This window comes from Malania oleifera, chromosome 5 (assembly GCF_029873635.1).
Source record: "Malania oleifera isolate guangnan ecotype guangnan chromosome 5, ASM2987363v1, whole genome shotgun sequence".
Classification (NCBI taxonomy): Eukaryota; Viridiplantae; Streptophyta; class Magnoliopsida; order Santalales; family Ximeniaceae; genus Malania; species Malania oleifera.
In genome coordinates, this window is record NC_080421.1 from 73,391,058 (window position 1) to 73,463,146 (window position 72,089).

The following is a 72,089-nucleotide window of genomic DNA, read 5'->3' on the forward strand; positions in this document are numbered from 1 at the left end:
CTAAAATTACCCCCGCGGCGCTCACCCGGGCCCTAAATTCCAGAAATCCTACTTTAGTCCTAGATGCTTAATATTTTAGCATTTCTAAATTAATGCTAATTAATTAAAAATAAGCCCCTTAATAATCGCCGCACCCCAAATTTGGGGTTTTGGCCCGACACCCCCACGAGAATTCCGTCCCACTAGACTTGTAAAGAATCATCCCTAGATTCTCGTGGTGGTGTCTGTTCGTTAATTGGGCTTATATTTTGCAAGAAATTAAAGAAAAAGGAGAAAATGGCTTACCCCAGGGAATACACTTACGCCGCTCCTACCACTGATTCGCTTCGGTAGAAATGACGGCAGCGGCGATTGAAGTCCAGTGGTATTTTCGAATTTTCGATCGGATGAAAATCCGTCACGAAATCGAGGAGAAAGGGAGAGAGAATGTGAGGAGAGAAAGAGATTACAGAGAGTTGCACGAAATAAATAAAGAAAAGAAAAAGTAAAGAAAAAGAAGAAGAAGAAGAAGTCATCCTAAAGCTGGAAGCTTCAAGATGTAATAATAATAATAATCATAATAATAATAATAATAATAATAATAATAATAATAATAATAATAATAATAATAAATATATATTTAATTAATATTAATAATAATATATTTTATTAATAAAATAAAAATAAATTTCAATTAATTTTTTTTCTTTTTCTTTTAAATCTGATTAATTAATTAATTATTATTATTTTTTTTTTTTGGAAATCAATCCACTAATCTTTTATATCTCTTTTTGGGGTTTTTACATTCTCCCCTCCTTATAAAAATTTCGCCCTCGAAATTTGCCATTCCCCTATTTCCCTTTCTTAGTGAAAATACTTCCAATTTTTATTAATTACCCTCACTTATGGCGGAGGAATACCGTGGTTACAACGAGGGCCCTGAGAGATTACAACTATTCAAAATTCTCCCAAAACCATTCACATTTCAAAACTAAAAACTCTATCTATCTTACGTTACACTATACAAATAAAAACTACAATACTATTCCATTCACTTGACTGGCTCAGCTCTAAACTCCATTGAAGAAGTGCGGATATCTCTAGCTCATCTGATCCTCTAGTTCCTAAGAAGCCTCCTCAATGGCATGGTTGTGCCACAGAACTTTTACCAGTGGAATCTTCTTCGTACGTAACTCTTGTTCCTTCTAGTTAAGAATCTGCACTGGCACTTCCTCATAAGCTAAAGTATCGCCCAACTCCAGTGCTTCATATCTAATCACATGGGAGGGCTCTGGGACGTATTTCCTTAGCATAGAAATGTGGAATACATCATGGATCCTAGATATGACCGGTGGTAATGCCAAGCGATAGGCAACTGGACCCACTCTCTCAAGAATCTCGAATGGTCCAATATACCTAGGGCTCAGCTTACCCTTCCTCCTAAACCTCATAATGCCCTTCAGCGGTGCCACCTTCAGGAACACATGATCTCCTGTGTCAAATTCCAATTCTCGCCGACGAGTATCATCATAACTCTTCTGCCGGCTCAGCGCTATCCTGATCTTGTCTCTGATGAGTCTGATTTTATCCTGAGTCTGCTGTATCAGCTCTGGCCCCAATACCTGTCTCTCTCCAACCTCATCCCAATACAACGAGGATCGGCACCTTCTGCCATACAGTGCCTCATACGGTGCCATCCCAATGCTGGCTTGGTAGCTGTTGTTATACCCAAACTCAACCAATGGCAAATACTGCATCCAACGACCTCCAAAGTCCAGCACACATGCTCGCAGCATATCCTACAGAATCTGTATCGTCCTCTCTGTCTGTCCATCTTTCTGAGGATGAAAAGCTGTGCTGAACGACAACTGAGAACCCATGGCCCTTTGCAGACTCTTCCAAAAACGAGATGTAAACCATGGGTCTCTATCTGAAACTATGGACACTGGGACGCCGTGGAGTCTAACTATCTCCTGGATGTATAACTCAACTAATCTGTCCATGGAGTAGCTAACTCTAATCGGCAAAAAGTGGGCAGTCTTCGTCAATCGATCCACCACTACCCAAATAGCATCCTGTCCATGCAATGCTGGCGGTAATCCTGAGATGAAATCCATCGCTATATGCTCCCACTTCCACTCAGGAATGTGGAGTGGCTGCAACGATCTCGCCGGTCTCTGATGCTCAGCCTTCACTTGCTGGCACGTCAAACATTGACCCACAAACTGAGCTATCTCCCTCTTCATGTTGCTCCACCAAAACGACTCTCGGAGATCCCTGTACATTTTAGTGCTACCCGGATGTATAGTATATAGGGATCGATGTGCTTCCTCCAAAATGACTTTCTTGATCTCAGGATCGGCAGGAACACATAACCTGGTATGAAACCTCAGGGCTCCATCATCTGAAATGCTGAACTCTGGTACCTGACCATCCCGTACCTTTCCCATAAGCTCTACTAGTTCTGCATCATTCCTCTGAGCTGCTTTAATCCTCTCCTGTAGAGTCGGCTGCAAAACCAAGTCAACAATGAACACCTGGTGATCACCCTCTGCCAGCTCCACAACGAGCCTCTCTAGATCTATCTGAATCGGATGCTGAATCTCCACTACAGATACAGATGATTCCACTGATTTCCGACTCAAAGCATCAGCAACCACATTAGCCTTTCCCAAGTGGTAGCTAATAGTGCACTCGTAATCCTTTATTAGCTCCAGCCATCTCCTCTGCCTCAAATTCAATTCCTTCTGCGTGAAGAAATACTTTAAGCTCTTATGGTCAGTAAATATCTCACACCTACCCCTATATAGATAGTGCCTCCAAATCTTCAGTGTGTAAACAACCGCCGCCAACTCTAGATCGTGGGTAGGGTAGTTTTTCTCATATTATTTCAACTGTCGTGAGGCATAGGCTATTACTCTCCCCCGCTGCATCAACACGCATTCGAGCCCTTTATGGGACGCTTCACTGTAAATTACGAACCCCTCTTCTCCTAAAAGAATCGTCAACACAGGCGCAGTGATGAGTCGCTACTTCAACTCCTGGAAGCTCTATTCACATTCATCAGACCACTCAAACTTCGCTCCTTTCCTGGTTAATCTGGTCAATGAACCTGACAATCGAGAAAAGCCCTCAACAAACCTGCGGTAGTACCCAGCCAATCCTAGGAAACTCCTGATCTCGTGCACGTTCTTTGGTTGTACCCAGTCTACTACTGCCTCAATTTTACTCAGATCAACAGAAATACCACCCTTGGATATAACGTGTCCAAGGAAGGTAACCCGTTCTAGCCAGAACTCACACTTCTTGAGCTTCGCATATAGCTTCTTCTCTCGTAATACCTGCAACACTATACTCAGATGCTCCTCATGCTCCTCTAGACTCTTTGAATACACCAGTATATCAGCAATAAATACTACCACAAAATGATCCAAGTACTGGTGAAAAACCCTGTTCATAAGATCCATAAACACTGCAGGAGCATTCGTCAACCCAAACGGTATAACTAGAAATTCATAGTAACCATACCGTATTCTGAATGCCGTCTTCGAAACATCTTCCGCCCTGACTTTCACCTGATGGTACCCAGAGCGTAAATTTATCTTCGAAAAGATCTATGTCCCCTGTAACTGGTCAAACAAATCATCGATATGCGGAAGCGGGTATTTATTCTTGATAGTTACTTTATTTATTTCTCGATAGTCGATGCACAATCTCATTGAGTCATCCTTCTTCCTCACAAACAAAACTGGTGCTCTCCAGGGTGACACACTGGGCCGAATGAACCCCTTATTTAACAACTCCTGCAACTGCTCTTTCAATTCTTTCAACTCTGCCGGTGCCATTCTATACGGCGCCTTCGAAATCGGCGCTGTCCCCGGAACCAGATCAATAACAAACTCAACCTCACGATCAGGAGGTAGTCCCGGTAAATCCTCTGGAAATACATCAAGAAAATCTCTCACCACTAGGATATCCTCCACCCTCAGTTCCCCTTCTGATACAGCCTTCACATAGGCTAAATATCCCTAACAACCTTCTGATAGCAATCTACACGCCTGAATAGCTGATAATAACGGAGGTGGGGTGCGCACACGTGATCCCACAAATCTATACTCCTGTCCCTCTGGAGGTCTAAACACTACCACTCTCTGATGGCAATCAATGCTAGTATAGTGGACAGCTAGTCAATCCATGCCCAAGATTACCTCAAACCCATGCATGTCTAAAACCACCAGATTAGCTAACAAAGACCTCCCCTGAATATCCACTAGACAGTTGCTGAGTACCTTTCTACATACCCCCACGGTCCCAGTCGGCGTAGTAACAGACAAACTAATTTCTAACTGCTGAGGCTCAAACCCACATAATTTAACATAATCACGGGCGATAAACGAATGCGTCGCCCCAGAATCAAACAAAACAGTAGCTTTAAATAACAGTATTGAAACAGTACCTGTCACCACATCTCCTGCTACCTCAGCATCTCCTGGCGTCAAAGTGAAAACTCTGGCTGGGGCCGTATTCCTCTGCTGGCCTCCTTATGGTGCCTGGTAACCTCCTCATGCAGGTCTAGGAGCAGTACTAGTCTATGTCAGACACTCCCTCATCATATGTCCTGGCTCCCCGCACCTGTAGCAGACACCTCGCCCAGCACGACACTCTCCCAGGTGTCTCTTCCCGCAAGATGGGCAAGCTGGAGGTGGCTGCACACCCTAGAAACCATGATTCCCGGTTTTCTATCTCTAGTTCCTATAATAGCCACCTCTCTTCCACGCGACACGACCAACTCCCTGCTGGAAACCAGAAGGTGTAGACCTCTTCTTCTGCCTCTGCTCCTCAGCCTCCAATCGATCACCAATTTCTGTTATAGTGGCTCGGTCAACCAGCTCGGTGAAGTCTTGTAACTTCAAAATCGATACCTGCTTATAAATTTCTCTCCTTAAGCCTCTTTCAAACTGTCGTACCTTCTTCGTCTCATCTGGAATAATGTACGGGGCGAAGCGAGATAGCTCGATGAACCTCGCCGTGTACTGATGTACTGACAGCTGTCCCTGCTTCAGATTCAGGAACTCCATAATCTTAGCCTCCCTGGAAGAGGCTGGAAAATACCTGTCAAAGAATATCTCTCTAAATCGCTCCCAAGTCATCTCTACAAGTATAATCCTCTACTGCTCTAACAATCTCACTACTAACCACCATCTCTCAGCCTCTCCAGTTAGTCTGTAGGTGGCAAACAACACTTTCTATTCCTCTGAACACTGCAGTACTGCAAATATCTTCTCCATCTCCTGCACCCAATTCTCAGCGACTGCAGGATCCATTCCCCCTGAGAAAGCTGGAGGATTCATCTTTATGAACTTCTTGATCGTACAACCGTGGCTTACAGATGGACCACCCTGTTCTCTCGAACTCCTGGCAATTTCTGCCATAACCTGCTGTGCTACGCTGCATAAGACTGCATCTGAATCACTACCCGCAGCGCCTGAGGGTCCAGCACCCTCACTCCCACTGGCGTGGGCACTATTGCCACCAAGGTCCATCCTGAAAAAAACATGTAACTTAACTCAAAACCTCATTCTCTATACATATCACTCAACTCATATGGTATTTTTTCCTAATTAACTCGTCACTCTTGATCTTAATTCAAGGTTCAATCCTGCAACCTAGATACCCAACCCGACGATAGTTTACAATGAATTTCCTGAAATCGTCACCCCAGGAAAATCATACAAACCACCAAGGAAGTCCTGCATCTAGACTACAAAACGAGACCTCAAATCCTCTTATCCTATACTCTGGTATTATTACTGCTGCACTCTAGAGTCTACAGAACCTAGTATCCTAGGCTCTGATACCAAATGTAACGTCCCTCTATTTCTTAATATAAAATATCACATAATAAATAAAATGGTCAACCCGAACCCGTGGGTAGCGGGGACACCTATCAAACACAGCGGAAAACCTAGCAACAGTAAACATAAAATCTCAAACATCCAATCATAAAACATAATACCAGAGCTTTCTATAACATCAAAATACTGTTATGATATACAACCTCCAAAAGTCAAAATAATACTAGGATTAAATAACAAAAACTCTCGATCCTAGTTCAATGCTTACCCTTCTAGTAGGGAAGCTCCAATCACTCAATGGTGGCTCTAGCCCACCGGTCTCACTGGATTTCCTGAAAATCATTTAATGTTCGGGGGTGAGACACTTCTCAGTAAGGGAAAATAAACTAAATACAGCTGTGTGGTAACATGAATATTTAATGCATTTATATGTATATAGTACATTTCATAAATATATAAACATCATCATATTGTACGGGTAAACATATATTTTCACATCTGTTAATAAATCATAACATACATAAAATCATCTGTTATAACTATAGTACTGAAAACAAACCCAGGATGAATAGCTAACTGGTGTCATGTATTACCCCCTATGATAGATTGTGCAGCTCGAAGGCGGAACTCGATAATGACTGGCCAACTACTGTCGAATCAAATATGTCTGTAAGTACGATGAGCTTGCCATACCCTGGTCCGGACTGCCAGGTGGACGTCCACACTCTACTGAAAGCCACATCAACTATCCATCTCCCATCCCCTCGTGGGATGGTTAGCACTAATCTGACGTAGATATCTGATGTACACATATAACTATGGTACCGAGCTCCTGAACTGAACTAAACTAACATCCTGGTGGTGATAACATATAATACATGATCATATATATAACATCATTACATCCTCGTGCCGAAAATATAGTAATTACGGCCTCGTGCCGAAAACATAAATACATGGTCTCGCGCCAATAACATAAATACAGTCTCGTGCCGATAACATAAATACATGGCCTCGTGCCAATAACATAAATACGGCCTCGTGCCGATAACATAAATATATGGCCTTGCGCCAAAATTGTTTCAGGTATATATATTCTAAAAATACATCATTTATCACATAATCGTCAAAACCATCACAACATAATTCATCTTTTCATAATACCTGAAAACATGTTTTGTTCGTAAAATCTTTTACATCATAATACATTCCACATAAAATAATATTCATGCCACACATATGCTGTTAAAAGTCATACTTCATATTCTAAAATCATGAATTACTTACATCTCATACATACATATACATTTTAATCATCATTGCAGTATTTTTCCAATTGTGCATTTCATTTCTAATACACAATATAACATATGCTTTTCTGAAAATAAATTTACTCATAATCAATAATAATTTGTATGGAAAATTACTGCTTTAGTTTATTCCCTTACCTGCCTACTGAGAAATTCATAAGGATCTAAAATTTCACACCCTTGGAGCCCGAATTTTAACCCCTACAATTTACATTTTTCCCCAGATTAACTAATCTATTTCTCCAAAATAATACTCATCTAGTCTTCCCTAGGCTCCATATACCTCAAATTAATATTTAAACTATTATTTAACATCCCCACTTAATTTTCCAAATTTTGCCCGCGGGTCCTAAAATTACCCCCGCGGTGCTCACCCGGGCCCTAAATTTCAAAAATCCTACTTCAATCCTAGATGCTTAATATTTTAGTATTTCTAAATTAATACTAATTAATTAAAAATAAGCCCCTTAATAATCGCCGCACCCCAAATTTGGGGTTTTGGCTCGATACCCCCACGAAAATTTCGTCCCACTAGACTTGTAGAGAATCATCCCTAGATTCTCATGGTGGCGTCCGTTCGTTAATTGGGCTTATATTTTGCAAGAAATTAAAGAAAAAGGAGAAAATGGCTTACCCCAGGGAATACGCTTACGCCGCTCCTACCACCGATCCGTTTCGGTAGAAATGACGGCAGCGGCGAATGGAGTCCAGTAGTATTTTCGGATTTTCGATCGGGCGAAAATCCGTCACGAAATCGAGGAGAAAGGGAGAGAGAATGTGAGGAGAGAGAGAGATTACAGAGAGTTGAAGGAAATAAATAAAGAAAAGAAAAAGTAAAGAAAAAGAAGACGACGAAGAAGAAGAAGAAGTCATCCTGAAGCTGGAAGCTTCAGGATGTAATAATAATAATAATAAGAAATATATATTTAATTAATATTAATAATAATATATTTTATTAATAAAATAAAAATAAATTTCAATTAATTTTTTTTTGTTTTCTTTTAAATTCGATTAATTAATTAATTAATATTATTATTATTAATATTATTATTATTATTATTATTATTATTATTGGAAATCAATCCACTAATCTTTTATATCTCTTTTTGGGGTTTTTACAGTGATAGTTTTAAAACCTTCACTAATACTCTATTATTAGCAACGATTTTGAAATTTGTCACTAATATTCTACTATTAGTGACGATTTTGTGCCGAGCCAATGTAGAAATTATAGTAACGGAATTAGGGTTTTAGTGACGGTTATAATTCGTCACTAATGCTCTATTATTAGTGACGCTTTTAGGATTCGTCACTAATAAATAGTAATAACCACAATTATAGCGACTAATTCAAAATCGTCACTAATAATCACAAAACCATCACTAATACTATTAGTGACAGTTATTTTATTATTAGTGACGGTTTTGATCCTTCACTAATAACCTTATTTATTGTAGTGTAAGCATGATTCATCGATAACTCGGGGTGAAGGATCTTTGTGAACCAATTGGTGAGGGTTCTTGGTGAACCATTTTACAAGGCTTCTTGGTGAACCTTACAGCTCTTGGTGAGCATGGTAGAGATTTGTTCCCGAGTGTAAGGTTTATCCATCGGTGAAGGAGTTTATAGTGGAAACCTTGAGTTTGTCTCAAGGTGTGGACGTAGGCTTGGTGTCAAACCATGTAAAAACTTTGGTGTTAAGCTTCTCTGCCTTATACTTGTTATTTTATGTCTTGTGCTTGATTTACATTCGATATATTGTGATATAATTGCTTGAATCTTGTCAAGAATTTTATTTTGTAGAGAAAGTCGATAATACACAAAATGGTCCATTCACCCTCACTCTGACTCTATATACTTCCGGACCAAAAAGTGGTATCTGAGCATACCACAAACTTTCAATTATAATTTTTGGACTCACATGGAATAAAATATAAATTGGATTCACAAAGTATAGAATTGTAGTTTGATTTTTTTTTTTCTTAAGACAGGGTGCACTTTTACAAAAACGCTCATTTTAACTCTAGATATATAAGAGTCAAATTAAATATTCTTGAACATATTTATGGGCTAATTTTTAAATATAAAGGGTCTTGTCACATTTGGAGCTTTCAATAAAAAATATTTAGTCATTTTACCATATGATACTCAAGTTGGTACGATTGTTTTCTAACTAGGTATTAACGTACTTAGCCAAAGTACCAGAAATGATTTCTATATATAAACATAAAAGAAAATAACTATCACATAATAATTCATGGAATACACATGTACTAATTCTTATTTATTTTGTCATCATCAAAATTAACATGAAACCTAGTGGGCTAACAGAGTTAATCAAGCTGAGCTTATTTATTTAATTTTTTAATCAAGATCGAGTTTGTGTCGAGTTTAGACCATGCTTTAATATACTGGCTCAAACTTGATTATTATGCAAATGAATTGGCTCACGAGCCTTTACCGAGCTGAACTATTAGGATGTTTCCTAACAATTTGATTCTTTTTGAAACCTCTCATTTTAAGAGATGAGAGGTTTTGTTAGGCCAAAAGGTGAAAAGAGGCTCTTATTAATGCTACCTTAAAAGTTATTTGCCTCATCAAGCTACTTTATTGGCATTGAGCATTAGCCTTATCATAAAATTAAAGTAATGGAGTTTGAGTTAAATATTCCTATGTACAAAAAGCCTTTACTTTTAAACCCACTACAATCTATCAAGCATTCATCTTTATTAAACTTACCTATAAATGATTCTAATTCAAGCCTATTAAAAGAGTCCAAATGAAGTCTATAATCAAGTTGCTCAAAAGCCAATATGAGTCAACCCTATTCATGTTCAACTTCGGCTCAAACTAGTTTTGGTGATCGCTTGTTTACAAAATGAACGAGCCTAAATGAGCTCTTACCGAGCTGAGCTTCTGAAAGCTCATGAGTGGCTTGATTCATTTGTAATCCTAACTTGGGCAGAAATTATTCAGTTATACATATTATGTCATATTTGAATAAATTTGAACTCATATCTCTATTTATATAAAAATTAAGCCTCATAATTCAATTTTGAACATTTGATTTTCTTTAACTTGATAATTTCTTAGTATTTAGTTAAGAAATATGGCATATAGAAGGAAGCCTAGCAATTAATATTTGAATGTATTTATTTTAGTTTTGAGTAGAGATAAGGCAATTACATAACAAAAAATATTTTAGTACATTATTTAATTAAAAATATAATTGATAATTTAAATATGATATAACTAGGTTGCATTATACTTAAAAAGAGTTCTGTTGACCTTGTGCTCCATAGTCTAGTTATTTTTACTTTTATTTTTTCCAAAGATAGGCTTAAAAACTCCCAAAACAAGAGTTATATATATTTTTGTGCTTGTGGTAATATAAGTGTTATCAAATTTTTTTTTCTTAGGGACAATTATGATTGTAACTCATGCAAAATACAATTAGGTTCCATGCATTAATTCCACAAAAAAACTTGATATAACGTTGGGAATTTTCATATGGATTTCAAAACTATGCCTAATTGGTAATTAGTAAAGTACTACAACTTGATTCAAAAATTTAAGCTTTTAGGTGTCTGACAATCACTTGATTTACAATTTTTTTTTACTGAGAATTAGAAACCATCGAAACCATCGGCTCTAATATTAAGAATCAAAATTTCTCATACACAATTGACGATATGATATATCTAAGTGAGTACCAACTTGACCTAAAAGGTTTAAAGTTTTAAGTCTTGAACCCAACTGTGTAAAAAGTATGAAATTCATGCTCCCAAACAGAGCAGTAAGCAATTTTATGAGATGATTCTATAAATTATTAAGAGGAAAAAGGTAAAGTTTAAGATAAATTTAATTTTTCTTAAAGCATGTATGTAGGGTTTGAGAGAATTAAGGTTATGTTTTATGGGACAAACTTCAAGTTTTTAATTTGAATGAAATTTAATATAGCTTTTGTTATATTTTATTTAAATTTATATAAATATAACATTAACATTCTAACTCTAAATTCCTGCACATAAAATTACACTAAAACCAAAATGAAACTCCATATAATTTTAATTATATTTTATTTAAATTCACACACATACAAATTTAACATTCCAACTCTAATTCCAAAATATAAAATTACCGTAAAATCTGAATGAATGGAGAACAAAACGTTATAGGTTTTTAAGATTTGATTGATATATATATGTATAGACACATACACATATTGTTATTGAAAAAAAAAAATGCAAGCATATATAACTCAAACTTTATGTTTTTCACACCATTAATGATGTGGGTGAGTTGCATATTGCATCCAAACAAAAATAATAATAATAATAATTCACACACTCGTGTATAAAAGTTAGGGAAAGAAATCTATTGATCTTCTATTAAAAGGAAAAGAAAAGGAATAAAAATATATAATTTTAATAAAATTGGATCATGTAAAGGTGAGCTGCATGGTAAGTGTGATCAAATAATTACTGACACAATTCTATGAATTAAGGGAATTGATGCGAAACATTTTAATCTTCTATTCGAAAACATGGCATTTGAAACTTATATTTTGATGTATATAAATTTAGATAATATTAATGTTTATCCAGCTCTACGTTGTTTCTGTGAATAGTTTCAAAGTCAGTATAAAATTCTCTTAACTCTCTCTCCCTAACACTTAGGTTTTGACGATGAGTTCTTTAACATGATTTCAGAGTTGGGCCTTGTACAACTTAACTTCTCCATAGGTTAGATTTCTCCTCGCTTCATTTCTCCCCATGAGCTTTGGTCGCCTCATTTCTTCCATAAGTTTGAGGAGAAGTATTAATATCCGTCTAGTCCCATATCGTTTCTGTGAGTAGTTTCAAAGTCAGTATAAGATCCTCTTTAACTCTCTCTTTCCTTAACACCTAACCTTTTAGGATGAGTTCTCTAACAAATAAAATATAATATTCCTAGCAAAGTTGCAAATTCAAATTCTCCTGATTACTATAATATATACATCCTCATTTATGCGTGGACCACGCACTTAATATATACATATAAATAGTAATTGAATAGGCTGCACCGTGTCTGTTGGTATATATCGCTATTGCGGAATTGGAGCGGTGCGTGGGGTTTGGCTACAATGGATACATCCTCATTTATGCGTTGAAATTAATAACTGAGAGGGATTGTGCATGGAAGCATGTGAAGCTGTTGGCGGGAGAAACATGACGTTTTCGAAAATACGGTGGCACTGCAGAAGCACCAGACAACAGCAAAAAGAGAAATGGCATGTGTAATTTAAAAGAAGGGTGAGAACTCCCAGAACTTGCTAGATTACCTAACGTAACAAAGTATTATTTGATATTTTATTAAATAATATGATGAGAGAGAGAGAGAGAGAGAGAGGTAGACAGCTGGAGGTGGGGGATGGGCGTGGAGGAAGCTGGCACGCAACTCGAAGATGCAAAGCTGCGCATGGAGCGAGAATCCTCGATCATCACTTTGGTAAAAGCACCGACGCGACAGCCCAATTTGACGTCCCATTTGCCTTTGCACCCTAACGCGTAGATCCGGGCCCCCACCGCCCGCCCCCTCCCTCCCGCGGCCTAATTCACTAAATTCGCCGTCTTCAATGCTCTCACTGTCCCGCCAACCCACGTTTCTTGCTTTTTATTACGCCTTCCCTCGGAGTTCGATCTCCAATTCATATTTTCATACACCTTCGTAACTCATTCATGCGTGCATTTAGCCATTAGATAGCTGGCGAGCGAAGAGCCTGTGCATGCGGTTTAATCCCCCACAATGGCTGGCCGGCAGTACGACTCGTATCATCATCTCTCCAACTTCTTGCCCCAGTTAATATTACTCCTGGTGATCAATGTCATCGTGCTTTGTCATTGCGCTTCGCCATCTATTGGTCGGCCGAACTTAGTGGCAGACGCTCCCTCTTCGGCTTTCATCCGGTCCCTGGAGTCCTCCATCAACGCCATACAAAGGGTCACATCTGTGGTCTCCCGGTTCACCCATATTGCTCTTCACGATTTTCGTCTTTCTAATGCTGTTTCCGACTGTCTTGATTTGCTCGAATTTTCCGCCCAAGAATTGAGCTGGACTCTCTCCGCTGCTCAGAATCCCACCGGTACGTACTCCATCAATCAATTAATCCGCCTTTTCTATTCGTTCTTGGGCACAATCCAGCTACCCTTCCCGGCTAATTTACTCCCTTGCATCGATCTTGAGCAGACTTTCACTAGTTGGGAACTAAAATAATAGGGTAACTTATTGAAGTTTGACGACCTGATTTGGAAAATTCTCATATTTGATTTTTTGTGTGCTTCACCCTCAAGGACATGATCGGAAGGGGCGCCGGGAAGTATATTATGTTCATATTTATTATATATATATATATATATATATATATATATATATATAAAGAGGAGATATTTCTTGACAGGAATCGGTCTCAAAATTTTTTAAATCTTAGAGAAGATCTTTAATATTTTTAAAATATTAAAAGATATTCATGTTTTTTCTCTTCAATTACCGAGAGAAATAATACAAATCGAATTCACATTTTGTTTTCTCTTTCCTAGAGTTTTTGGGTATAAAATCATTAAAGGTGGTTACTATTTACTCTTTTAAGTCTTTCGAGACGCATATGTGCTATCTACTTTTAAATTTTATTATTTTAAAAATATATGCCTGAGATGATTACTACTTAAAGCTTTACAAATGTTCAATCAAATCAGATAACTACATTTGACTACTAATTTTCAACATTATGGGATTTCTTGTCAATCAAATTAAATATTTATAAGGGAACTTATCAAGTTAAATATTTATAAGGCAATGAAAGCGCAAGATGTGACAAATACCATGACATGACTTAAGTTTGACCCGCAACAAATATAGGCGGCTGCAATACAAGTAGCTAATGAGCGATTGTGTAGGAGGAAATTGCCATAAGAAGTCAAAATCTAAGAAGAAATCTTGGAAAAGATTAGGTAAAAGGAATAGAGCAAAAAATTTTAGGAAAGAGATATCTCAGGCTAAGTCGAGTTAGAAAGGATGTCAAAAAATCTTTCAAAGAAAAATATGAAAGATACCCAAAATGTCCTCAGGGATATCTTTAACAAGCTGCAATTGTTGGTTTTGTGGTAAAAAAGTCCATAAAACTAATAACTATCCAGAAGCAGAAAAGAGGAAAGGTAGCTTTCAGAGAATCTTAATGGAGGATTCTTCAAAACTTCTATATGAGTCAATTTGGGGAGAAGAGATAGACTCAGATGATGAGAGTATATATTTTATCTTTTCATAATACTCTGAATTTGAAGGAGAAGGTTTAAAAGAAGAATCTTTGTTCCATCTTAAGTTAAGTCAGTTGGGTCGAAGCATATCATATTTCATGGATACCTTACGGAAAAACTATAAAGGTAATTGAAAAAGAAGTATGGGGAAATATGATATGCTTTGACCATCTGGATACTCAAGCTTAGGTAGGTTTTTAGCTTCTTTTTTCAAGGATCTAATAAATTCAGAATCCTTTATCATCTAATTCCAAGGAGTTTTAATCAAAACCTTTTTCTAAATTGGTATTGTTTATTCTGCCAAATTTTGTATGAACTTCCTAACATAGCTAAGTAATCCTCGAAAGCATTGACAATGCCTTCTGTCTTCTAACTCGTCAGGAAAATGCACTAGCTTTTCTGCCATGTGCAGTTGAAGTTCTTCCTCTCTTAAATCGATTTTTAATCCAAGAAAGTCTATATGAGGTTGAACCCAAAAAGCCTTTTTTTTCTGAAAGAATCATTCCCTCATTTCTAAACACTTGTGCTACTTGCCTCAAATGTTCGTAATGATCCTTAATATTTTTATTAAATAATAAGAAATCATCAATGTAGATCGCAACAAATCTGGTCATTCCTTCAAAGGCTTGATACATCCGCCTTTGGAAAATTTCTCGAGCATTTTTCAATCCAAATGGCATGACTAGTCATTCAAAAAGCCCAATCGGAGTCGTAAAGGCTATTACAGCTATTGCTCTTTCTTTGACCCTTATCTACTAGTAGCCAGATTTTAGATCAAACTTTAAATAGATCATGGGCTTCTCCTTACGGATTTTATTCCTAAAAAATTCATGATTAGGTAGACTATACCCATCGACCCTTGTTTCTCTATTTAGATTTCTATAATCAATTATCATTCTAGCTTTGCCTCGCACCTGCTCGGCGTGATTTGTTGCCATGAATGCAGCACTTCTATGCTCACTATTATTGTGCCTAATTAAATCCAAATTTAATAATTATGGAATTTGTTCCTCAAATTTTCTTATCATTTGATTTGGATAAGTTATCCTTCTACTTCGTATAACTGTATTGGGCTCTTTAAGCACAATGTCAGCCTCTAAAATGGCTTTCTGCCATAATACCTGAGGGTTGCTTGACGAGTTCTCTAATAGTGAAACTTTGATCTCTTCAAGCTGGCCATCTCTTTTTATTACTGGTTGATTTAAATTTAGAATACTTCATGTAATCAATTATTTCCAATTATCAAGTTTCTCCCGATAATTTTGTGATTCCTTTCTTCTTTTACCATTACATAACTTTTCCCTGTTATAATGGTTCCTGAAGAAATTGGAATAAAATGGTTATTTCGACTATTACTTATAAAAATATTGTAAAAGGTTGGTATTATCTAAGGAACCTGTTTCCAAAAAAAAAAAATCGCCTGGTGATTCTAAAATTAGGCACAGAATTTGTTCCTAAAAAACTTTACCATTTATTGTTATTCTGATATTCCTTGCAATTTCTCCTATCTAAAGAAGTGCATTATTACCCACTGTGACATGAAGATTAGTTGATTCTCAAGTTACTCCTAGAAATGTAATCCTCGTATAGGACCACATGCATCATGTATCAAGTAGAGCTCTACATTCTATCTTACTGATAGAAATGTCTATGAGCATTGCCCATTCTTCTAGTTTTGAACTTATGATTGACGTTCTCATATATGCTATATGAGTCGGGTCATCTTCGTCTTTAAAATAAATAGGAATTCAAATAGTTCTATGTGTTAGAATTTTTGTATTCCCAAGAGGGGGGGTGAATTGGAATTTTAAACTTTTTCTCCTAGGTTAATGTATTCAACAACAGTATGTGCACAACCTAAGGCCTGTCTATGCAATTTCCAAATGCGTAGATAAATATAATATGAATATTAAGTTATACGCATCATTCACCCATAACATACATTTGCGGTAAATGTAAAGTGCAGAAATGTAAGCAAACACACAATATATTATCGGGGTTCGGCCAACTGTGCCTATGTCCCCGCCTCAAGCTCGCAAGCCTGAGGATTCCACTAAAGGCTCACTTAAGGGTGGAGCGACACCGTTTACAACCAGGTCAAATTAATACAGGGCTGACCTCAACCTACACCAGGTCAATTAGCGGGGCTGACCTCAACCTACACGCCTTAACAGGACGACGCACCTAACTTTCCTAACCGGGTCTAAGCCGAACTGAGACTATTCTAGGGCTAGTCTCCCTCTTCAGGCCTGTGCCTGGAAATACAACCAAAGTGTATTACAATCAAATGGTACAGTGATTGTGCTTTCAAGTAAAGCAGATATTGTACCCAAATTTGCGCAATAATATACACCACAAATATAAAATAATTTGTAAGCTCAATGTGGTCTAAGATGTCAACTCTCAAATAGATTTACTATCGTTGTAATGAGTGAGTGAGAGTGCAAACCTAAATAATCTTTGTATCACCGGATATTCAATCTCAGTGCTCAAACAAAGATGTTATCTAAACTTCATATAATCAACAAATTTTCTCAATGTATATATGTATATTAAGCTCTAGCAATGTATAAGTTTGGTTTGCAAAAGGATACTCAATCTTTGTATTTAGCAAGGGACATATGAGTTAACGAATATTGCAACAAAGATTTTATCACACTAGCAAATATCTCATCAAATATTTTCAAGATAAAAACATAGTAGATATTTGAAAATGTTTTTGCAACCAAAATGCAAATACCAACTTCTTAAGATATTGTAATGAATATGCAATACTCAGAAGTTATATATATAAGTCTTCTTAGGAAAGACTTATTAACAAAGTCCCCTAAGAATACTTTAAGGTTTAGCTCTCAAAAATTAAGTCAAACAATCCAAAGATAGGAGAGCAAAACCAATCACTACAAAACACTCAAAACCAACTTACAAATGATGTAGGCAATATGAGAAGGTAAGATTGAGTGTGTGGAGCTTGGAAATGAGTATTATAGGATTTTGGTTTTTTAAAGAATTTTCCCTAATCAAAGTGACTAATCCCACACTAATTTTCTCAAATGAACTTGTATATATAGGCAAGGGAGAAAATATGACCATTGGGGACCTATTGGGTATTATTAGAAAAGTTTTAATGACGTTTAAGGCATTTTAACCCTATTTAGAAAAATATTAACCACGGTAAAAATAGGACCAACCCGAGAGGTCCGGTCGACCAGAACTGGTTCGGTCAACCAGGACTCAAGTAGCTCGGTCGACCAAGAGGATTTTGAACTAAGTGGCTCGGTCGACCGGAGAGGGCGATTTGCCAAATTTTTGAGGTTCGATCAACCGGGGCTATTTTGAACTGAAGGGCTCGGTTGACCAGACCGTTGGGAATTCTCCCAAGACCCCTCGGTCGACCAGGTTGTTGGAGTACAAATTTGGTCGGTCGACCGGGAGGTCAAAATGTTGACTCCCAGGGGGTTCGGTCAACCGGGGTCAAATGAACTATAAGGGCTCGGTCGACCGGGCCTTGGTCAAACTGTTGACCCAGGGCCAGTTCGGTCGACCAGGCCAAAAATGAACTATTTTGGCCGGTCGACCGAAAGTGCACCAAGTGTGCATTTCGGTCCCGTATTGACTCAAACAAGTCCTATTCAAGTGCCTAACAAACATATGTGAAATATGTGTGTGTCCTAAGGTCACTTGGGGTCCAATTTGAAGATACCGAAAAAGTTCGATGTCGGTCGACCGAAGGTGCACCCTAAGGTCTTTCTATGGTCCTTTCTCATTTATGGTTCGGTTTGAGCTTACATAATAAACCATACGTGTGATGTGTGTGAGCTTATTACAAACCAAATGCCCTAAATACCTGTTACAGACCAATATAGATATATTACAAAGAATATGATTTGGCCTTCAAGCTTTTCTTGCTTTGTGCACATCTTGATCTTATCATTCTTGATTCCTACACAAAAACTCAGACACTCATTAGATACAATGAGTATTTGTCATAATCAAAACTGGGCGTGACCAATAAGGTCAACACTATGTCCAAATATTCTCCTGCCCTTCTGACCTTAATTCTAAATTAGCAATCCCTTCACTAGATATGCTTGCCCTACTGGAAGTCATAACACTAAGAGGGTCGATTATAATCAACCTATTCGCCTCTTGTCTTACTGACTCTGGTAATAGAGATTTTAACCTTTCTTCTGATCTCAGGGTGACCCAAATCTGTGGCCAACTCAATTCCCTAGGATTTACAATTTTTGGTTGCAATCCTCTAATTAAGTCAATTGATTTGTTTTGAAGAGTTGAGTAAATCTACTGATTCCCTTTCGTAAGGTTGATTTCCCCATATTATAAAATTTTAAATACAATCAGGCTACTAATCTAATGCATCTCCTATCGGGTATGCATCTTAGCATATTTTGCCACTCTTGTATTCATCTTTACTTGCAAGGTTTTTTTTCTACACTTTTGTCATGCAGATCTACATGTAAATCTGGTATTACCTTAACCCAGGCTGCTCCTGAATGTAGGTTTGCCCTTGCCCTTGCTTCCCTTAGTAAAGACCGACCAAAATTTCCAATATTTCCATCCATGATTGCTACAAGGATGGGTAGACCTTGTTCTTTTCTAACCAATGGATCCACTCCTATCTGGATAATCCCATAACGGACATATCTCACCTTCTTGTCCATGTCCTTTTTGACTTCTTGTGTAGAAAGAAGAGGTACTCCTACTAAGATGCATACCCGATAGGAGATGCATTAGATTAGTAGCCCGATTATATTTAAAATTTTATAATATGGGGAAATCAACCTTACGAAAGGGGATCAGTAGATTTACTCAACTCTTCGAAACAAATCAATTGACTTAATTAGAGGATTGCAACCAAAAATTGTAAATCCTAGGGAATTGAGTTGGCCACAGATTTGGGTCACCCTGAGATCAGAAGAAAGGTTAAAATCTCTATTACCAGAGTCAGTAACACAAGAGGCAAATAGGATGATTATAATCGACCCTCTTAGTGTTATGGCTTCCAGTAGGGCAAGCATATCTAGTGAAGGGATTGCTAATTTAGAATTAAGGTTAGAAGGGCAGGAGAATATTTGGACATAGAACTATTTGAATTCCTATTTATTTTAAAGACGAAGATGACCCGACTCATATAGCATATATGAGAACGTCTATCCTAAGTTCAAAACTAGAAGAATGGGCAATGCTCATAGACATTTCTATCAGTAAGATAGAATGTAGAGCTCTACTTGATACATGATGCATGTGGTCCTATACGAGGATTACATTTCTAGGAGTAACTTGAGAATCAACTAATCTTCATGTCACAGTGGGTAATAATGCACTTCTTTAGATAGGAGAAATTGCAAAGAATATCAGAATAACAATAAATGGTAAAGTTTTTTAGGAACAAATTCTGTGCCTAATTTTAGAATCACCAGGCGATTTTTTTTTTTTTTAGGAAACAGGTTCCTTAGATAATACCAACCTTTTACAATATTTTTAGAAGTAATAGTCGAAATAACCATTTTATTCTAATTTCTTCAAGAACCATTATAACAGGGAAAAGTTATGTAATGGTAAAAGAAGAAAGGAATCACAAAATTATCGGGAGAAACTTGATAATTGGAAATAATTGATTACATGAAGTATCCTAAATTTAAATCAACCAGTAATAAAAAGAGATGGCCAGCTTGAAGAGATCAAGGTTTCACTATTAGAGAACTTGTCAAGCAACCCTCAGGTATTATGGCAGAAAGCCATTTGGAGGCTGACATTGTGCTTAAAGAGCCCAATACAGTTATACGAAGTAGAAGGATAACTTATCCAAATCAAATGATAAGAAAATTTGAGGAACAAATTCCATAATTATTAAATTTGGGTTTAATTAGGCACAATAATAGTGAGCATAGAAGTGCTGCATTCATGGCAACAAATCACGCCGAGCAGGTGCGAGGCAAAGCTAGAATGATAATTGATTATAGAAATCTAAATAGAGAAACAAGGGTCGATGGGTATAGTCTACCTAATCAAGAATTTCTTAGGAATAAAATTCGTAAGGAGAAGCCCATGATCTATTTAAAGTTTGATCTAAAATCTGGCTACTGGTAGATAAGGGTCAAAGAAGGAGCAATAGCTGTAATAGCCTTTACGACTCCGATTGGGCTTTTTGAATGACTAGTCATGCCATTTGGATTGAAAAATGCTCGAGAAATTTTCCAAAGGCTGATGGATCAAGCCTTTGAAGGAATGACCAGATTTTTTGCAATCTACATTGATGATTTCTTATTATTTAATAAAAATATTAAGGATCATTACGAACATTTGAGGCAAGTAGCACAAGTATTTAGAAATGAGGGAATGATTCTTTTAGAAAAAAAGGCCTTTTGGGTTCAACCTCATATAGAATTTCTTGGATTAAAAATCGATTGAAGTGAGGAAGAACTTCAACCGCACATGGTAGAAAAGCTAGTGCATTTTCCTGACGAGTTAGAAGACAGAAGGCATTGTCAATGCTTTCGAGGATTACTTAGCTATGTTAGGAAGCTCATACAAAATTTGGCAGAATAAGCAACACCAATTCAGAAAAAGGTTTTGGTTAAAAGTCCTTGGAATTAGATGATAAAGGATTTTGAAGTTATTAGATCCTTGAAAAAGGAAGCTCAAAACCTACCTAAGCTTGAGTATCCAGATGGTACAGAAACATATATAATCTTGGAAATAGATGCTTCTGATATAACATGGGGATTCGTTTTAAAGATTAGAAAAATGGATAAAATAAAACATCTCAGCAGATATTGGAGTGGGTGTCTTAGCAACGCGGAATTAAATTATCCAGTCCATGAGAAAGATTTATTAGCAGTCAGGGGAATCCGTTCTAATGAGTTTTTTCTTGGAAAATCATTCATCGTTAGAACAGATAGTTCATATTTAAATAACTTCATGGGAATTAAGTTAGAACGATGTACGTACCTAAACAAGATAGGTCAAATGGAGAAATGAGTTGCAATATTACTCCTTTTCTATAGAACGCATTAAAGGTAAAGATAGTATTATTGCAGATACATTAACCAGATATTTGAACTCTTGAAGGAATGAAAAGTAGAATGGATAATTAGAAAGATTGCCTAGTTTGCAACAAATCTCACAGGTTGCAGATTGTCCAGTGGTAAAATTCATAGAAAATAAGAAGAAGAGGCAGCCTGAGTTCAACTTCAGAAAGAAGAAAAATTGATAAACCTTTCTAGAAAGGAAAAGTAGATGAAAGACTGATATAGAAAGGAAAGGTGACTTTTGACTTGGATTTTACCAGCAAGGTAAATAATAAGAGTCTATTCAATGCTTCATTTGTAGTATGCAGGGGCATTACAGTACAGAATGCGAAAGAAACATAGGGAGTTCTTAGAATAGGAGAGGTGCAATTCATCAGTTTCAAGAAGACCAATACGATCTTCTTTTGGTTACCACCTTTGATAAGAATCATTCTCAATTTCGTAGATCTAGGAAAATTGTGGTGGACCGGATACATCGAACCCATCCAATTAAAATCAGGAAGAATTTTGTTTTGGAATTTATTTCTAGAATGTTGGAAGGAAGGTTCAGTTTTAGATTTTCTCGAGGAAGAGCCTAGTGAAATAGATTGGGGCGACTTTAGCAGATTCAAAATTTTCATGAGGAAGCTCATCTGGATCTCAACTCAAAATTTTCTTAACCAGATTAGAGATTGGAATTCTTATCTTTCTTCAATTCGGGTAGACAAGCAAAAACTCAAGGACATCCTAGCAGATCTAGCCAAAGCTGCAAAAGAGAAAAAGACAACATAATTGGAAGATAGTTCGCGCAACCCAAATGAAATGATAGACGCCCTAAGCAATTTTTGAAGATTTCGAAGATAGATTTCAAAATTTGTACCATTCAGATAATAGTCTAGAAACTTATCATATCCCGGGCCAGGCTGATGGGACTAGCAAGTAAGGTCATATAAAATACTAATCCATAACGGTATCATATCCAGACCTCGACGAACGAATTAGAAATCCCTTCACTGGATATGCTTGCCCTACTAGGAGACATATCACTAAGAGGGCCAGTTATAATCAACCTATTCGCCTCCTGTCTTACTGACTCTAGTAATAGGGATTTTAACCTTTCTTCTGATCTCAGGGTGACTCAAGTTTGAGGCCAACTCTATTCCCTAGGATTTACAATTTCTGGTTACAATCCTCTAATTGAGTCTATCGATTGATTTGTTTCGAAGAGTTAGAGTAAATCTACTGATCCCCTTTCGAAAGGCTAGTTTCCCTGTATTATAAATTTTTTAAATACAATCGGGCTACTAATATGATACATCTCCTATTAGGTCTGCATCTTAGCATATTTTGCCACTCTCTTGTATTTATCTTTACCTAGAAGTTTTTTTTTTTCTACACTTTTTTCATGCAGATCTACATGTAAATCTGGTATTACCTTATCCAGGTTGCTTCTGAATGTAGTTTTGCCATTGCTCCTCTTAGTAAAGACCTACCAAAATTTCCAATACTTCCATCCATGATTTCTACAAGGATGGGTAGATCTTGTCCTTTTCTGACCAATAGATCCACTCCTATATGGATAATCCTATAATGAACATATTTTGCCTTCTTGTCCATGACCTTTTTGACTTGTTGTGTAGAAAGAAGAGGTACAAAAAAATGTTCTTGCATCTGTAGTAGATACTTCTGTAGTTACTTCTTTCTCAATTACCTTTATAGTTTCTCTGTGAGGTATCCATGAAGTATGATATTTTTCGACCCAACTGACTTAGCTTAAGATGGAATGAAGATTCTTCTTCTAAATCTTCTCATTCAGATTCAGAGTATTATGAAAAGATAGAATATATACCCTCATCATCTAAGTTTATCTCTTCTCCCCAAATCGGCTTATATAGAAGTTTTGAGAAATCCTCCATTAAGATTCACTCAAGGCTGCCTTTCCTCTTTTTTGCTTTTGGATAGTTATTAGATTTATGGCCCTTTTTGCTACAAAACCAATAACAGTTGCAGCTTGTTAGTGATTTCCCCTGAGGACATTTTGGGTATCTTCCATAATTTTCTTTGAAAGATTCTTTGACATCCTTTCTGACTCAGCTTGGCCCGAGATATCTTTTTCTTGGAATTTTCTGCTCTTTCTTTGAGCTATTTAGTATTTCGACGTGGTCGCCTTGGAGAGTCAATTGGTTGAGGACTTGGTCGATCCTTGCAGCAATTCTTCCTCAGTCTGAACCTGGGAACCTGCTAGTAAAGACTTAGTCGTCCATTTATGCTGCTGGTCGAAGTCTCCCTTAAATAGGCGAACAAGTGCCTTCAAAGGACAAGCACAACACTCGCTTTCTCTTTGATTTGACAAAAAGAGAAAGTAAAGACTTAAAGGAAAAGGGACGACACATTATCTTACCGACTCACTTTGATAAGAAAAGAATATACTTTAATAAAGCAACTTTAATAAAGTATCTTTAATATAGTTGATATGACCTTTCTGAATAATCCGTTCGTCGAGATCTGGATATGATACTGTTCTGGATTAGTATCTGATATGACCTTACTGACTAGTCTCATCATCTTGGCCTAAGATATGATAAGTTTCCAGACTATTATTTGAATGGTACATATTTCGAAATGTATCTATGAAATTTTCAAAGATCACTTAGGGCGTCTGTCACTTCATTTGGGTCTAGTGAACTATCTTCTAATTCTACTGCCTTTCTTTTTACTTTTTCAGCTTTGGCTAGATCTACTAGGATGTCCTTGAGTTTTTGCTTAGCTGCCTGAACTAAAGGTATGTGAGAATTCCAATCTCTAATCTGGTTAAGCATTTTCTGAGCTAAGATGACGTCTTCTACCAGATGAGCTTCTTCAGAGATTTGAAGAAATCTTCGTTCAATTGCTATTAAATTCTCATAATCTCCAAATAACATACACTTAAAAGCAACCCCTGCTTCAATTAAATAAATCACCCTAACAACTTGGACAATTTCATGAAATTTTTTGAATTATCCAAAGTCGTCCCAATCTGTTTCACTAGGCTCTTTCTCGTAAAAAATCTAAAACTAAACCTTCCTTCCAATATTCAGGAAACAAATTTCAAAACAAGATTCTTCCTATTTTTAATTGGATGGGTTCGATGTATCCGATCCACCGCAATTTTCTTGGATCTGCAAAATTGAGAATGATCCTTATTAAAGGTGGTAACCAACTAAAGATCGTATTGGTCTTCTTGAAACTGGTGAATTGGGCCTCTTATATTCTAAGAGCTCTCTATGCTTCAAAGAAAAGTTCTTCATTAATTATATTTGGAATATAGAGTTTTGGTTTTGTCAATCCATTTTTCCTCCAGTAGACGCTGAGCTTTCTAAACTCTTCTTGACCTCCTGGTCTCGTTTGAAAACTGGTTTTGTCAAGCTTATCTTCTACCACTTGCCTGACAATGATCTGTTCGTATATGATCCTTGCCATATATTCACAATAAACTTCTTTGAATTCTTTCGTATAGCTTCAAATTCTTCCAATATCTACACCACATTCTCTAGGTCTTTTTTGACTTCTAGATAGTTGATGCTATTAAGGATTTTGCATACTACATCTTCCTTATTAAAGGAAATCTCAAGATTTCTTCCTAAAATTTCTGAAAGATCTGAAACTTTTTTCTTCTGATAGAGTTCCACTGGTTCAATGATCATCATTTGTTTTTTAGTACGTCCAATACTTCCCTCTATAGCCTTTTTATTTTTCTTGGGTTTAGGGTTTCTTTTTCGCATTTTGTACTATAGTGCCCCTACATACTACAAATGAAGCATTGAATATGACACTTATTTTTTACCTTGCTTGTAAGATCCAATTTTGCGACTGCCTTTTCTTTCTAGATTGGTCTTTCATCCACCTTTCCATTCTAGATAGGTTTATCAATTCTTCTTTTTTCTGAAGTTGAACTCAGACGACCTCTCATTCTTCTTGAATTCAAGGACCTTTTATTTTCTACGAATCTCATCACTGGACAATCTGCCAACCTGTTAGATTCGTTGCAGACTAGGCAATCTTTCTGATTATCCTTTCTTCTTCCCATTCCTGCAAGAGTTCAAATATTTGGTTAATGTATCTGCAATAATATTATCTCTATCTTTAATGTGTTCTATAGAAAAAAAAAAAGTAATATTACAACTCATTTCTCCATCTGACCAATCTTGCTTAGATACATCGTTTTAACTTAATTCCCATGAAGTTCTTTACATAAAAACTATCTATTATAACGATAAATGATTTTCCAAGGAAAAACTCATTAGCACAGATTCCCATTAGAATTACTAATAGCTCCTTCTTATGAACTGGGTAATTTTATTTAGCATTGCCAAAACACCCACTCCAATATTTGCTGAGATGTTTTGTTTTATTGATTTTTTTAGTCTTTAAAATACATCCTCATACTATATCAGAAGCATCTGTTTCCAAGATGATACATGTTTCTGTACCATCTAGATACTGAAGCTTAGGTAGGTTTTGAGCTTCCTTTTTCAAGAATTTAATAACTTCAGAATCCTTGATCGTCCAATTCCAACGAGTCTTAACCGAAACCTTTTTTCAGAATTGGTGCTACTTTTTTTTTTCCAAATTTTTTTATGAACTCCCTAACATAGTTTATTATATATATAATAAAAAAGACTTGCATAAAAAAGAAAGAACATCATACTCATACTCAATGAGAGCCACATAACTATTGTTTTACTTTTATTAACAAATCTTTTGTTAGCATTAATTTTAATGCTCTTTAAAAAATATTAATATATTCATTTTATTTTTTATATGCTTTAACTTATTAGAATTATAATTAATTAATCTAAGGTGGTTGATTTTAAGTAGAAAATGGTTAATTAATTATAATTCTAGTGAGTGATTTTAAGTAGAAAATGATTAATTAAGAATAATATCAAACAATAATTTGTATCAGTTTATCAATAACTAGCTGCAAGCAAGTGAGATGTGCAACACTCTGTAGCTTTTAAGCGGTAATTGTAACGAAATGAATTAATAAAAATTTTTTTAAAAAAAAATAAATAAATATCTTTAAAGAACAATATTTTTTATAGTAGTTGTGGATGGTGAAAAAAAAAAAAAAAAAAGACATTTTTTGTGTATTCATGGAACACTTTTATAATAGTTGTGGATGGTTATTGATTCTTGACAGGCAAAGATAATAGTACAGGTGACGTGAGTTCTGATTTGAGGACGTGGTTGGGGGCGGCACTGGGTAATCAGGAAACGTGCATGGAAGGATTTGAAGGCACTAACAGCTTGGTGAAAGCGGCGGTGGCAGGAGGCCTCGACCAAATCACTTCGTTAGTTCGCGACGTTCTCGCCATGTTGCACCCGCCGGCAAGAGGCGGCGGCGGTAAGGGTCATGATCAGCGGGGACGAAAGCGGAAGCTAATGATGATCAAGGGTAATGATAACACACAGGGTCTTGGCCATGGGTCTGCTTTTCCGCACTGGATTAGATCTAAAGACCGAAAACTGCTACAGGCAACTGGAACGCCATCAATGGCGGCGGATGTGGTGGTGGCTGCTGATGGCAGCGGGAATTACACGAGGGTGATGGACGCGGTGTTGGAAGCCCCCGACTACAGCTCGGGCCGCTATATCATTTACATAAAGAGGGGCGTGTACCATGAGAATGTGGAGATCAAGAAGAAGAAATGGAACCTCGTGATGATTGGCGATGGTATGGACCTCACCATTATCACCGGCAATCGCAGCTTCGTAGATGGCTGGACAACATTTCGCTCTGCCACATTTGGTAAGAAATGCTTTCATACACGCTCGGCACATCACTTAATCAATTTAATTAATTACTGCTTAATTCCGGCATTAACTTATACATACAATCTCATATTTCTCACAATTAAATGTATTTTTAATTTTTAAATAAAATATTAACTCATTTACCAATTTATATAAAAATTATCCTTCATAATCCTTAATTTGAAGATTTGGTTTTTTCTAACTTGATAATTTGTGGGCTTGCAAGTTAGTTCCTATGTATATAGAATGAAGCCTATTAATATTTGAATATATTAATTTTGCGATTGATATATAAGGTTATTACTTAATAAAAAATATGCTTCGGTACATTGTTTAATTCAAAAATAATTAATTCTAACGAATAATTAATCCATCAAATGAGTTGTTAGATTCCTTGCATTCCATGAAAAAATTGCTTGATATGCACTGAGAATTTTCATATGGATTTGATATATATAGGTAATTTGTAATTAGGTAAGTGCTAATTTCATCCAAAAATTTAAGTTTTCAGATCTCTCCATAATATTTGATTTACAATTTTTTCTTTTCACTAAGAACTGTGAATCATCAGCTCTAATATTATTTGTAAGCAATGAGTTGAAAGTTGTCAATGTAGAGTTGATATATTTGAGCGAACACTAATTAAGCTAGTCTTGAACCAAACTATGATAAGACATCCATTTTTCACTTAATTTTTCAATATGAGGTAACTTTCACATATAAAATCTTTAATTATATATATATATATATATATATATATATAAAAGTTAAAGAACCTGTTCTATTCTCTTCCAAATTTCATGTATAAATAAATCAATACATATTCAAAACCTAAAATCAAGTGGCAATTTTGTAAATATTTAAAATTTTAAAAATAAAAAGGATTATTTTCATTACAAAACATACTACAAATTTGGCTGAAATTTGAGGATAATAAAGAAACTAATTAAGTTGTATAAACCCTTTTCAAAGTTATAATAAATTAAAAGGATTAAATTATATTTTTAAGGGATTAATCATATGTAAAATATTTGAATCTTGCATTTAGAAGCATGACCTTAAAAATTTAAATTTGATTTGTGTCAATTTTGATAAAAAACGATATGAAATTCTAATAATTTTACAAATTCAAATTCTATAATTCATACTCTAAATAATACAAAACTATTCTGGGGAAAAAACAAAAGCTTAGGTTAGATAATTTAGATCATGCACGTGCCTTTTTTTCCCTTTAAAAAAAAAAAACCACACATTGGCGGACTGGGCTGGACTCTGTTGGTATATATGATATATGATATATCTCTAGCCACATGGGCAGACGTTAATTAATTCACGAATTGGAGTTTAATTTCAAATTAATTAAGTGGATACATAGTTTCTCATCAAGTAATGAGCGAATGGATATGCAATGTGTGGATGCATGTGAAGCAGCTGTGGGCGGGAGAGGGTTTATGGCACGAGACATGACCTTCGAGAACACAGCGGGGCCGCAGAAGCACCAGGCGGTGGCACTCCGATCAGACTCTGATCTCTCGGTGTTCTACCGATGCGGGGTGAGGGGCTACCAGGACACCTTGTACGCCCACTCCTTGCGCCAGTTCTACCGAGAATGTCACATCAGTGGCACTGTGGACTTCATATTTGGGGACGCCACCGCCGTCTTCCAGAACTGCCAAATTCTCGCGAAAAGGGGGTTGCCCAATCAGAAGAACACCATAACCGCTCAGGGACGCAGAGACCCCAATCAGCCCTCCGGGTTTGCCATCCAGTTCTCCAACATCTCTGCCGACTCCGATCTCCTGCAGAGCAATACTACTACTACTACGCTGATCACTTACCTCGGCCGGCCTTGGAAGTTGTACTCCCGCACCATCATCATGCAGTCCTACATAAGCAGCGCCGTCAGGCCCGAGGGATGGCTCGAGTGGAACGGGGATTTCGCCCTTGACACCCTCTTCTATGCCGAGTATCTGAACTATGGCCCCTCTGCCGGACTCGGTAGCCGGGTTAGGTGGGCTGGTTTCCATCCACTCAACGACTCTTCCCAAGCCGCTAACTTTACGGTGGCTCAGTTCATTGATGGCAACTTATGGTTGCCCCCAACCGGAGTCAGATACATCGCGGGTTTGACGGTATAAAATTAACAAAGCCTGATGCCTGCCTTAATTATTTAGTATTTAATTAGCCCCAGAGCTGTATAAATGATTGCATCATCCTTCTTGCTTATTATAATCAATCTTCGAATGTGTATGTCTTCCAATATATTTATACACAGTAGAAAGTGCTTGCAAGTTGAAACAAAAAATACATGTAACTTGATGAAATAAAAAGAAAAAAAGATATGCTCATTATGTCAAACTAAGGATATCAAAAAATTGTATTTTTTCCTTCATAATTTTAGAAGGATGGTAATACATATGTTGAAGATTATTGAAACCTATTTTTGAATATACAAATATCATGACTATAATAAAGGAAGATCATTGAATCAGGGGATTTACAATTAAGGATCATTCCTATAATCTCTCTAAATGACAACTCATGCCAACATTCCCCCTTTAGTTGGTGCAAATAGATTTCTTATGTCCAATTTGTCAAGTGAGTTGTAGAAATTCTTGCTTCATACTTCCTTTTGCAAGTATGTCTTGTGATATTTCGTGGAAGAAAGATTTAAAAGGATTATATGTTACTACCCATATCAATAAGATTCACATTTCTTTTCGGGAGCTTTCCCTTAAGAACTCTACGGTTAAGCGTGCTTGACTTGGAGTATTCTTGGGAGAGGTGATCTTTTGTAAAGTTTTCTCAGGAAGTGTAAGAGTGAGGACAAAACACACTGAAAAAGACATGTGTTGGACTGTGGGACCAATCATTAGTCCGATAAGACCCGCCCTTCTTGTTGTCTGGTCCAGGTGGAGGAGAAGAGAAGTAGTATTCTATGAAAAACCCAAGTTGGGGCGTTACAAAACGCTATCAGAGCAAATGGACAACTAATGTCTCCCAATCTTCGGGAACTCTTGCTTATGAATGATTGTGGAGAAGTAGGACTCTACGCTCGAGGGCTTGTTGGTTTGGGGCAGCTAATGTCCCCCACTCGTAATGAGTGCTTTGATAAGTACCCATTGTTGCCACAGGCGCAAGGCTCATAAGGAAAGTTACAACGTCCGAAAGTGGGAACGCTATAGTTGGTATCAGAGTTAACCAGGTTGTTAGGTCTTGCAGACTTGGTTAGACAAGGTTAAGAGGTCATACCAGAGTATAGGAAAATAGGAACGGGTAGAATAAGAATGTTGAGTTTTGTTTCGTAAGCTTGGAGACAAAAATCCATTGGTAGACTTCTATACTTTTTTGGATCAATCGACGGATTTAGAAAATCAAGGCAATTCATTGACAGTTTTGTTCCCGAGTGGAGGGGCGGAACTTGAGTTAGAATTAGAGTATTAAGCTGGCAGAGTATGTCATTATTAGGGATGATAAGTTATTAAAGTAAGTCTTAGGGTATTGAAATTGTAGTAGATATGTAAGGTATTAAGATTCTAAACAATTTTCTTAATTGTAACTTCAGGATAGAGTCTAGGGATAATACTGCTAATACTGGAGGTAGTAGCAGCGAGAAAGTTGCCTATGAGGATGGCAGTGACTCTATAGTAGCGTTTCGGGACTTCGCCCAACAGTTCATGGCAGAGGTTACATGGAATGCTAGGAGGAAGGACTGTCCCACTGCTGAGCTGGGAGGTTTTATTGATCAGTTTACCTAATTGAAGCCTACTGCCTTTACAGGGAGTATAGACTCGATCCGAGCAGAGAATTGGATTCGATAGATTGAGAAGATCTTGACTGTTCTATGTTGTACAGATAAGCAGAAGGTGCTATATGCGACATTTAAGTTAACTAAAGAAGCCAATAGATGCTGGGAATCAATGAAACTGTTTGAGGCACAGAGGTTAGTGATGGTGGCGATGACATGAGACGATTTCAGAGAGGTGTTCTTTGAACGGTACTTTCTAGCCACGGTCAGGAATGCGAAGATGGAGGAATTCATGTTCCTGACTCAGGGGCAGTTGACGGTGCAGTAGTACGCCACTAGATTCGTGGAACGTTCTCTCTTTGCTTCGTTTATAGTATCGGATGAGGTGAGGAAAGGTTGGAAGTTTGATAGGGGTCTAAAGAAGGAGTTCTATAAGCAGACGATGATACTGTATATTCAAGACTTTGCTGCACTGGTAGATAAGGCCAACGTGGCATAGGAGGAGAGCCTGCAGGAGGATGCTGAGGTTCAGATTTCGAAGAAGAGGCTAGTACCTTCTAGTTCATATTCATGTGTGAGGCAAGGTTCTTGGAGGAAGTATGGGCACGACAGAGGCCAACATCAAGATGCGGGGGCTGTAGCATTTTGGGTACCACATCACACCCTGTTTGCCTTAGGTGTGGCAAGTGTCATTTGGGAGAATGCAGGGGCGGACCAGGCGACTGCTACTGGTGTGGTCAACCGGAACGTAAGATGTGAGAGTGTTGCGTGCCATCGAATGTTTCACCTCCATAGCAGGAGCATCGAGGCGGTAGCCAGGCACCACGTGGAAACTTCCAGAGGGGTATGACTCAGGCGAGGGTATACTCTTTAAATCTTAGCGTTGCTAAGAACACTGGTGACTTGGTGACAGGTACTATTTCCATTTTGTTGAATAGTGTCACTGTATTATTTGATTCAGTTTCAACACATTCCTTCATTTCTTGGGAATTCATTAAGTTGTGCGGGGTAGAACCACAGTTGTTAGATATTGAGTTAGAGGTGGTCACATCGACAGGGGTAGGGATAGTGTGTAACAAAGTAATCTGAGATTGTCCAGTAGAGATTCAGGGAAGAATGATACCTGCTAGTTTGATTATATTTGATATGCATTACTTTGATCTTATTTTGAGTATGAATTGGTTAGCAGCTTGTTATGCGAGTATTGACTATCATAGGAAGGAGGTAGTATTCCGACCTCATCGAGAACCAGAGTTTATATTTTTTGGGTTGTGTGCGCGCTTTGCACCATGGATCCTTTCGGCCATGCAGATGAGGAGATTACTTATAGAAGGATGCTAGGGTTATTTAGCATTCATAAAAGAGGCACCAAGGGAGGAACGTAAATTGGAGGATATCCCAATGGTAAGGGAGTTATTAGATATTTTTCCAGACGACTTGCTGGGATTGCCTACTGATCGTGAAGTGGAGCTCACTATAGAGTTGACTCCAGGCACGACATCGATTTCGAAAGCTCCATACATAATGGCTTTAGCATAATTATCAGCAGCTACTAGATAAGGGTTACATCCGATCGAGTGTGTCAGCCTGGGGAGCATCGATGTTGTTTTTGAAGAAAAAGGATGGGTTGATGAGGATGTGCATCAACTACAAAGAGATTAACAAGGTGATAGTGAAGAACAAATACCCGTTACCTAGAATTGATGATCTGTTTGACCAGCTACAGGGTACACAGGTCTTCTCTAAGATTGATCTGCGATCTAGGTATCATCAGTTGAAGGTGAAATTGGAGGACGTACTGAAAACTACATTCCAAACTAGGTATGGCCACTATGAATTCCTGGTTATGCTTTTCGGATTGACTAATGCTCCTGCAGCATTTATAGACTTGATGAACAGAGTGTTCCACGAGTATCTGGACAAATTTGTGGTCGTTTTTATTTTTTGACATCCTAATTTATTTAAGGAGTCCTGAGGAGCATGCAGTTCATTTGAGGTTGGTACTTTAGGTACTCAAGGAGAAGAAGCTGTTTGCGAAGTTTAAGAAGTTTGAGTTCTAGTTAGAGCAAATGGCATTCCTAAGGCATGTAGTGTCCAAAGAAGGGGTATCATTGGACCCGAGTAAGATAGAAGCGGTAGTGGACTAGACGAGACTGAAGAATGTTCATGAGGTTAGGAGTTTTTTTGGGTCTTGCAGAATACTACCGACGGTTCGTAGTAGGGTTTTCCAGACTATCAGGTCCATTGACGCGACTCACGAAGAAGAATTTAAAGTTTGAGTGGTTTGATGAGTGTGGGCAGAATTTTTAGGAGCTGAAGTAGCGACTGGTTACTACTCCAGTTTTGACCATTCCATCAGATGATGGTGGGTTTTTTATTTACAGTGATGCATCTAAAAAGGGTTTCGGGTGTGTTTTTATGCAATAGGGAAAGATAATTTCTTATGCTTCTCGTCAACACAAGGAGTACGAGAAGAACTACCCGACACATGATATGGAATTAGCAGCAGTAGTTCATACATTGAAGATCTGAAGGCACTACTTGTATGGTGAAATGTGCAAGATTTTTACCGATCATAAAAGTTTTAAGTACTTTTTCACCTAGAAAGAGCTGAACATAAGGCAGAGGAAATGGTTGGAGTTGATAAAGGACTACGATTGTACCATTAGTTACCACCTAGGAAAAGCTAATGTGGTAGCTAATGCTCTGAGTTAGAAGTCAGTGGATAGTTAGTCCCAGCAGTGGGTGTTCAACATTAGATTGGTGTGGACTTGGAAAGGTAAGATGTGGAGTTAGAGAAAGGAAATCATTAGGCTTTCATTACTAGCTTGGTGGTGTAGCTGACCTTATAGGAAAGGATCAGAACAACTCAGACGAAAGATTCAGAGCTGCTAGAGATTATGGAGGGAGTGTAGGATGGGTTAAAACCAGATTTCAACATCTTAGATGATGGGATCTTGAGATTCCATACTAGGATCTGCATACCGAATGATGTCGAGATCAAGTGGGTCATTTTAGAGGAGGCATATTGTTCGCTCTACATAGTACATCCAGGAAGTACGAAGATGTACAGGGATCTACGAGAATCTTTCTGGTAGTCTAATATGAAACAAGATATCGTCAGTTTTGTAGAGTAATTCCTGACATGTCGTCAGGTGAAGACCGAGCACCAGAGGTTAGCAGGACCGTTGCAACCATTTCTTATCCCTAAATGGAAGTAGGAGCACATTTTCATGGAATTTGTCATGGGATTGTCATCAACATTTCACGGATAGAATACTATTTGGGTGGTGGTGGACAAAATGACGAAGACAACCCATTTCATCCCGATTAAAGTTAGTTATTCTATGGATAAGCTAGTAGAACTATATGTTCAGGAGATTGTTAGATTGCACGGAATACCAGTGCCTATTGTTTCAGATAGAAACCAACGATTTACTTACTGGTTCTGGAAGAGTCTTCAGGAAACGTTGGGATCTCAACTCACATTTAGTACAACATTTCACTCATAGACAGATGGTCAGTTAGAGAGGACTATCCAAATTTTAGAGGATATGTTACGGGCGTGTGTACTGAATTTCGGTGGAAGTTGGATCAAATATCTACCATTAGTTGAGTTCTCCTGCAACAATAGTTATCAGACCAGCATCGGGATAGCACCATATGAAGTACTGTATGGTCAGAGATGCCGATCTCCATTGTATTGAGGTGAGGTCGGTGAGCGGAACATTTTAGCGCCAGAGTTTGTCCAGCAGGTTGCTGTGAAGGTCTAGGTTATCAAGGATAGAATAAAAACAGCTTATAATCGATAGAAGAGTTATGTGGATACTCGCTGATGGGAGCTGGAGTTCGAGATAGGTGATGTGCGGATACTCGCTGATGGGAGCTAGAGTTCGAGATAGGTGATGTTATATTTTTGAGTAGTGCTCCGATGAAAAGAGTAATAAGGTTTGGTAGGAAGGGCAAGTTGAGCCCTAGGTACGTCGAACCGTTTGAATTTTGGAGAGAGTTGGTTCAGTGGCATACAAGATAGCATTACTGATTACACGCTTAAGTTGCGTAATTAAGCATTTTAATTCGTGCATTAGAGCTAACATTTTTAATTCAATGCCTAATTACTCGTAATACTTTAACAAGGTGTCCTATTTATAATCTTTAGGTTTTATTGAGTAATTTATGAATTTTTGGTATTTTTTTATTGCAGAAAAATTATCAGGAGTTAAAATCGACATCAATTCATAATTTATGCATAACTTTTCCGTCTGAGCTCCGATAGAGATGATTTGAAATTATGGAGAAAGATGAGAAGATTATCTACAATTTCTATGTTTTGATCTTTGAGAGAAACATACTCTAGGAGGACCAAAATTGGCTTCGTTCGCTAAGAAACAAAAAAGAATATAAAAAAAGAAAAAAAAATTAAAAAAATAATGATGTGACCTGGCCATGCAACCGGGTCAGATTGTGTTCTGGATCCTCTTGGAGGGTCATAGGGCATAGCCCTCCCCTTATATCTCTTCTTTTCTCACACAAGCCTTGCGCACCCTTCCTCGCTCTCCCTAACTCCCTCTCCTCTCGCTCTCTGCTCGTCTCCCTTAACTATCTGTCTCTTCTTTCTCAGCCTCAATCTCCTTCTCCCCCAGTCTTCTTCTTCCCTTCTTCTTCTTCCAGTTCTTTCCCTCTTCTTTGCAAGCCTCTAGCGCTCCCTTCCCTTCCCACTCTTCCTTTCTCTCCCGCAGCTCCCTTAATCTCTCACTCTCCCTTTCCCTCTCTCTTTCTCGACCTCCCTTTCTTCTTGCTCTCCCCCTAACTTTCCCCTCCTCCCTCAGTCTGTTACTCTCCCGAGGAGGTCAGCAACACCCATTGCTACTAGCTGCTATTTTTGCAACAGCCGAAACCAGCCAAGCACATCCACCTTCAACTGCTGCTCCTCCCCGAACTGCTGCAACACATCCACCCCGTGAGAATCTCCAACTGCTGCTATAACCATCCACTGCTGTCAGCTCTCTGCTCTGACTCACCAAAAGCCACAACTGTTGTGTTCCTACTACCAAACTACTGGAGAAGTTGCAATACCAGCTGACTGTCTCCACTGCTCCTCCAGCAAAACCAGCACAACCGAGAGCTTCCCTCTAGCCACGGCTCACAGCCACCCGAGGACTCTCTCTCTCTCTCTCTCTCTCTCTCTCTCTCTCTCTCTCTCTCTCTTCTTTTTTCTTTTATTGTTAAGTTGAATATTGTTATTTTTTAATTGAAGTTATTTGAAAAGTTTGAATTTTGAATATTAACTAAAGTGTTTTATTATTATTACAATATTTATTTATTTATCTTCTTAAGTAATTTTAGTGATAGATTTAATTAGCAGCTTAGCATTTAATTACTTCCGTTAAGTCCGGTTTGGTTTTAAAAAAAAAAAGAATAAAAGAATAAAATACAAAAATAAAAAAATTATTTTTATTTTTAGAAAATTAAATTAGTTGTCCTTTTAAAATTTAATTTCTTTATTGAAGCTCGATTAGTTTAGGGTTAGCCTTATTAAAGTTTTCATTTTTATAATGTTCTGTTATCATTTGAGTTGTTTAAGTGTTAAATTTCTATTGTGTTCGTGTTTGTGTTTAAGTTTTATTTTGATTCAATTTTTAATTTTGTTAAAAATTTGGTTTTTATCGTTTGCGTTTGTGTTTGTGTGAGTTTCATTATTGTGTGTTTTAGTTACGTGCTATAGTTACTGTCTTTTCTATTCCAAAGTTTAACTCGTGTTCTAATGTTTGCCTGATTAGACGTAGGATTTCCGTTCTTACTATTTAATTGAGTGCATGCTAGGATTAGAGTTTAATTTGTGTGTTTGTTTAATTTGTCAAAAGAAATCTCAACCGATCTTGAAAATCCTGAATCTGAATTGAGTTCATAACTTTTTATTTTCGATTGGAAAAATATAAAATTTGAGATTAAATTGCATTCCTTAAGGAGACGATCTGGCCTTTGAACTGAATATTACATGACAGAACTCCTATACTTGGGATAACTTCTACGCTGTTCATTTTTAGAGTGAGTCAAGTTTTTGGCGCCGTTGAGTTTTCATTTTTATCGTGTCTAGTTATTGTTCAAGTCGTTAAAGATTGAATTTTTTTTGTTCGAGTTCTTGGTTGCCTTTAAATTTCGATTTTGGTTCAAGTTCTTGACTTTGTTAAAGGTTCGGTTTTTACCGTTAGCGTTTGTGTTTGTGTGAGTTCTATTATTGTGTGTTTTAATTACATGTTAAAGTTACCATCTTTAGTTTCTATTCCAAAGTTTAATGTGTGTTTCGATGTTTGCCTGATTAGATGTAGGTTTTCCATTCTTGCTATTTAATTTAGTGTATGCTAAGATTAGGGTTTAATTTGTGTGTTCGTTTAATTTGTCAGAAAAAATCTCAACTAATCCTGAAAATCTCGAATCTGAATTGAGTTCAGTAACTTTTTATTTTCTATTGGAAACACGTAAAATTTGAGATTAAACCGCATTCCCTGAGGAGACGATCTAGATTTTGGGCTGAATATTACACCACAGAACTCTTATACTTGGGATAATTTTCGAATTGTTCATTTTTCGAGTGGGTCAAGTTTTTGATGCCATTTCCGGGGAGTGCTAGTTTTAATTTCAAATTTTTTGTTTTCCCAATTATTTCTATTTTTTCATTAAATAAAAAATAAAAATAAAATCAAAAAATCAAAAAATTGAAAATTTTGAAAAAAAAAATAAAAATTGATCATGATTGTTTGTTGCTGTGTTAGTAGATTTCTATTGCCTGCATTGATGTTTGATGCTCTGGGTTCGAGATAATTTGAATAGATTGTCTAAAATTTCACTTAGCACCAGTAGGGATACATAAGACACAAAATCTGATTGTTCTTCTGTTAGTTTTAAAAGTGATTCTGAAATTGATTTGAACAATCTATTTGACCAATTCTTTGAGGAAATCATGGTTGCACCTGCACCACGTACATTTTAGGATTTTGTACAACCCTATGCACATCTACACTTTCATGCATTATGTTGCCACAGGATGCATCGAACTTCAATCTTAAGCATGACATGTTATCTATGATATCACAGTATAACGGGATGGATTCCGAGAGTCTATACAAAACACTTGATAGATTTTGAGTTGGTCTGCACCACTTTCATTAATAGGGTTTGAATTGATGAATATATCAAACTTCGTTTGTTTCCCATTTTCTTTGAAAGATAAGGTAAAAATCTGGTTTAATTCTCTACGACCTAATTTTATTACTAGTTGGCTTGAAATGCAGCGTGAGTTCTTACATAAGTTCTTTCCTTTTCAGAGAACTCAGTACCTGTAGGAGTAGATCAGTCAGTTCATGCGAAAAGATGACGAGACATTCCAAACTTGCTAGGAGAGATTCAAGGACTTAATGAACATATGTCCATACCACGAATTCGAATCTTGGAGGTTAGTAAATTTTTTTTATACTACTCTAAACCTTGCGTGTAAAAAATTTGTTCAGACTATGTGCAATGGGGAGTTCTTCCGCAAGGAATCAGATGAGACTCTATCATTCTTCAATTATTTAGCTAAGAGTGCCCAACAATGGAACACACATCATGAATGGGCACCAATGGCAGTACAACCTCTCAGAGCGATCAGTGGTGGAGGCAGATATGAGGTCAAAGAGGAAACTAGCTTATAGGCTCTTATTGCTACATTGTCTAAGAAATCGGAGGTTGTGGAATCAGAAAAAAGTGAAAGCTGAGGATTGCTCTATTTGTGAGAGCTCAGACCACATACCTTAGGACTGTCAATTCCTACTAGTATGGCAAGAGAGTAGATCTGATCAGGTGCCATCGGCAAATTGGGTCAACAAAATGCAAAATCAGCCATTCTTGAGCACTTATAACCTAGGATGGAGGAATCATCCGAACCTCTCATGGATGAATGATTAGCTCGGTCCATCATCCTTGCGGTATCAGTACATTCCTCAACCTTATGCACCGCTTCTGCAACTGACATATCATCTAGTTGCAGCTCCTCAATCGCAGTATCAGCCGCAACAGATTTCTCAAAGCTACGCACCACCAGGATTTCAACCAAATTTTGCTCCTATTCCAGCAAAGAAATCTCCTGATGATAGCATGACGCAGATAGCGAACATGTTTTAGCAATTCATGCAGATTCACGTCACGACCAGCAATCAGAGTAATCAATCCTTCAGTGAATTGAAAGATGTCATGAATAAGATAAGTACACAACTGAACATCATGGAAAAAGAAAAATTCCACATACAACCTTAGCTTAATCCTCAGGTATATAGACAGAAACAGCAACTGGTGCACAATGTTTCAGGGGATGCTTTTGAGTCAGTTAAGGCAGTTATTACCTTGCAAAGCGGAAAAGAAGTTGTCTGTCCTGAAATGCGCACTGATAATAAGATGAAGCCAACTCAAGTTTAACAAAGTCAGATAATAAGGAGGATGAGTCGGTCAAGGAGTATCAACCTGTGGTACCCTACCCTCAGTGATTGACATCTGGTCAAAACAATAAGTATCATAGTGAGATCCAAGAAATATTCAAACAGGTGAAGATCAATATTCCACTTTTAGAGGCCATACAGCAAATCCCTGCATATGCAAAATTTCTGAAAGACTTATGCATAGTGAAAAGAAAATTGAAAGTAAAGAAAAACATTTTCTTGACTGAGCAAGTTAGCATGTTGATATTAAATTAGACTCCGCGGAAGCTTAGAAACCCTGGTTCTCCCACCATTTCGATCATTATTGGTGAATCTCGTATCGGAAGAGCTCTACTTGATCCGGGGAGTAGTGTGAACCTGCTCCCATTTTTGATACATGAATAGCTAAGTTCAGGTGAGCTGAAGAAGATCATGTTGACTTAAATGGACTTTTCAATCCTGTTTTGATGATAACAAAATGAAGTGCACTTTAACATATAATGTTAAGTGATGTGTTTTAGGTAAAAGAACTCTCAAGGTTGATAAATTGAAGCTCAATGTTAATCTAGTGAAAGCGCCTCAGAATATTGAAGGCAATGAATAACAAATGAAGAAACTTAAGGGCAAGCAAACTCAAAGTCAAAAGTGAACCTCAAAAGGCTGAAGGAGGCTGAAGGATTTAAGAAGACCATAATTAGAAGAACTGTTGTAAGTACTTCAAAACCAAATGTCATTTAGATATGTGAAGCTCTTATAAAAACAAAAGAAACTAAGAAACACTTTGTTTTAAAGAGCTTAAAACATGTTTTTGAAATTAAAGTAACAAAGGTCTTAAAAGAAGGAAAGTGTTCAAAATAAAAATTGAATTTCTGATAAGCAGTGCACCTGACAGATGACTGTCTGTCTATGGACAGACGACTGGCAAGTTAAAGGGTTTAATAAAAGTATTTTGGGTTTAAATATTAACTATGACAGATGACTGCCATGTCAATAAAAGTATTTTGGGTTTAAATTTTAACTATGACAGATGACTGCCATGTCATGGCAGACGACTGCCACGTGGAGCAAATTTTAAATCTCAAAGGGAAGCTTCTTTTAAAATTTTGAATTTCAAAATTTAATCAACAATTTAATGTTTTTTCAAAGTTTACCTAATTTGATATGGACAACATCTTTCAAAGTTTTGAATTTCAAAATTTAATCAACAATTTAATGTTTTTTCAAAGTTTACCTAATTTGATATGGACAACATCTTTCAAAATTTTGAATTTCAAAATTTAGTCAACAATTTTAATGTTTTTTTCAAAGTTTACCTAATTTGATGTGAATGTTGATCTTTCAAAATTTTGAAATTCAAAATTAAATGTTTTTTCAAAGTTTACCTAATTTGATGTGGAAGTTGATCTTTTAAATTGCCTATAAATACCTCTTTGGGTAATGAAAAAAAACACAATACTAGAAAACACAAGAAAAGAGAGAAATCAGACAAAATTTGAAATTCATCTTATGCTGAAAATCTTCTGAAGTTCTTCTTTGCTCACATATTTTGCTGGAGAGGAATTCTACAATTCTGGTAGTTTGAAAATATCAAAGTTCGGTTCCGGGTTGCTATTCCATTTCTCTTTTAAACGAACCATTGGTGACTTCTAAAAACTTTAGAGTTTCATATATTCTATTTTGCTTTGGTTTATTGAAGTACAATTTACATTTTAATTTGTACAACCTACTCTAAATTTTGGGAGTATTTTTTGTACGCAGAATTTATATTATATTCTTGTAGATTGTGACGATTCCAGGTTTGCTGGATCGTTGGCTAGGCGAGGGATCATCGCTTAGAGAGGTGCTGCTCTAGCCTTCTGAAAGAGTGTATAAAGGTATTGTTCCACTCGGTAAAGGAATAGGTTTAGTGAATCCTTTGGTGGTTTTGCCAAAGGCGAGGACGTAGGCTGTGTTGAAGCCGAACCTCGTAAAATCCTGTGTCTCACTCTCTCTTTCCCTTACTCTTTATTTTCAGCATATTTATATTGCGTGGATGGTTTAAATTTGAAATCATATACACTACGTTTATTTGGAAATCAAACAAATTTAAAGTTTAATTTTGATTTGGGTTGCGGAAACCGAAAGGGAGTACGTTGGTTAAACCATACTTTGCGGAAACCATACGGGAGTACGTTACTTGGTTAAAACACCTAAAGAAAATTAACTAAGAGTTTATTTGAATTCTGAATTTTGGGAAGAGTGTGGATGTGTGGTTGTAAATCATATAAAAGAAGGAAATTTATTTTAACAAGCATATCATTCAACTACAAGGCTTGATTCATATTTATAAGGCATATATAAACAAATAACCATCCTAATTTCTTACTACTGAATATCTTAATTTTGGTTTGGTTGTTTGCCTTCAAATTGTGTTTGATTAGTTTGGATAGTGTGGTTAATTGAAAGGTTGATTGGTGATTTAGTTGTTTAAGTGCTTGTGTTGTTGATTCTATAAAAGAAACCAAGTTATTGTTTGACAAATTAAACAAACAAGTAAAAGAATTAGATAAACAATAAAAGAAGTTAAGTATTCTTAAAAGAAATTAAAAAGAAAGTTTTTAAATTCCCAATTCACCCCCCTCTTGGGAAGCTATCCTAATTTCAGATCACTATACTGCTACAGTTAGTAGACAGATCTGTAAAAGCTCCACAAGTCATCGTTAATGATGTATTGATTCAAATCGACAAATTTTACTACCCAGTGGATTTCGTCGTTTTGGAAATGCAGTAGTCTGTTTCCACCATATATTAGACCTTTGTTATTCTTGGCCGACCATTCCTTACTACTTATAATGCCTTGATTAACTGTCGAAGCGGAGTACTCAAGCTCATATTCGGAAATACGATACTAGAAATGAATGTGTTTAATAAGACGCCGACTGAGTGTGATGATCTGGATGTACACACATTAGATATGGTAGATGACATGGATATGGTGGAGCTGTTTTCAGCATTTGGTTCTGATGGTGCATTTGAGAATGAAGCTCCCGAACAACCTAAGGTGATTGATGAAAAAGTTCCCTTGGTTAGCATGTTACTTGAATCAGAGGGGCAGTCTATAGAGATAGATGTAATACCAATCCATGATGTGTGATGGAAACCGCTAGAGTTGACAATGTTAGACATCATCTATCCTATCACCAACATGTCATGTGGTCCTCGGGTTGATAATATTGTGACGTACTTTGCTACCAATCAAACACCAATGCAGGATAAGCGACAGTTCTTTTCAGAAGTTAAGATCATATTTGAGAACACGGGTTGCCCTAACCGAAAAGCGTGGTTCGAGAAATTGGTTGATGCACGCTGGTCTACCTAAATTGCAATCAATAAAATTTTGGGGATGACTCTATACAGGTTGATTTACGGTAAGACATGTTATGTACCTATTAAAATTCAGCATTATGTATTTTGGATTATAAAACAGATTGACTTTTTACTTGATAATGCCATAGGGTTGAGAAAATTGTAGGTGCGTGCGCTCACGGAATCCAAAAGGAAAGTCAATGATAAGGACCACTTAGAGAAGAAGCAGATGAAGGTGTTGCATAAACTCAAGGATGCACAACCCTTCCCAAATCAGCAATAACCTCTCTCCAACTTTAGATACCGTCTATTTCTTTGGAAGCTAAGATCCCAATGTAGCTCGTATCTCGTTGAACATGCTTATTTCCATGACACAGTAGAACTAGTGGATCCAACGAATGATAATAGCGTCATGGTCAAGTAACAGCAGCTTAAGCCGCTTATGATCCCATTCGATCCCAGCAAAGAGGTCTCGCGTCTGCCAGATCCTAGGGGAGTCCTCTAACCTTTCTATTTTACTGCTTTCTTTTTCATTTTTTTTCTTTTCATTCTATTTGCTTTTATTTACATCTTTCTTTTCTTTTTTTGTCACATTAGTTGGTAGTGATTTTCTATTAGTTATTCACTCGTGCACATTTTTTCTGTTTCCCCTATGCATTCACATTGAGGACAATGTTCCACTTTAGTTGGGGGGTGAACATTTGCTTGTGACACTGTGCACATATACTTGCTGGGTTTCATATATTAATTTGAAAAGAAAAAAAACAAAAAAGCAAAAAAACAAAAAAAAAACAAAAATCAAAAAAAGAAAGAAAGAAAGAGCATTGAGGATAAATGATTATGCCATGATGAACACTGACTTATACCCTTCATATACTTGCATATAACCTAAGAATTACACACTTGAGTCATTTATGCGTAGTTTCTTTTTAAAAGACATCAGAGTAGTTCACCTATTCTAGTTTGGGGTATACATTTTATCTAACATTTGTAATATCTTTGCATTTATTTTATTTTATTAAAAGAAGTAGATTTTTTCGATCCAAATCTTGACCTATTTAAAATGAAATTTAAATAGATTTTCATTTTAAGTTTAAACTTTAACACACCTAAAATAAATTTTATAAATGTAATTTTATCTAACAAATTTTGGTTGAATATATTTTCCTTTAGGAGTGTTTTGTATTGTTTTTGAGATATTGAAATATTTTTACTACAAAATGATCTATAAATGTAGATATTTATATGTAATGTTAGCTTATTTTATTTTTTAACCAAATAGTAATTTTTTTCCTTAAATTACTGGAAAGGGCACTTCCCCCTTGAGTCACTGTGTGCATACCTTCAAATTGGGATGATCCAAGGAATGAGAAGGACCCCAACTGGATGAGGATATAGGAGGATTGGACATAGATACTAGGACTGGTAGTAGAAGGCAAGGCAGAGGAAGAGGCTCATTGAAGTCAACAGAGCTTAAGGAATCAGAGTAGTATGGTGTAGACTTAAAGAAGATGATATCAGCAAAGATAAAGAATCAATGTAAAGTAGGATTATAACATCGATATCCTTTTTGAGTATAGGAATAGCGCATAAAGATACATTTGATAGCACGAGGATCCAACTTAATTATTCTTAGAGTTAACTAATGGAAAAAGACACATAACCAAATATACGAGGAAGGAAGAACAAAAGAGCCTTAGGGAAGATAAATAAAATGAGATTTTACCGCCAAGGACAGAGGATGGCATTTTATTAATGAGGGAGCAAGTTGTGAGCACAACATCACTTCAAAAAACTTTGGAAACATTCATTTGATATAATAGGGTATGAGTGACTTCAACAATATGTTTGTTTTTTTTGTTTTGCAACCCCATTTTGTTGTGGAGTATGGGCACAAGAGGGCTGATGGATCATACCAAAGCTAGTCATATAAGTACTGAATTGGGTACTAAAGTATAGGGGTGAGCATAATTCGGGGAAACCCGAATTAACCGAATTAACCGATCAATTTCGGTCGGTTCGGTTCAGTTAAAAAATAGGTCGGTTCGGTTCGGTTATAGATGTACCAAATTTCAGTTAATCGGTTATCGGTTCGGTTAAGAGAAATTTTAATTCGGTTAACCGAATTACCCGAAATAATAATAAATTAAAATTTAAATATAAACTAATAATATATATATATATATATATATATATATATATATATATATATACGCGGGATGGGGGAAAGATTATTCTAAGAGAAATTAAAATTATGAATTGAGTTTTAAGATTATTTTTATTGCGTAAAAATAAGACTAAAGTTTGAGATTGCGTAAAAATAAGACTAAAGTTATAATTATAATCTATTTTTAATAATTAATTTAAAATAAATTTGGTTAAATTCGGTTAACCGAATTACCCGAAAAGGTAATTCGGTCGGGTGAGGTTCGGTTAACATCTCTTATTCGGTCGGTTCGGTTAATAAAAATCATTAACCGAAAATTTCGGTTAATTCGGTTAATTAACCGAATTTGACCGAACCGACCGTTTGCTCACCCCTACTAAAGTACTCCTTAGCATTATCACTATGAAGTATCCTGACTGACATATTAAATTGAGTCCTTATTTGGGAACAGAAGGCACAAAAGATATCAAACAACTCAGATTCGAAAAGCACACTTCTTTCACCTAATTATTTCACATACAAAAATTCATGTAATTCCATAATGCACAACCCATTCCCAAGCCAAGAAAAAATATGATGAACTTTGTATAATTTTCTAGTAATATGCTTAGACGCATATTTGTCCCATCATGCCTAATCATGTAGTAGCTATGTGGAAATTAATGTCCTTCCGTTCATAATTATAAAGCAAATCTTAACTTTTAAAAAAAAAAAAAGTGAAGCTAAATCTTCCTTTTGGAAGAGATTAATCTACTCTTTTTTTTTTTATACAGCTTCTGTAAAAATGACTTTTAGTCTAACTAGGTCACAACTTGTTTAATATATCGAGAAAACTCATTCAAATTGCAAAAATATGATGAATATTGTTTTTAAAATTTAAAGTTCATTAGTTTAAATTACAGAAAAAGAAATTATGCATTTTCTATTTTTTATCCCTTACCACAAACAAGGTGACCCACCATGAACAAGTTACAAATAAATAAGTACAAGGCTACCACAACACCAAGAAACTCAGACGCAGCCCCAAGAAAGCAACACACAACTGGAACAATTAGAGAGATGAACTACTGAAACTACCATTGAGAAATCACCAACTAACTTACATAACACTGCCATAGCCTCACAGAAATAGCTTATAGGCACTGTCATTGCTCCAAGAAAGTCACCAATGACTGTTATTAACACCGAATAAAAACTAACGAATTATCACCAGTGCATGGTCACAACAAAGACTGGAACATTGAGCAAAACACATGTCCAATAACTTGATATTTTGATGTATGAAAGGAATTAGAATATTGAATCAAAAAAATTTTCGTTTTCAGTTTAAATAGTAATATTTTCGTAGCATGATGTATATCCTCATATATTGGGAAACTTAAAAATCGCCCAAATCTAATAAAAAAAAAACCATACCCTACTCGGGAGAAAGTAATCGGAGGCGGGGTTGGGAGGTAGAGGACTCGACGGCGACTAAGTGGGTAGCGGAGGCGGCAACTGTGGCTGTGGCTCCAAGGGCAGCCGGAGATGGGGTACTCAATGGTGACTAAGTGGGTAATGGCGGCGGTGGCTGCGGCTGCAGCTCCGACGGCAGCTGGAGGCGGGATACTCGATGGCGACTAAGTGGGTAGGGAGAAGGAAAGAAGGGAGGAGGGAAAGGAGGGGGATTGGGGAGGGGAGGATTTGGAGAGCAGCAGGAGAAGAGTGGAGGAGCAGGAAAGAGATAAGGGAAAGGAAGGAAGAGAAGGAAGATTGGGGAAAAATTAATAAAAGGAGTAGTAGTAACAAATCCATAACCGTCACTACTAGTGGGGCAATAGTGATGAATTAATAAATTCATTACTAATACTCTGACAAAATTCTTTTTTTTTTTTTTTTAAATACGGAAAGTATTAGTGATGGTTCTTAAATTTGTCAATAATACTAGGGTAATAGTGACGAATATATAAATCGTCACTAATACTCTAAAATAAAAATATTGAGATTTTTTTTAAATACAGGAAGTATTAGTGATGGTTCTCAAATCAGTCGCTAATACTTGGGCAATAGTGGCGAATATATAAATTCGTTACTAAAACTCTAAAATAAAAATATTGAGATTATTTTTAAATATGGGAAGTATTAGTGACGGTTCTCAAATCCGTCACTAATACTGGGGCAATAGTGACGAATATATAAGGACGTCACTAATACTCTAAAAAAAAAAATATTGGGATTATTTTTCAATACGGGAAGTATTAGTGACGGTTCTCAAATTCGTCACTAATACTCTGAAATAAAAATATTGGGATTATTTTTCAATACAGGAAGTATTAGTGACGGTTCTCAAATCCGTCACTAATAATTGGCAAATAGTGACGAATATATAAATTCGTCACTAATACTGTAAAACAAAAATTTTTATTTATTTTTAAAATAATAGTAGTGACGGTTATTTATTCGTCACTAATAAATCTCTTTTAGTGACAGATCTTGTTCGTCACTAATACTGTACAAATCGTCGTAAATATTTTCCTGAGATAATTTCTGCGCAAAAAACTATTTCCCGCGATTTTTTTCGATTTTTAGTGACGAAATTATTAGTGACGGATTCAGTTTCGTCACTAATAGTTTTATATTAGTGACGGTTCTCAAATCCGTCACTAATACCCACCTTTAGTGATGAAATTGAATCCGCCACTAATAATTTCGTCACTAAAAACTAATTTTTTTGTAGTGTATCCTAGATGTAATGAGTCGCACACATCACACACACCTCGAGATTTTACTTTTTTATACTCAAACTTATATGACCGCAATAACTCTGAATTGTGTCCCTGGTTAACTTCATGAGGGTATACTGTTCTTAAATGCTATATAAATGATGAAACTTGCATGAGTGACATGCTTCAGAGTTGTGTGCGCTGAATATGAATGAACTTGTGTGAAATTCAATTCTATTCCTGTTTATGAAACGGTATGATTGTATTGCATTGACATTGATTTCATGTTTGCATGAGTTAGTAATTGTGGATACCATCTTGAAATTCATTTACGTTATTTGCTAGAGACTAGCAAAAATGTTAGTTGGGGGTGTGATTACATGCTTAAATTGCATAATTATGCATTTTAATTCGTGCATTAGGGCTTATATTTTTAATTAAATGCCTAATTACTCACAAGATTTTAATAAGGTGTCCTATTTATAATCTCTAGATTTTATTGAGCAATTTATGAATTTTTGGTATTTTTTTATTGCAAAAAAATTATCGAGAGTTAAAACCTGCATAAGTTTGTAATTCATGCATAACTTTTCCGTCTGAACTCCGATCAAGACGATTCAAAATTCTAGAGGAAGAAGATAAAATTATCTATAACTTTTGTGTTTTGAGTTTTGAGAGAAACGAGCTCTAAGAGGATCAAAATTGAATTTGTTTGCTAAAAACAAAAAAGAAGAAAAAGAAAGAAAAAAATATATATATATAAAAAATAATGATGTAACCCAGCCATGCGGCTGGGTTGGATTGTGTTCTGGGTCCTCTTGGCAGGTCGTAGGGCATCCCCCTCCCCTTATATCCCTTCTTTTCTCACACAAGCCCGATGCACCCTTCCCTCACTCTCCTTAACTCCCTCTCCTCTCCCTCTCTGCTCGTCTCCCTTAACTTTCTGACTCTTCTTTCTCAGTATTAATCTCCTTCACCCTTAGTCCTCTTCTTCCCTTTTTCTTCTCGTAGTTCTTTCCCTCTTCTCTGCAAGCCTTCATTGCTCCCTTCCTTTCCCACTCTTCTTTTCTCTCCCTCAGTTTCTTTCTCGTAGCTCCTTAACCTCTCACTCTCCCTTTCCCTCTCTCTTTCTAGGCTTCCCTTTCTTCTTGCTCTCCCCCTAACTCTACCCTCCTCCCTCAGTCTGTTACTCTCTTAAGAAGGCCAACAACACCCACCGCTACCAGCTGCTGTTCCTGCAACAGCCGAAACCAGCCGAGCACATCCACCTTCATCTGTTGCTCCTCCCCGAACTGCTGCAACATCGCCACCTCGTGAGAATCTCCAGTTGCTGCTACAACCATCCACTGATGCCAACTCTCTGCTCTAACTCACCAGAAGCCACAACTGCTGTGTTCTCGCCTCCAACCTCCTGCAGAAGTTGCAATACTAGTCGGCTATCTCCACTGCACCTCCAGCAAAACCAACATAGTCTAGAGCTTCCCTCTAGCCACAGCTCACAGCCACCCAAGGACTCTTTGACTCACTCACTCACTCTCTCTCTCTCTCTCTCTCTCTCTCTCTCTCTCTCTCTCTTCTTTTTTTTTTCTTTTATTGTTAAGTTGAATATTGTTATTTTTTTTTTATTGAAGTTATTTGAAAAGTTTGAATTTTGAATATTATTTAAAGTGTTTTATTATTATTGCAGTATTTATTTATTTATCTTCTCAAGTAATTTTAGTGGTAGATTTAATTAGCAATTCGGTATTTAATTACTTCCGTTAAGTCTGGTTTGGTTCTAAAAAAAAAAAAAAATACAAAAATGCAAAAAGAAAAAAAAATTTTTGTTTTTTGAAAATTAAATTAGTTGTTCTTTTAAAATTTAATTGCTTTATTGAAGCTCGATTAGTTTAGGGTCAGCCTTATTAAAGTTTTCATTTTTATTGTGTTCTGTTATCGTTTGAATTGTTTAAGCGTTAAATTTCTATTGTGTTTGTATTTGTGTTTAAGTTTGGTCTTGATTCAATTTCTTAATTTTTTTAAAGATTGATTTTTATCGTTTGCTTTTGTATTTGTGTGAGTTTCATAATTGTGTGTTTTAGTTATGTGTTAAAGTTACTATTTTTCTATTCCGAAGTTTAACGCGTGTTTCGATGTCTACTTGATTAGACGTAGGATTTCCGTTCTTCTTATTTAATTCAGTGCATGCTAGAATTAGGGTTTAATTTGTGTGTTCGTTTAATTTGTCAAAAGAAATTTCAATCGATCTTGAAAATCCCGAATCTGAACTAAGTTCAATAAATTTTTTATTTTTGATTGGAAAAACGTAAAATTTGAGATTAAATTGCATTCTCTGAGGAGATGATCTTACCTTTAGGCTGAATATTATATGACAGAATTCCTATACTTGGGATAGCTTCCGAGTTGCTCATTTTTAGAGTGAGTCAATTACCTCCCGCATTGTTTAGGATTCACGACGTGTTCCATGTATCCATGCTTAGGAGGTATGTTCCGAATCCTGCGCATGTGATCAGTTACGAGTCTTTAGAGCTCAAGGGCACATTAGCATATAAGGAGATACTGGTACAGATCCTAGATCGTGAGGAGTAGGAATTGCATACAAAGAGAATCCCTTTAGTGAAGGTACTATGGCGTAATCACGCAATGGAGGAAGTTTCATGGGAATTAAAGTTAGAGATGCGTTAGAAGTACCCACAGTTATTCAGAGATGCTCAGAGCTAGACAGGTGGGTAAAACAGTAAGTAAGTGTTAGTTTGTATGTATAGTGTTTAGAGTAGATTTGTTTATAGCTTGGTATATGTTTGGTCTTTAGGAGAGTTTTGTATGGATATTGTAATCTCCCAAGACAGTGTATGTAACCACGATATTTATCCACCATAAGTGAGAGTAGGTCATGAACTTGGGACGTGGCTACTATGTAGGTGGCCATCGGCTCTTCCTAGAGTCAATGTAGTGATGGTTAGATGATATAATGAAAAGAAGTTAGCAAATTTCGAGGAAAAAATTGTATAAGGAGGGGAGATTGTAGAGACCCGAATCAGGAAAATAAGGAAATAAAATAAGAAAGGAAAAAGGGGACTTTTATTAGGCTTCATCGACGAACTCCATGTTCTCGTCGACGAAGGCCCTTTATGAGACTCGTCACCAAAATTCAAAACTTCATCGACGAAGAGATCCAAAACGCTCGGAAAAATATCAGGCTTAAGGTTTGTTGACGAGGTCCTTCTTTCGTTGATCAACGACCTTATGTGGCTTGTTGACAAAGGCACCATTCGTCAACGAATTTGATCGAGTCAAGAGCTCCATAAATAGAAATTTTGTTTGCTTCTTCATTAAAAACTTAATTTCCCTCTCTCCCTCTCTCTCTAACCCACACCCATACTCTCTTTCTCTCTTTACGATTTCTCGCTGCTCGTTGATAGATTCGATGAATGGAAGTTACTAAGAGGATTTTGGGAAGATTTTCTATGAGTCTAGCAGAGCAGATCTTTGATTTGAGCATTTCAGGCGTTACTCCAAAATCAGGGTAAGTAGGTTTTTTAAGGTTTTACGGTTGGTGTGACATAAGAGGACTTAGGAAATGATTAATGGTTGCTGATGTAGAGTTTGTGTTGATTTATTTGAGAAATTATGGTTTTAGAATTTTGAACTGCAAACGCCGTAAGGCGTGGAGTTTAGGGTTTCCAGTGGGCTTTATTGTAAGCTAGGTAAGGGGATTTGTCTTACATCAGTCACTTTTGAAATCTGAACAAGTTAAACTATGTTTTATGGTTTCAGAAAAATTAGGGTTTTAGGGTATGGTCTCCATTTTTTTTAAACTTATATATATCTTCTTATTATATTAAAATTTGGAGATGCTTGAAACCTTGTTTTATGTAAATTGTAGTTTTACCAACCATTTATTATATTATAGTATATTTAATCAAATGAGTGTGGTATGAGATGATAAATGTGTGAATTGAACTAGTGAAATACTGGTATGGGATATGGGAACGCGAGTTCTAAATTGTTTTCATGAATTGTGGAAAATAAGATGCCGATTTAAGACCGAGGGCTATGAATACTTGGTATGCCAATGATTGAATGAGTTTTGTGAGAAATACTGGAATTGCTTAAATGCTTTATAGAATGAAAACAAGTTACTATACTTTTATTATAAATTGAATATATGATGTATGAACCACCTAAGGAACTTGTTACTCTGAGAGCACGGTACTGTTGCTAGTGGGTGATAGAGTGCAACCACGCCTTATTGGAAAGGTTGGGCATCTAAAAATTCAATTGGTCACTGGCCCTAGTGTTTAATCCAGGGTGGGAATGACCAAGGCGAACTTGTAACATTGAAGTGATTAGACTGGTGGGCTGCTAGAGTTAGATCGGGTCTACGGAACGCACAACCCATTCCATGGGAGAAGTAAATGGTGTTTATGTGGTGTTCCTAGGCAGGGATTAGTTTGATATGCATATAGATGATTTAAAAATAAAATGGGCGGACTTACAACTTTGAGTACCGAGTTAAAGTATTTTACAGTGCATGGGTCTATATCCTACCCTAACATTGGGAACTTTCGTTGGTAATGAGCCACACTATCTTTTGTAGGAATTATATACCTATCTTCTATGTTACATGGTTAAGAATGTTTTAATTGCGTAATTCATTTGAGTTAAACACGCTATTTTTTTTTCTGTTGGAATAAACTTATGTAGTCACACACTGATGTAATATGATCCACCTTACTGAGAAATGTCTCACCCCAATATACAAATCTTGTTTCAGGTTTTGCAGGAAATCGGGCCTAGCATTCTAGAGGGTTTTGGAGTGTAGTGTTTTGGGAGTCTTTTTTGAAAGTACTCGTATAAGTACTGGACTATGGTCAGGTTTTCTTTTTGGGATTGTAATATAAACATTGGAAGTATTTATGTAATAGTAATGACTTAGAACTCTAGTATGGTATTTTGGAGATTATAACTTTTTTGCTACTTTATTATATGTTGTTTATGGATAGGGCAACCGTGAACTCTTTAGAGTCAGACCCTCTTGTAAATGGTATCAGAGAGTATTTTACTTTATGTTATATTTTCTAGCACTCCGGGCCCACATGGCAGGTCGGGGCGCTACAGTGGACCTGAAACAAGATTTGTATATTAGGGCGAGACACTTCTTAGTAAGGTGGATTGTTGGAATTGGTGTATTCCCAAGAGGGGGGATGAGTGAATTAAGTATTTAAAAATTCTTCCTACGTTTAGCAAATCCAACAACTGTATATACAACATAAGGTTTTTCTAAACATATACCAATTGTGCAGATAATATGCAAAAATTAAATCAGGAGCAGCATTTACAATATATCGAATATAACATACACGTGTAAGAATATAAAGTGCTGACAATATAAAGTACACGAACGATATGTTATCAGGGTTCGACTAATGCTGCCTACATCCCCGCCTCAGCTTGCAAGCCCGAGGATTACCACTATTGCTCACTAATGGGTGGAGCAGCACCAGTTACAACCAGGTCAAATTAACAGGGTTGACCTCAACCCTTCACACATTCTCCTTGCGGGGTGGAGAAGGCCCTACCAATCCTTATGGTCTATATTAATGCCCCCTCAGGCCACACTTGGAATACAATCAAATAAACGTTTTCATACAATGAAAAGTGCTTCTAACATAAGCAGATTTGTACAACAATTCAGTTCAGTATAATCAATGCACACCAATAATGTAAGAACTATAAGCTCAATGGTGTATATGTGCAATCAACACTCAAGGTAATAACTATCTCAAATTAAGTACAAGAGTGTAATAACAAGCTGATCTTTGACACTATGTAAAGATGAAAATCTCAATCACAGTTTAGGGTTTCAAAGATTTGTACCAAGAATAATCTAAATATCTCAAAAATAATTTCTTAATATCAAAGCACAAAGAGATATTTAAAAATAGGTTTGTAAAAATATTTTTGTACACATAAAAATACAAGCTCAATGAGTCTTGCAATGATAATGCAAAGACTCACTAGCCACTAGATTTTCGCACACATTGATTTATCAAATAAAATTGAGGGGAAAAAAAAAATCTTATGCTCAACTCTGAATCCGAAAATCAAAATCACAATACAATGAGAGATTCCTAGAAAATGAGGATAATGTATAACCACTCTAATAACTCTCACAAGGTTTGGTTTAGCAAACGAATGAGTATGTGAGAGAGTATAGGCTTTGTATGAAAAATATGTTTGACAAATTTCAGAGGATTTTCACTTAATTAAAATGCTAATCCCTCACTAATTTGAGCAAATGAACCCTTATATATAGAGGAGACCTAAATTATAATAGTTGGGGATACATAGGGAATTATTAAAATTGTTTTAAATGAGTTTTAGAAAATTAACCTTGTTTAACCCCAATTAATTGTGGTAAAATTGAAGCCAACCTAAGAGTTTTGGTAGACCGAGGCAAGGTTCGATCGCTCGAACAGACACAACAGAAAAAGTCAAATTTGAACTATGTCTGAATAAGGGTCCGATTTGTTGACCAAGGCCATTTTTCATTCTGTTCTAGGTTCGGTCGCCTGGTCTCAAGTTCGGTCTGCCGAACTTGAACATTCGTTCGCCCGAGGTTATTTTGAACGTAAAGTTCATGTGCCCGAGTTAGTAGAAAATGTAAGGGTATACGTTCGGTTGACCGAAGACGGTGAAGTTGTTTTTGGTTTGGTTGCTCAAAGTTAGGTCAACTATTTGACCATTCAACGGTTTGGTCGACCGAGGTGTTTTGAACACCAAGGTTCGGTCACTCGAAACCCTATTCTTTTAGCCCTTTAAGTCTTGTTTTAATTCAATTGATTTCCCTAATATTATATGTAATTTTGGGACAATCTTACGTGTAAGTGCAAGGACCTAGGGTCATTTTAAGGTCTTTGAAAGCATGCCTAAAAACCTAGCGCTGATCGACTTAAGGGTGATCCCTAAGGTCCTGAAATTAGGAACAGCTTCCCAAAAGGGCAGGTGAATTGGCTTTTTAAAACTTTCTCTTTAGTTCTTTTAAAGTCCTTAACTTCTTTTGTGATTTAACCAATTCTTTGGCTTGTTTATTTATTTTGTCAATCAAACAAGAACAATCAATCAACAGCACAATTAAACACAATTAAACATTCAATCTTCAACCACACTTTGAAAATAAAAACAATTAAATAATAAATCACAATTTCCAAACCAATACAACCAATTTGATTACCAAATATAAATTCACTTCAGCACTATAAGATTGATGGAGGCATTTGAGATTAGTATATGTAACTTTCAACTTTTATGTTTTCAGCCCTGTGGTGAATATGAGTTTTAACAAAGCCCTGTATACATGAAATTTCTTCTTCAATATGATGTTCAATATCAAATTCAATTACTCTTTCCAAACTTCATAATTCAAATAAACTCTTAAGTTAATTTATCTTTGGGGTGTTTAGCCAAGTAACGTACTCCCGTATGGTTTTTGCAAAGAATGGTTCAACCAACGTACTCCCTTTCGGTTTCCGCAACCCAAATCAAAATCAAACTTTAAGACTTATTTGATTTCCAAATATACGTAGTTTATATGATTTTCAAATTTAAACCATCCACGCAATTTAAATATTTACTGAAAATAAAGAATAGGGAAAGAGAGAGTGAGACGGAGATTTTTACGAGGTTCATTTCATCTTCAGATGTCTTTGTGCTTCCCGGTTTGATCGCTTCATGACACAATATACACCTTTAAGCTTGTTGGTGATCTTTTGAAGCTTTGTTGAGTTTGGCTTTTTCAGATTCCTAAAAACATCATTACTTGAACACATAATGTCATTAACCTTTTCTCCATTTTTTATCATCAAAATAAGAGGTGAAAGCCTTGTTAGGCTAACAATTTTTCCCTTTTTTATGATGACAAATAAGAAACAAAATTTATAAAAACTTGTAGAATGCTTCCCCTTATAGTAAGCATAGATTCAAGTAATATTTCCCAACTTTGTATTTGCATAGTTTATTTATATAGTCAATATTCATATTGCATTTTTCAACATTCAGCTCAATATTTCATTCAGCTCAAATATTTTTGCTCTCTCTAAACTATCTCTCCCCCTTTGACATCATACAAAAAGGGTACACAATTTTAATACAAAGAGCAAAGAACTATATATATATATATATATATATATATATATATATATATATATATGCATTTAGAGAACCAAGTGATAAATCATAACACTCCCCCTGACAATTAGCATACTCAAGAATTTCTTTTAAGTCATAAGTTCAGAAGTTTCAAAGTTTGCAGATTTATCATTAACAGTTGAACTTATAATACATCAAACTGATAACAAAGCATTTCAAAGATTCAAGTTTGCAGAGCTAGAAACAAATACATAGAAAGACTTATAGTCTTTGCTTACACAGACTTCCCCTTTACATCAACAAAAAGCAAAGTACATTCGGAATTTAAGCATGTGTACCATACAAAGTAGCAAAAACACCATCAAAAGTCTATGTATCAGAGTTAGTGTCACTATCTTCAGCAATTCCTTTTCCTTTGGATTGCTGTGAACCTTCTTCTTCTTCTTCATCATCTTCCTCTTCCTCATTAGTACCAGCTTCCTCTTCTTCAGATTCTTCAGCTGGTCAATTATCACTACAGGGTATGGAGCTAGTGTCCATAGGATCACCGTGTGAGGAACTACCCCGAATCATCTCAATGCGCATAAAACGCTGATCTAAGGGGGAATAGTTATCCTGTAGAGTTTTAAGACCCTCGCGCATATCTCGGCTAAAAGAGGTGAATTCATTATAGAATGGTGTGAACCATGAGGGAGCTTCAGAGGATGAACCTTCTGGCTGATCTTGAGGTGAAGGAGGAGGTGCAGTAGCTGCTCTTCGTTGTCTACCTCCTTTTAAAAACCACTCATGATTTCTTTTTTCATATGCCATTTGTTTTAGAGTGGTTGAGGTAAAGAGTTCATATCTGGTCCTTTTTATGAAAAATTCGGATGAAAATGTGATATTTTGATTTGCAAAGATCATATTAAGAGCTCCCCCATATGGAAGAGTGACTCGTTTTGCATCCATCTTTGCCCACATCCATTTCATAATTAGACTAGCCAAATCGAGCTTTTTTCCTTTTAAAAGACACTACAACACAAAACAATCGATATGCGAGAGATGATCATATGATCCAGCTTGTGGCAAAATGTTATTTGTGATGATCTTTTGAAGGATTTGGGCTCTCAAATTTAGCTGTTTATAAAGTGGCAGATGTCCAAAGTAAATATGTTCATTTTCCATAATTAGTGGCAAAAACTCTTCTGGTGTAAACTCTTGTTGCAATATGCAGGACATTCAAACTCTCCTGGAGTGATTTGAAGAATGGGAGCCAACGATTGAGGAGTGAGAGTTATTTTCCTTCCCTTGACTTCAGTTGTTAAGCTATTCTCTTCTTGAACTAAATTTGCATAAAATATTTTGAAAAGATTTGGAAAAAGTCTTTTAGCTTGGTAAACAATGAAGTTCTTCCATCCTATGGCTTGAAACAATGGCAAAATATATAGAAATTCTGAGTTGAAGAATTGAACATCAAGGACCTTACCAAATATAGGATCTATGGACTGAAGACGGGTTCAATAAACATGCTTTACATGAGAGGAAACCAGCCATCGATCGATATTAGGATCATCTCTACTAGAAGATGAGCCATGATTTGTCGTTTGCTTAGTTCGAGGCATTGTGAGGTTTTCTTGGAGCAGCGAATACCTTCTTTCAAACCCTAGAACACGTATGATTGAGTTTAGAAGCTTGGAATCAAAAGATTTAGTGCCGGAGATTGAAGGGGGTTTGGTGTTTGGAACTTTAGGTGAGTGATAGGTCTTGGTTCAGGAGCCTAGAGTTTAGAAGAAATAGGGTTTCATGCGTTTAAAATATAAGGACTCTGCGACTTCAGGCGCCTGAATTATTCTTCAGGCACTTGAAGAATTTTTTAGGCAAAAATTTAACAGGCAGTAGCTGTTCGGTTGCCTGAGGTCTAGAGCTCAGGCGTCTGAGGTACATGTAGGAGCCTGAGGTTATCTGCTCAGTCAACCGAAGTGCTTCAATTTCTGAATTTTCCTTATTTATTTGTTTTGAACCTTTCTAACTTATTTCCCTTATTGTATAATGGTTCAAGTTTCTTTTATTTATTTATTGATATATTCTTATCTTTTAGAAGCACTTAGGTTATAAGCTTTTAGAGTTTCTTTTTGGTTTCATTTAATCATCCAACCTTTATGGATCCTTCTACTCTCTATTTTATTTTTGGTACCCATATCTTCTTGGTTCCTTTTGATTTGTCAAGGGATGTTTCTTTTATTTTTCACATCTGTTTAGTCTTCACATCCTTTCTATTAAATGGACATTCAAACTCGATATGCCCTTTTTTCTTACATTTATAGCAAATTGTATTTTTGTAGGCTTTGCTAGATGTGGTAGCATAGTCTTTGGATTCTTTTGAGAAATATCTCATATACAGATTCTTTTTCCTTTTATTTTTAACTCCATTGAACCCAATTCCTTCTTTGTTCAATGACATTCTTTGTGAACCAATCATCTTATCAAGGTTTTCCTTCCCTTTTGTGAAGTTGTAAATAATTTTATCCTTATCTTTGATTTGATTCTTGAGATCATTTAACTCTATGTCTTTCTTGTTATCAACCTTCTTTAATGATTTCTCTAATTCTAGAGATAATTTTTTGATTCTATCCTCTAATTCAGAAATATATATATCTTTCTGTTGACCTTATAAGTCACACACGATTTTTATTATGACAAATACTCATTATATGTCTAATGAGTGTTTGAGGTTTTCCAAAGGAGCTTAAGCTGTCAGATCTTAATGCACATAGAGCAAGTGAAGATTGAAGACTTAATTACTTTTCGTTGTAATATATATATAATTCATTCATGTAATTGGTCTGTAATAGTAATTAGGGTTCTTACTTGTAATAATCACGCACCCTACATGCATGGTTAAATACATAAGCTCACAATGCAAATGACCTTAGAAAGACCTTAGGGTTCGGTCGACTGACGCCGGAGTTTTTGGTCTTCAAAAGGACTCAGAAATGACCCTAGGACACTCACCTTTGCACTCATAAATGTTAGGCACTTGAATAGGGTGAAAGTGTATTGAAAAAGGACCGAAATGCACACTTTGCACACTTTCGATCGATCGACCTTGGAAGTTCATTTTGCCCTGGTGGACCGAATCCGGCCTAGGTCAACAATTTGACCTCAGCCCGGTCGACCGAACCATATAGTTCATTTGTACCTCGGTTGACCAAAACCAGGTCCAGGTCAAAGGTTGATCATGTCTCGGTTGACCGAACCATTGTAGTTCAAATCCCCCGATCGACCAAAACCTCATGAGGTAAAATATTTGACCACCTAGTCGATCGAGCCCAAAATGCATTGCAACTGTTTGGTCGACCGAGGGTCCTCGAGAGAAATCTTAGCTGTATGGTCGACTGAATTGCCCAGTTCAAAATAGCCTGGTCGACCGAACCTCGGAAAAATGAAAAAATTGCCGCGAACATACTCATCTGGTCGACCGAGTTTCCAGTTCAAAAATGTCCTCGTCGACCGAGTAATATGAACTTCGGTCGACCGAAAAGGTTTCTGGTTGACTAGACTTCTTGAGCTACTCTGATTTTTTACTATGGTTAAAATATTTTAAACAAGATTAAATTAATTAAAATGTCATTAATATTTTCTAATAATACCGGTTATGTCCCCAACGGTCATAATTCATGGGGTGTCTATAAATACCCCTTCATTTGAGAAAATTAGCAACTTGATTAGCAAACAAACTCCAAACTTTTCTCTCAAGAAAAATACTTTCTACTACTCATACTCTTTCTCAAAATCACTCAAACTTACCTTCTCTAGTTCCTAAAGCCTCTGTAAGTGTCTTGAGTGTCTTTGTAATTAGGTTTGCTCTCTCATTGCTTGTGATTGGATTGATTTTTCATTGAGAGCTAAACCTAAGTGTTCTTAGGGGGCGTTGCTCATAAGCCTATCCTAAGAAGACTTGCCTAAACTTTTGAGTGTTGCATTCGTATTATAATATTTTAGGAAACTTGTATTTGTTTTTGGCTTGTAAAAATATTTTCAAACTTACTCAAATATCTTGTGAAATCTATATTGATATATTTTTGAAAATATATTTGTGTTTGTGATATTAATCTTTGTGGCAACATTTATTCAAGTATATATCATTTTCTGAATACAAAGATTGCATAGCCTTTGAAAACCAAGCATATACACTATATTCGTGATTGAGACATCCTACTGATTGACATACTTGAAACTTACTTGATATTCTGTGTGAACACGTTTGATTGAACATTTGAGATACACAGACTGTTGTTGACACTCTCACGTACTCACTACACTGATAGAAAATACATTTGAGAGTTGAACTATTGGACCACACTTAATTTACATATTAAATCATTTGTGGTCTATATGATTGAATGCATTTGGGTACACATCTGCTTTACTTGAAAGCACTTTTATCTGTACCATTTGATTATAAATCTGAGTGATTCTAGGCGTGGCCTAAGGGGGCGGTAATGCATCCCGGTAAAGAATGTTGTAAAGGTTGAGGTCAGCCCTGTACTAATTGATTTGGTTTGTATAGGTGCCGCTCCACCCGCTTAAGTGAGCATTATAGTAGTAATCCTTGTGCTATTAGTCAAGGCAGGGACGTAGGCAATTGGTCAAATCTCGATAACATTTCTGCGTGTCACCCTTTCTTTACTACTTTTTGGTGCTTATGTGATTGATTAAATTGCTTTATTTACTTTCGGGTATACATTTACTTTACTTGCACTAGATTGACGATAGGGTTGTGAATATACTGGTGTTAGGAGATTGACCTAGGGATTAAATTTTAAAAATACCAATTCACCCCCCTTTTGGGATCACGGTAAAGCTAACAATTGGTATCAGAGTCTCGTAGCATAGACTAGTTGTTATTTTGCTAAAAGATCACTTATGGCTTATAGTTCTGTGACCTCTTTCCCTGAGGGACCATTTTCCACACGACCTCCTATTTTCAGTGGTGTTAATGACACCTTCTGGAAACAGAGGATGTGCATCTACCTTCAAAATACTGATTGGAAGGTATGAAGGATTGTCTCTAAGGGAAACTACGTCCCTATGAAAACTGAGGGTGCAACTAGGGTTCCTAAGACTGAGGATGAGTGTGATGATGATGATATGAAAGCTGTTAGTCTTAATGCCACAACCAGGAATATTTTATACTATAGTCTTGATGTGAATGAATTTAATAGAATTATGACATGTTCTACTGCAAAAGAAATATGGGATAGTTAGAGGTCACATATGAGGGTACAAGAGATGTGAAGGACAGTAGGATAGATATGCTAACCAGTGAGTATGAGGCATTTAGGATGAATGTAGGTGAGTCCATTCAGAGCATGTACACTGGATTCACACACATCATAAACTCACTACATGCATTAGAAAAGACCTATCCCACATATGAGATGATTAGGAAGATTCTTAGAGGTTTATCTCCTGTTTGAGAAGCCAAGGCTACGACCATTGCCGATGGTAGAGATCTTAAGGCCATGACCTTAGATGAATTGATAGGTTCTTTGATCATATATGAATTGAGCATAAATGAGAGACTTAATGAGCATAACAGGGCTAAGAAAGTTACTGCATTGAAAGCTTCCACTAACACATCTAGCGAGTGTAGTGAATCTGATACTGATGATGAAATGACTATGTTAACTAGAAAATTCAGCAGGTTCTTCAGAAAGAACCGGAGGCCGCATAAAAAATATAGAGAGTCCACTAATGAGAAAGGAGAGTTCAGAAAAGGAAAATAAAAATAAAATGCTCCTACGTGCTATAACTGCAACAAGGTGGCGCACATCAAACCTGACTACCCACTGCTGAAAAAGGAGGCTAAGAAAAAGAAGAAAGCCATGAAGGCTGGGACTTCATGGGACAAATTCAGCAGCAGCGACTGATTACGCGCCGAAACTGCGTAATTGGATGTTTAACCTGGGCTTTACGGTTTATATTTTTAATTAAATGTCCAAAATTATCCAATATTTTAATAAAGTGCCAAAATCATCATTCTTGAACTTTATTGCACTATTTATGAAGTTTTGGTAATTTTTTGTCGCAGGAAAATTCTCGGGAACCAAAACCGACACCTGTTCTTATTTCGTACATAAATTTTCCGTCCAAGCTCCGATCGAGACGATTCGAATTTCTAGAGAAAGAAGAAAGAATTATCTACAACTTTTGTGTTTTGAGTTTTGTGAGATACAGGCTCTAGAAGAGTCAGATTTGCGATTAACAGAGAATGGAAAAAAATGAAAAAAATATAACATCCGGGTCAATCCTCTCCCATTCGGGTCAATCCTCTCCATTCGGGTCTAGGGCAGCCTCTCCTATTTAATCCCTATTTTTCCCCTGTTCTGGGTGTGCCTCCGACACCCTTCTCTCTCCCTCAAACTCCCCATTCTCTTCTCTTCATCATCTTCTTCTTCTCTTCCTCTCTTTTCCTTGGTTCATTCCCGTCCTCATTTTCTCTGTTTCAGTTTGTATTCCTTCTTCCCTAGTTCCTCATCTTCCCCTTTTACTCTCTCCCTGTCTCTTCTCTCTGTCCTTCCCTTAAACTCCCCCTCCTTTCTTCCTCTGTTTCTCCGTCAACTCCGGCAGCAGCAGAACCTCCAGCACTGCCTGCAACTTGCTGCAACAGCCCCGAAGCCACGCACTAGCCCCTGCTCCTCCAGCACTGTCCAGCTAGCACCTCTGCAAATTCATGGCGCATAGCAGCAGCTCCCTTGCAGACTCGAGGAGACCCAAGCAGCAGCAGCAGCTATACCACCTATGGAAACACCCGGGAGCATCATCATCTCTCTTTGCCTTCTTATTTCCTCTTTTTCTTTATGTAGTTACTTATTATACTATTTTGTTTTAGAGTTTATTAAGTATTAATGATGTTTTCTCTCTTGTCTTTTATTTATTTTTTCTTGAACAGGATATAAATTTGGAGTTAGTCCTTTTCCTTTAGTATTTAATTTTTTTTAGTTATTTGTTTAAACAGATTAAGTTAGGATTAGTTTGCTTAAAGCTTGTTTTTTTTTTTTTTTTTTTTTTCTGTCGTTATCGTTTATGCGTTAAAATTTTGTTCGTTTTGTGTTTAAATTGTGATTGTGGATTGATCCCTTAATTTGGTTAAAGATTTGATTTTTACTGTTTGTGTGTGTGTTTAATTTTGGTTGCGTTTCCATTGCGTGTTAAATTCCATATTCTTAGTTGTCATCTTTAATTGATGCGTGTTTTAATGTTTCCTTAAGTAGACTAGAATTTCCATACTTATTTTTTAATTTAGTGAATGTTAGTTTTAGGGTTTTTAAATTACGTGCCATTTAATTCGTCAAAAGTAAAATTGAACAACATTGAAAACTCTGAATCTGAACCAAGTTCAGTGCATTTTTATTTTCGATTGGACGAACGTAAATTTTGAGATTAAATGCATTCCCTGAGGAGACGATCTAGCCCTTGGGGTTAATATTACACGACAAAACTCCTATACTTGGGATAACTCTCGAGCTGCTCATTTTTTGAGTGAGTCAGCGACTCAAATTCAGGTCATAGTGACACAGAGATTGCTAATCTGTGCTTTATGGCACACGAGGTTGAGGTATCTTCTTATTATTCATCCAATGATTGTGATTTTGACTGCATGCCTACACTTAGAGAATTACAATTTGAATATATTTGTGTTTCAAAATTGTTAGACAAAGTGACCAAAGAAAATAATGATTTGAAAAAGAAATGTAAAAATTGGTCAAAATTATTTAATATGGCAAAAACCTCTCATGCATCTATTTTAAAAGAAAAAGATGCTACTATTGTTGAGTTTGAGCCAAAATTGGAGGATAACTCCAAAATCATTTTTAAATTCACTAAGGGCAAAGAAAATTTTAAAAAATTACTTGGTGCCCAAAGAAACTCCTTAAGTAAAGAGGGTCTTGGTTTTAATGGTATTGAAAATGTTAGACGACCCAATCTTTACTTAGGACACTTTACACGTGAGTCAAAATCTCATATTCATCCTAAAGAACCTAAGTGTAGATTAAGATGTTTTAAATGTAAACAGATTGGTCACATTCAATTTGATTTACAACTTATAAATAAGCATGCTAGAATTAGGAAGGTATGGGTAGTTAAAGGAGATCTTGCTACTAACCCCCGTGGACATAACAAAATTTGGGGACCAGCATCAGTCACTTAGCTTATTTTGCAGGTATGCCTAAGATCGTCCTCCTCCAAGGACTGATGGTACTTGGATAGTGGGTGCTCATGGCACATGACTAGGGACAAGGACAAATTCACATTAGTTGTTCCCAAGGATGGAGGCTATGTAACATTTGGGGACAATGCCAAAGGACATATCATCGGGGTAGGTAAGGTTGGTAAGGATTCCTCTATTAGTATTGATAATGTTTTGTTAGTTGATGGATTGAAACATAATCTACTTAGCATAAGTCAGTTGTGTGACATAGGATATAAAGTATCCTTTGAAAATGACAAATGTATAGTAGAAAATAAAACAGATCACAAAGTACTTTTTACTGCTGATAGACATGAAAATGTTTATACTACCTCTCTTGATAATTTAGCTTCGCAACAAGCAACATGTTTTTCTACTATAAATGAAGCTAGTTTGTTATGACATAGGCGTTTAGGACATGTTAGCATGGATTTATTGTCTAAACTTGTTAGAAAAGAATTAGTTAAAGGATTGCCTAAGATATCTTTTGTAAAGGATAAAATCTGTGATGTATGTCAAATGGGCAAGCAAACAAAATCTAGTTTTAAGAAAAAGAAATTGATATCTACTACTAGACCTTTAGAGATGTTTCATCTAAATTTATTTGGACCTAATTCTGTACAAAGTCTTGGTGGTAAATTTTACGCCTTTGTAATTGTGGATGACTTTTCTAGATTCGCATGGATGTTGTTTCTTGCACATAAAAATGAATCATGTGAACAATTCACCAAACTTTGTAGGAAAATTCAGAATGAAAAATGATATAAAATCATTCACATAAGAAGTGATAGAGGCACGAAATTCAAAAATGAAAGCATAGAAAAATATTGTGACTTAAAGGGCATATCACATAACTTCTCTACATCTAGGACACCTCAACAAAATGGTGTAGTAGAAAGAAAGAATAGGTCACTACAAGAAATGGGTAGAACTATGTTGCATGAGTGTAACTTACCTAAATATTTTTGGGTCGAGGCCATTAATATTGCATGCTATGTTATGAATAGGGTGTTGATTAGACCTTCAATTAATAAAACCCCTTATGAATTATGGAATAACCATAAGCCTAATATTTCCTTTTTTCATTTGTTTGGTTGTAAATTCTTTGTACTTAAAGATAATGAACATCTAGGAAAGTTTGACTCCAAATCTAATGAAGGTATTTTCCTAAGATATGCATTAAATAGCAAAGCACATAGAGTTTTCAATAAAACAACTTTAACTGTCATTGAATCTATTCATGTTGTGTTTGATGATTCTAATCCGTTTTCTAATAAAGATGATTTTGATATTAGAAAATGCTTAGAGAAAAGGTCTATTGAAAACAATGCAAGTGAAAATCAAGAAGCAAATGAAAAATTACTTGAAGATAATGAAAATGGAAATCAAGAGTTGCCTAGAGATTGGAAATTCATTCGAAGTCATCCTATAGATCAAATCATAGGAGAACTATCCCGTGGAGTAGTCACAAGATCCTCCTTAAGAAATATATTGAATCATTCCACTTTCTTATTCCATGAAGAACCTAAAAATATTAAAGAAGCCATAGAGGATGAGTCTTGGGTGATGTCCATGCAAAAAGAACTTAACCAATTCGAAAGAAGCAAAGTGTGGACCTTAGTTCCTAGGCCTAATGAGCACACCATCATTGGAACTAAATGGGTATATAGAAATAATAAAGATGAGAATGGGGTAGTAACTAGGAATAAAGTTAGACTAGTTGCCCAAGGGTATAACCAATAGGAAGGAATTGACTTTGATGAAACATGCTTTGTATGGATTGAAACAAGCTCCTCTAGCTTGGTATGAGAGGCTTAATGGTTTTCTACTAGAAAATGGGTTTACCCGTGACAAAATCGACACTATACTTTTCATCAAATCCAAAAATGATGATATGCTCCTTGTTCAAATTTATGTGGACGATATCATTTTTGGGGCAACTAATGATGAGTTGTGTAATGAGTTTGTCAAATGCATGCAAAGTGAATTTAAAATGAGCATGATGGGTGAACTTAGTTTCTTCTTAGGGCTACAAGTTAAGCAAGCTTATCATGGAACTTTCATATGCCAATCTAAATATATCAGGGACTTGCTAAAGAAATTTAATATGGAAGATTGCAAAATTCTTGGTACACCTATGAACTTTTCCATTATGCTTGATAAAGATGAGTAAGGAATTCTTGTTGATGTAAAATTGTATTGTGGCATGATTAAGAGTCTCCTATATCTCACTGCTAATAGACCTAATATTATGTTTAGTGTGTGTATGTGTGCTAGGTTTTAGGCTACCCCTAAGGAATCTCACTTAAAAGCTGTCAAACGAATCCTTAGGTAAGGTTAATAGAAAAAGCACTAGCAACACTTGTCATTACTTAGGAAAATTTTTTGTTTCTTGGTTTTCCAAGAAACAAAACTCAATTTCCTTATCCATAGTCGAAGCAGAATATATTGCGGCTGGAAGTTGTTGTGCCCAAACTCTTTATATGAAACAATAACTTGTGAATTTTGGATTGCACTATGAAACAATACTGATTAAATGTGATAATACTAGGGCAATCAACATCTCTAAAAATCCTATCTCACATTCATGAACTAAACACATTGAGATTAGACATCATTTTCTTCGTGATCATGTGCAAAAAGGAGATGTGACTCTTGAGTTTGTATGCACCAATGAACAATGGGCCGACATATTCACTAAACCACTACCCAAGGATAGGTTCATACAAATTAGGTGTGAATTAGGCTTAATGCATAGTAGAGAACCTTCTTAGGCTGAAATGCTTCATAACTTGCACAAATTTAGGGGAGCTCTCAAATGAGAACCTTCCAAGTCTTAGTAACTAATATTATTGTTGACTTGCGTTTTTGCTTTACACTTTGTGAAAGCTGATTATTGATTGTGTGCACATGTTCTATATAGATCTATTGCATGATCATTTTTTAATGTAATGAATAATGATTATCATTTTTGATACACAACTTGTCTATTTCATGATCGTATTGATATTTAGTTACTTGTTGGACCATACTAGACTGTTTGAGTAGTTGTGGATAAACTGTTAGGATATATTTAAACTCAAATAGGTTACACTTATACAAGATTTATTTTGCAAAGTCTGATTTACAAACAACACTTTGCTGAAATTTTTAATATCGTTTCAAAATTCGTTATGTATAACTGTAATATTTACCCATTGCCTAGGTTATTAACTTATATGACCCTTTTTGCTGTTACTAAAAGGGTTTGCTGTTGCCAAAAGGGGGAGATGGAAAGGAGCAAAAATAATGGGTAAAATGGCTTTGTTTAAAAATAAATTGGAAGCTTATTGATAAGGGGAGCATTTTATGCTTAAACCATATTTTTGCTAGTCGTATTTGTCATCAAAAAGGGAAAAAATGTTGATCTTATAGGTCACGCCTGATTTTGATTATGATAAATACTCATTATATATCTAATGGGTGTTTGAGGTTTTGGGCAGGAACTTAAACAATTAGATCTTAATGCACATAGAGCAAGTGAAGATTGAAGACTTAATTACTTTGTATGGTAATATATATATAAAATTCATTCATGTAATTGGTCTTTAATAGTAATTACTATTCTTACTTGTAATAATCACATACCCCACATGCATAGTTAAATACGTAAGCTCATAATGCAAATGACTTTAGAAAAGCCTTAGGGTTTGGTCGACTAACACCGAATTTTTTTGGTGTCTTCAAAAGGACTCAGAAATGACCCTAAGATACTCACATTTGTATTCATAAATGTTAGGCACTTGAATATGGTGAAAGTGTATTGAAAAAGGACTGAAATGAATACTTCGTGCACTTTCGATCGACTGAACTTGGTAGTTTATTCTGCCTCAGTCGACCGAATCCGGCTTGGGTCAACAACTTGACCTTAGCCCGGTCGATCAAACCATATAGTTGATTTGTACCCCAGTTGATCGAAATCAAGTCTAGGTCAAAGGTTGACCATGTCTTGGTCGATCGAGCCATTATAGTTCAAATCCCTCGATCGATCGAAACCTCCCAAGGTCAACAATTTGACCACCTCGTCGACCGACCCCAAAATGCATTACAACTGTTTGGTCGATCGAAGGTTCTCGGGAGAAATCCCAACTGTATGGTCGATTGAATCGCCCAGTTCAAAATAGCTTGGTCGATCGAACCTCAGAAAAATGGAAAATCGCTTCGGATATACTCGTTCGGTCAATTGAGTCCCTAGTTCAAAAATGTCCTGTCGACCGAGCCATATGAACTTCGATAGACCAAAAAGGTTTCTGGTCGACCGTACCTCTCGGGTTGTCCTGATTTTTTACCGTGCTTAAATTATTTTGAACAAAATTAAATTAATTAAAATAACACTAATCTTTTCTAATAATACCGGCTATGTCCCCAACAGTCATAATTTATGGGGTGTCTATAAATACCCCTTCATTTGGGAAAATTAGCAACTTGATTAGCAAACAAACTCCAAAATTTTCTATCAAGAAAAATACTTTCTACTACTCATACTCTTTCTCAAAATCACTCAAAGTTACCTTCTCTTGTTCCTAAATCCTCTGTAAGTGTCTTTAGTTTTTTTGTAATTAGGTTTGCTCTCTCATTGCTTGTAATTGGAGTGAGTTTTCTTTGAGAGCTAAACCTAAGTGTTCTTAAGGGGTTTTGCTCATAAGCCTATCCTAAGAAGACTTGCCTAAGCTTTTGAGTGTTGCATTCGTATTGAGATATCTTAGGAAGCTTGTATTAGTTTTTGGCTTACAAAAATATTTTCAAACTTACTCAAATATCTTGTGAAATCTATATTGATATATTTGTGAAAAGATATTTGTGTTTGTGATATTAATCTTTGTGACAATATTTATTCAAGTATATATCATTTGCTGAATACAAATATTGCATAGTATTTGCAAACCAAGCATATACACTATATTCGTGATTGAGACATCCTACTGATTGACATACTTAAAACTCACTTGATATTTTGTGTGAACACGTTTGATTGAACATTTTGAGATACATTAACTGTTGTTGACACTCTCACATACTCACTACACTGATAGAAAATACATTTGAGAGTTGAACCATTGGACCATACTGAGCTTACATATTAAATCATTTGTGGTGTATGTGATTAAGCGCATTTGAGTATATATCTGCTTTACTTGAAAGCACTTTTATCTGTACCATTTGATTGCAAATCTGAGTGATTCTAGGCGTGGCTTGAGGGGCGGTAATCCAGTCTGATAAGGATTGTTGTAAAGGTTGAGGTCAGCCCTGTGCTAATTGACCTAGTTTGTATAGGTGTTGCTCCACTCGTTTAAGTGAGCATTATAGTGGTAATCCTTGTGCTTGTTAGCCAAGGCGGGGACATAGGCAATTGGCTGAATCTCAATAACATTTCTGCGTATCACCCTTTCTTTACTGCTTTCTAGTGCTTGTGTGATTGATTAAATTGATTTATTTACTTTCTAGTATACATTTACTTTACTTGCACTAGATTGACCATAGGGTTGTGAATATACTAGTGTTAGAAGATTGACCTAGGAATTAAATTTTAAAAATATCAATTCACCCCCCTCTTGGGATCACGGTAAAAATAACACTTTCTCATATACTATAGAGGATAAGGATCGAAGATCTTCTATCATTCTTTCATTCTTGCTTTCTAAGTCTTTGATATTCAAGTTTTTTTCCCTTTCCGCAAGATTTTTGGATTCTAATTCTTTTGTCATAGATTCATTCTTACTTTCTATTTTCTTGATTCTAGAATCCTTTTTTCTTTCTTCAGCCTTAAGAGTTTCTATCTCTTTCATTATACCTTCATTTATATTTTTCAATGAAGTGTTTTGTTTGGTTACTTTAATCAGCAACCTCTTGATCACTTGATTCATTTTCTAAACTTCTTGTACTCATCATGTCCCAAGCAGTGACTTTCATGGCTTTTTTCTTTTCTTCTTAGACTCTTTCCTTAGAAAAGGACATTTTGGTTTTATATGTCCACTTTTATTATAATTATAGCATGTAGGAGTTTTATCTTTAAATTTATTTTTACTAATTTCTTCTTCCTCTAATTCAGAGTCTTGTTTCCTTCTTTTGAATTTGTTTCTCCTTCTAAGGATTTTTGCTAACTTTTTAGATATAAAGGATGCTTCATCTTCATCCATCTCTTCACTACTAGAGTTTTCTTTTGAGGCTTTGAAGGCTACTTTTTCTTGAGCTTTGGTTTTCCCATTTTTTTCATTCATTACAATTTCGTATGTGAGGAGAGAACCTATAAGCTCATCTAAGGATGTATTTTTCAGATTTCTAGCTTTTGTGATAGCAGTAGCATTTGGTTCCCACATGGAGGGAAGACCTCTTAGAATTTTTCTTATCATCTCATAAGTAGTGTAAGTTTTTCTTAAGGCATTTAAGGAACTGATTATGTGGGTAAACCTGGTATACATGCTAGATATGGATTCATCCGGGTTCATTCTAAAAGCTTCATATTCACTTGTAAGCATATCAACCCTATTATCCCTAATATCCGTTGTTCTTTTATATGTTACTTCTAGCTTATCCCTTATCTCCTTAGCTGATTTACAAGTCATTACTCTATTAAATTCATTAGCATCCAAAGCACAATATAAAGTATTTATAGCACTTGAATTTGTTTGGAGCATTTTATAATCTTGATCGGTCATACCGTTCTTCTCTTTTGGGATTTGTTTTCCATCTACTGCCTTAGTGGGAATTTGATCTCCATCTATAACAACTTCTCATACTTTCCAATTCATCGTTTGGAGATAGATTTGCATTCTTTTTTTCCAAAATGTGTAGTTCAAACTACAAAAGATAGGAGGCTTAGTTGAAGATTGTCCTTCTCCAAAGGAAGCTACGGCTATGTTTGCCATATAGATCTTTTTATAACTACTTGTTAGGATTTTTAATAACCCCGTTCTGATATCAATTGAAATTAGGAACAGCTTCCCAAGAGGGGGGGGGGGGGTGAATTGGCTTTTTAAAACTTTCTCTTTAGTTCTTTTAAAGTCCTTAACTTCTTTTGTAATTTAACCAATTCTTTGACTTGTTTATTTATTTTGTCAATCAAACAAGAACAATCAATCAAAAACACAATTAAACATTCAATCTTCAACCACACTTTAAAAGTAAAAACAATTAAAAAATTAATCACAATTTCCAAACCAACACAACCAATTTGATTGCGAAATATAAATTCACTTCAGCACTATAAGATTGATGGAGGCATTCAAGATTAGTATATGTAACTTTCAACTTTTATGTTTTCAATCCTGTGGTGAATATGAGTTTGAACAAAGCCTTGTATGCATGAAATTTCTTCTTCAATATGATGTTCAATATGAAATTCAATTACTCTTTCCAAACTTTAGAATTCAAATAAACTCTTAAGTTAATTTATCTTTAGGGTGTTTAGCCAAGTAACATACTCTCGTATGGTTTTCGCAAAGAATGGTTCAACCAATGTACTCCCTTTTGGTTTCCACAACCCAAATCAAAATCAAACTTTAAGGTTTACTTGATTTCCAAATATACGTAGTTTATATAATTTTCAAATTTAAACCATCCACGCAATTTAAATATGTACTGAAAATAAAGAATAGGGAAAGAGAGAGTGAGACGGAGATTTTTACGAGGTTCATTTCATCTTCAAATGTCTTTGTACTTCCTGTTTTGAACACTTCATGACACAATATACACCTTGAAGCTTGTTGGTGATCTTTCGAAACTTTGTTGAGTTTGGCTTTTTCAGATTCCTGAACACATCATTAGTTGAACACATAATGTCATTAACCTTTTCTTCATTTGTTATTATCAAAACAAGAGGTGAAAGTCTTGTTAGGCTAATAGGTCCATCTATGGTCTTGAGCTTATAAGTTCATACATGCATGATGCACATCAACTATTACAGATCGATAGATAATTATCACAGACCCAATGAATTGAATATAAATTACAACAATTAAAACGCTTTGGGTCTTCATTTTTTTTCAAGCCAT

At 36.1% G+C, this 72,089-nt stretch overlaps 1 protein-coding gene across 2 annotated transcripts; it reads left to right on the forward strand.

The window, feature by feature from the left end:
* The first annotated feature begins 12,625 nt into the window (after positions 1-12,625).
* On the forward strand, positions 12,626-38,414 carry LOC131156403 (pectinesterase/pectinesterase inhibitor PPE8B-like). 2 transcript variants are annotated; one of them, XM_058110057.1, is made up of 4 exons: positions 12,626-13,268; positions 26,650-27,258; positions 28,695-29,395; positions 38,337-38,412. In XM_058110057.1, exons 1-4 carry the CDS (start codon positions 12,932-12,934, stop codon positions 38,352-38,354), a joined length of 1,665 nt encoding a protein of 554 aa, XP_057966040.1. In that variant the 5' UTR covers positions 12,626-12,931; the 3' UTR covers positions 38,355-38,412. The 2 variants fall into 2 exon arrangements, with proteins under 2 accessions (XP_057966040.1, XP_057966039.1); XM_058110056.1 differs by having other exon boundaries at positions 12,767-13,268; positions 28,692-29,395; positions 38,337-38,414.
* Positions 38,415-72,089: the final 33,675 nt, after the last annotated feature.

What these genes read in the sequence shown, in the direction of transcription:
- LOC131156403 (XM_058110056.1), top strand. Translation starts at nt 12,932, where the DNA reads ATGGCTGGCCGGCAGTACGACTCGTATCATCATCTCTCCAACTTCTTG. An exon ending in CGCTGCTCAGAATCCCACCG is followed by an intron (nt 13,269 to 26,649) that starts GTACGTACTCCA and finishes GATTCTTGACAG; the next exon opens with GCAAAGATAATAGTACAGGT. An exon ending in ATTTCGCTCTGCCACATTTG is followed by an intron (nt 27,259 to 28,691) that starts GTAAGAAATGCT and finishes ATGCATGTGAAG; the next exon opens with CAGCTGTGGGCGGGAGAGGG.